The following is a 72,089-nucleotide window of genomic DNA, read 5'->3' as shown; positions in this document are numbered from 1 at the left end:
CTGCCCAGCAAGGAGGTAGCCTTGTCACAGTCTGCCAGCTGTGACCCGTCCCAGATCCAGCTGTACTTGCTGTGAAACTCTCAATCCAGAGCTTTTCAGATTGCTGGTCTTTGTGGGGGTGGGACCCTCCAAGCCAGATCACCTGGCTCCCTGTTTCAGACCCTTTTTTCAGTTGAATGGGTGACTCTGTCTCCCAGGTATTCCAGGCACCAGTTGAAACGGCCGCCCAGAGTTGTGTGAGTTTTTGTGTGGAGACCTGCTGCGCCAGCTGAAGCAGCCGTGCTGGAGACTCATGGCACTTTTCTGCCAGGAATCTCATGGTCTGTGGGCAGTAAAATCTGGTTTGGAAATGCGGTGATCACTCACCCTCAGTGTTGTTCTCACTGGGAACTGCGCTCCAGAGCTGTTCCTATTTGGCCATCTTGGATTGTCTGTATCAGGTTTTCTTTTTACTTCGTATACATAGGACTGAAGAAGCCAATAATCCTAGAAAAACTGACAGGTACAGACAAAAAGGTCCCCCCAAAATGCCTGCTTTTTTTAGCCAAAGAACCAAGGAAGGGAAAGTCTAGAAACACAGAAATTGAAAATACCTTTTACAATTTTTCAAAAACTGGAATACTTTGGTGTAAATATGACAAAATATGTAAAGCACATGTATGCTGGAAACTACACAATGCTGATAAAATAAATCAAAGAATATCTAAATAAATGGAGAGATATACTGTGTTCATAGATTGGAAGATACAATGTACTAAAGATGTCAATTCTCCCCAAGTTAATTAATAGTTTTAACACAGTTTTTAAATCCCAGCAAGTTTTTGTTTTAGATGTAGACAAGATTACTCCAAAATTATATGGAAAAGCAAAGTAACTAAAAGAGCTAAAACAATTTTGAAAAAGAAGAATAAAATGAGAGGAATCAGTCTGCCCAATTTCAAGCAATGTAATCAAGACTGTGTGATATTGACAGAGGGATGGACACATAGATCAATGGAACAGAGTGGAGAGCCCAGAAACAGACTCACACAAATACACCCAACTGATTTTTGACAAAGTTGCAAAAACAAGTCAACAAAGGAAGGTTAGCCTTTTCAACAAATGGTGCTGGAGCAATTGAACATCTAAGGACAAAAAATTAATACTTGACATAAACTCAGACCCTGTAGAAAAATTAACTCATAAAGGATCACAGACTCAAATGTCAAATACAAAACTATAAAATTTTTGTTTAAAAAAATAGAAAATCTGTGGGATCTAGAGCTAAGAAAAGGGTTCTCAGACTTGACTTCAAATGCACAATTCATTTTAAAAGTGATTAATTAGACCTCATTAAAATTAAAAATGTTTGCTTTGCAAAAGACTGTTGAGAGGATGAAAAGACAAAGTATAGGAAAGGATAAAATATTTGCAAATCACATATATGGCAAAAGTGCTAGAATCTAGAATATATAGAGGACTCTCAAAACCTAATGGTTTAAAAATAACTCAATTAGAAAATGGGCAAAAGACATGAAAAGCCATTTTAAAGTGTTTAATCCTATTACTTAGTGGCACAAAATGTTAACATATGGGAAACACAGAAACCAACATTACTTTTTCAAGATTCTGATATCATTCTTCGAATTACCACTCATATGCAAGCTAACTTCTATTACAGAAATGTATTCATACAAGATGTTGTATTTCTTTATTTCCAAGTGGCTATGCTGGCATAAAGTAGGTAAGCAATTAATATTGAAAACAAAAACTTAATGAATGAATGAACTGAAGTCAGAGATGCGGTATGTAGATGAAACTGGAAAATGATATTTGAAGATGACTCGATTAACTGCTGACTATAGGATGTAACACATAAGGTTAAGACAGAAAACATAAAAATTTAGTTTTTACTTCTGCTTCATGGTTAAGACAGAATCAGAGACAATGGATACTGACAGTTGACCTGTCTGTTTTTTCTGTATTTTTCCATGACTGTATCTACTATCTCAGCTTGATTTATAAGCAAAACCTGAAAAACCTACAAAAATAAGTGTTTTGTAGTTTATCTAGAAATAATATGGAAAATATTGCTGTTCTTTTCAGTGAAGAAAATCAATTTTGTATAGTTTATTTCAATCTAAAAAAATGTGAATTTTGTTTAAAAACTAAAATTGTAATTAGGGGTAATGAAGACCTGAATTAGGTTAATCTGAATTAGGTTAATTCTTTTAGACATAACATCTTTTAGACATTATATCTAAAATAATTAGCAAAATTGCAATACAATGAAGGCCAAATTTCCAATCTTTCCCCTCACCAAATCTCCAGCCTAATTCTATCATGTGGTTGGAAGCAATACCAAAGCTTTGTTTTAATTCTGCAGCAACAACACTATCTCAGGCTGTTTTCTTTTCCCACATCCCAAACTGCTAACTCCCACTTCTGCAGCCATATCATCTCAAAAATAAATCCTCTGAGACCTCCACAGCTACTAAAAAATTCCTCATCTATGTGTAACTCTGCCATAGCAAACCCTTCCACAAGTTCCCTAGATAATTAGTTTCATAAAATATTGCTTTTGCTGGAATATTCTGCCAACAGCCCCAACTTGCCTAGTAATATCTGAAATAAAGATCAGGTGTTTCTCTTGCCAGCACTCTCACTACAAGATTATTTTAATAGAAGTTTAATTAACAGGAAGCAACACTTAATAAATAGTATCAGTAAATGGGGAATGGAAAAAGCAATTCCTAATCCTGCCAAAATCCTAAATCTTTATATATGCATTTTTCCATTGCACTATAGTGACTGATGTAGAATGCCTTTCTGGCTTGGCTTTCCCGCTGGCTTCTGATGGGTCCCTCCTGGCTCTTACCCTCTCCATGCATCTCCAGCCCTTCTAGAATCCATGCATAGAGTTCCTGAGACAGTCTCAAACATGTACTCAGCTATGTGGGATCCTGAGAAATCTGCCTCTCCAACATATTAATGGAAGAGTAGGCAGAAAAGCCTCCATTGTTTGATTTGTGTATTCCAATTCATGTGCTTTTGAAGTAGTCCAGCACCACAGCTTACTTCTCCCAGCTCTGCCTTGAGCCTCTGACCCCTGATTGCTAGTTCACCCCCTGGACCTCCAGGGTACTATCCCCTCCATAGAACTCTGCTGCTGTCATGCTGACCTCAGCAAAAGGTGACATCTCCCTCTATTGCCACATTTCTTCATTCGTCCCAGTCTGTCAATAACACAAGGCTGTTGTGGACTTAACAGGATTTGGAGATACATGTAATTATAATTTTTAATATTAAAATTTTAATATTCAGTTAATCTTAATCATCACTAATGACCCTAAAAATGACTCTGTTCCCAGGATCTATGAAAAAAAAATCAACTAGCAAGTTAAATCCTTTGCATAGATGCTCTCAAGAGTTTCCTACTTTCCTATCCTTGCTCCCCTGTCCTTTCTCAGAAATATAAAAATAACTTTTTTTTTTTTAGTGTTTTGCTCTGTCACCCAGGCTGAAGTGCAGTGGCACGATCTCAGCTTATTGCAGCCTCAACGACCCAGGCTAAATGATCCTCCCACCTCAACTTCCCAAGTATCTGGGACTACAGGCTTATGCCACCACACCCAGATACTTTTTGTATTGTCTGTAGAGATGGGTTTTCTCCATGTTGCCCAGGCTGAGAATGAATATTCTTAAATCTATCATGTTGCAAGCTTCTACGTTCCTCTAGAAAACTTTATTCCCCTACGTAAGGGGGTTGGTCTTATGCTAAAACACAATTGCCCAGTCCCTGCTAGGACAACCATGAGATAGCTTATTACAGTGTCTCCCCAAAGACTGAGTAGTTCAATCTGGGACAATGCTACAGACCTTCAGCCAAACAATACATACTCACCTCTCCAGAACAAGTGTAGTAAAAAATCCCTCAAGAAATACAAAAGAGAGAAACATTGACCTAAAGGAGCATTATCTGCAGAACTTGCCTAAGGTTACAATGAAGATAGCATTTTAAAATTCTTGGCAAAGAGACTTCAATTCTTTTTTTCCTATTCTTCTGTTTCCAGATCTTGTCCAGGCTTTTCCTCATGTAAACCAACCAACAAAGAAGCCCCTTACCATATCTTTGAAAACGTCAGTGCCATTTCCTTAATTGCCATTCTTAGCTTTTCTGTCCTTTAGACTACATCGTATTCTAGTCAAGACTTCTTCCCCATCCTAGTCCTGTAAGAGGGCAAAGACAAACATAAGGGTACACATTTCACCAAAGCTATTCGTTCCTTCTCTGCAGGATTGCCTTTTTTTTCTATTTCACTGGGCATGGAGGAGTGCTTAGCTTTCCTGTAAGTCTATCTTTCCCATGGGTCCTCAGGTCTCATGTTCTTCCTGGGTTGCACCCTCTCCCCTATCAGTGAGAATCCCTGACTAATCTGGCAGCTCATTATATATGCCTAATTAAAGTTAGATAAACTTTACCAGTATAGCATTTTATTTAAAACATCTCTCTAAAACTGAGCTTTCTCTATCCAAAGTCATTCAAGATCATCTTCTGCCAAAACTCACATTTTGTCTCTTGCATATTCAATTTCTAATCTTCTAACTCCACATTGTCTAAGTCCCTTTATTAGTTCCCAGTTGCATGTCAGAGTTTACTTCTCATCCTCAGCTGACTGTGACCCTACCAATTTTTTCTCTCTCCTTTCCTCCAACTCCTCTGTTTACACCATTTTCCCCAGCATTCCTCCTCTCTTGCCCTTTTTCTACTCTGCATCTACACTCCCCCCTCGCCCCCCTACACACAAAACTCCTGACTTCCCACCTAACAAACTAGCTCTCTGGGCTATGAAATTTCAAGAAAATTTCCCGGCAATCCTTAAACACTCTGGAGCCAATAGTGGTGAAATCACTACTGCTGTCAGGAGACAGTTCTACAGAGACCAGGACTTGAAATTCCTTAATTGATCAGAGCCTTGATTATTATGTTGCAAGAGCATAATATATACATTATTTTAGCCACCTTATGAATTAGAAATGTACTCCAGCTGCATTATTAGTTAAACTGCTTTTGTGGGCTAGCCCAAGAATCTAACCACCATTTATAGCATTATCTGTTTGGAAATGAGGCTCCCATTCTAAATAACCACAAATAAACTTTTAGGCTTGTTCACACTGGCACCCGTAGACATTACCGTAATTTCCCACCCACGTGCAAGCTTCATCTGATGCAGGAGGCAGGACCTTTTATGTTTCAAAGACCTGGTTAGCAACAGAAGAAATGTATTGCTACATACTGGAGAAAGCCCTCTTGCTGCTCATAACAACAATGAAACCTTTATATCCTGTATATTTTTACCTTTGTAAAGCATCTAATTTTCAAAACTACTCATAAGACTTTTCAGAGCAAACCAGCGTGGATTTGGACAAAGAGCAAACTATTAGAGATAGGGGTCTGCTACTTATTAGACATGTTACTGGCCAAGTCACTTAATCCTCTGAGCCTCAGTATTCTGAACAGTAAGGCAATAGTAGTAATAATACCACCACTATCCTCCCTAACACATTTCAAGATTTTTCAGTAATGCATGACATCAAGATAAATAGGGGTGGGAGTGCATATGAAGCTGCAAGGACAGATGGGGACTGGAGTAACAACAGAAATTCAGACAAGCAGGTGGGGCATAGCAACCAAGGCAATTGAGCAATGTCCAGATGCAATGCAGACGAACTCCAGGTTAGAAGGCAAAAGTAGCAGAACGGTTCACTCATGGTCAGAGCTGGTTGAACAAAATTGAGTAGGTGCCATTTGGAATTCCAGTACTTCATGGAGATCTATACCAAAGGCAGTCTCCACTCCCTGGGGAAAGAACCCAGCAATAAGAATTGCAGAGAAATAGACTAGGTACCCAGAATGAAAACTCAAGGGAAGCCCAGTTCTATAAAATGAGGTGGACATAGGACACTTGGAAACAGGTGGCAAATTCTAGTGATGGTCTACAGCATCTAGTGAAGGATTCTGATGATCATCCCGAGACCACGTGTCCCAGCAGCAAAACCTTGGACCATGACATTGAAGCTCACACATTACCAGAGCAAGATACAATTTATAGGAATGTATATTGACTCAGCAGAGGGTTGTTTGATGAAAAATATTTTAGAGCAGAATTAAGGTTGACTTATCAGTTAGCTCAGTTGTCTGGGGTCTGTGTGAGTGGCAGGGTGCTGACTCCCAGAGCAGGTGACTCCATCTCACTGCCTCATGGCCACAGGCCTTTTCTTTTCTCCTGCCAGTTACCCTGTAAATCCTGGATGCCAGAGCACCATGGGCATGAGGTAAATCTGTACTACAGCAGGTACTCAACAAGTACCAGATGAATGTAGGGACATAGGATTAAATAAATGAACGCAGCAGCTTTTACTATCAAAAAAAGTTATCTAACAATAAGAACAGAATCACATCCTTTGTAATTAAGCCTGCAGACATCCTTAGTGCTCTGCTCTCTGCACTCTGGAAAACAGAATGCAGTCCTCTGAAAGCATCTTAAGAGCAGTGTAGGAAAAGACAAACAAGCTTAGAAGAATTCAGTGAAAGATGAGAAGCCAATTGTGAATAACAAATTCGAAGTTCCTATTCAAGGCCAGTAGAAACTAGTAAACAAAAAAATGTGTTAGGCAGAGAGAGAGTTAATCACTTCATTAATACTTTAATACCTATTTGAAATTGACTGACTTATCAGTCTTGACATATCTCCTTTGCAATGCATTTAAAGAGGAGCGTAACATAGGATGGAATCCAAGGTGTCACATTCTCGGCTTACTGGTGATTGTACAAGGAATGTGGACTAGGCCAGCAAAATTGTCCTTGAGCCCTGCAGGATCCAAACCTGTGTGTCAACCCCAGTGAATCTCTGTGTCAGGAAGGCATGTGGACCTCTGCTGCCCCAGCACTCATCCCTAGCAAAGGGCCCTTCACATTTCCTAATTAGGTTATATTCAGTGTTCACAGGGCTGGTAATGGATGAGATACTGAAGTGTAATCACAACTGATATTATTCATGTCCCAGGAATGTGCAGCCGAGGCTGCTCTGCTAGTTCCAACAGAGAACAATGGTGTGGTTGACAAGCAGCCTTTTTACATTTCAGATTCTGATCCAGATTTAGTCTTTCTGTTTGGTCATGATTGTGGAATACATATCCAGAGAGAAGAAATAAACATGTTGTATATTCCATTTCTTGGGTGCTGGAGGCTCATTAAGTCCTATACAGACTGGCATAGCCTGCCTGTTAGAATGTTCAGAAATGAGGCTAGCCGGGGGAGTTTCTGTGTCTGGTATGCTATGTCTAGTTGATTAGACATAGCAAGTAACCAAGTAACCACAGAAAAGGTAATTAACTTAATCAACAGGTGTTTTGTGCCAGGCATTGTGCGAAAATAAAAGATGAAGATAAGTGCCTATTCTAAAATGGTTTGTGATCACGTGAAAATGCCAGACAAAGCACGCTAACAACTATCGCAAGTCAGAGGCCACTCAGTACTATAATGAAGGAATAAACAAAGTATTAATGACTGGCCAGAGCAGAGGATAATTAACTCTGACTAAGGAAAAGTGGGCTGACCAGGGAAATCTTAAAGAATGAGTGATACTATATGAAGGAAGGGGCTGGAGTGTACATCCCAAGAGACATGAAATTGGACAGAGTCATGGACAAGGAGGGAAAATTACCCAGTGGCAAGGACCCCAGAGCACTTCACAGAGAAAGTGATGCTTCTGTTGAGACTTGGAGGATATGGAGATGGCAGATAGTCAGACGGAGAGCAGAGGAAGGGCACTCTAGAAAGAGGAGGCAGCACTGTACAGAGTGAGGTGAAAGAACATGGCAGTGTGGGATGCCATGTGATGTGGTTTGGCTGTCCCCACCCAAATCTCATCTTGGATTGTAGTTCCCATAATCCCCCATGTGTCATGGGAGGGACCCAGTAGGAGGTAATCAAATCATGGGGGCAATTAACCTCATGCTGTTCTCATGATAGTGAGTGAGTTCCCACGAGATCTAATGGCTTTATAAGGGGCTTCTCCCACCTTTTGCTCAGCACTTCTCCTTGCTGCCACCATATGCAGAAAGGACATGTTTGCTTCTCCATCTGCCATGATTGTAAGTTTCCTGAGGCCCCCCCAAGCCACACTGAACTGTGAGTCAATTAAACGTCTTTCCTTTATAAATCTGTATAGATATATTTTTATTAGCAGCATGAAAATGGAGTAATACACTGGGAATGGTGGAAGATGAGGTTAGAGAAGTAGGCACAGCTAGGGCATGACAGAATATTTTTATAGTCAGCTGAGTACTTTGCATTTTATCTTTATGGCTATGAGAAGCCACAAGAGGTAGTCCAATCTATTGGACTTGGTGACTAATGGGACCTGGGGAGAAGGTGTAAAGGATCCAGGTGAGACATGATGAGAGCCTCAACCAAAGATATAATTGACAAATAAATGGTTTCATGTGATCCCATAGGTTTTACTAGCCAGGAGAAGAAAATAGAATAATTCTCCTATCACTAATATTATTCTCCAGTGATAACTCAGTACCTTTTCTCATTATTTATACAAATTTTATTGCCCCTATTCAATCATCAGGTCCTTGAAGGAAGATCAGAGAGATCTGTGTCTAATTCATGTTTGTGTTGCCCACACTTTCCAGTACACATCTTGACATATCAACATTTTGTAAGTATATATTAAAGAAACAGAAACATAGAATTTGTGTATGGGGGTGGTGGTGGTCCCAGAGTCAGTATTTAAACCAAGAGAAAGCCCTTCAACTCCCTCCTTTGCAGAGAGGTTACTCATTCTCCCATAATGCATATCCACAAGACATTTACAGCCTACCAGAGACCTTCAGAGAAAGTTTCATAACATCCCTGCTGACCATCTTCTTGGAGACAGTGGGTACTAGAGTCTACATAATTTCTAGAAGATTCCAAAGTAAACTACCAGACATTAGAAAATGATCTGAATTTATGAATCAGTCACTCACAAGAGCTATATGCTTGTCAGTGACAGGGCCAAAGTCAACAGGACCTTATGCCAAAGTTTCAAGATACCCACTGACCTATTTATTGATATCTAAGGGTTCAGGTTCACCAGGATTCTCTAAAGTAATCCATCTGCAAACATGTTTTAAGACCAGCAGTATTTTGTATACAAAAACTATCTTGAAATATAGACTAGCTGAATGTAATGTTTGTCTTTGTCATGAACTTTCGTATTTTCATTTCAATAATGCAAACCACAACAGTGCTATGATCAATCCTTATCATCAGTATAGAAGAAAATATCTAGTCTTAACCCACGTTCTTACTGGTTTAATCATTTATTTCCAGCTTTCTGCACTTTGTTTATTATTTATTTAAGATATTTTAGCTCTTTATGCTGAGTTAAAATGTAATGATTTTATTTATTTTTTTAAAGTTAAATTTCTAAATAAATTATAAAATGATTAAAGACATAAATCAACTTTAAGCAAAATAACTAAGTGCATATCCTCTTCCCAGCACTTTTTTTTAAAAAAAAGTTTTTATTTTTAAATATTTCGGGACTTGACAGAAAAATTGTAAGGATAATGCAGAGTTCCCATATACCATATACCCATTCTCACTTATTATTAACATCTTACATTAGTATTGTCTATTCATGATAATTAACCAATATTGATATACAGTTTTTGATTAAAGTCTATAATTTATTAAGATTTCCTTAGTTTTAGCTAATGTTCTTTTTCTGTTCCAGGATCCCATCCAACATACCTCATTAAATTTAGCTGTCATATCTCTTTAGGCCTTTGTTTGCCATGACTGTTAAGACTTCCCTTGTTTTTATGACCTTGACAGTTTTGAAGAGTACTCCTGTCATTTCTGGTCATGTATTTTTAGAATGTCCCTCACTTGGGAATTATATGATGGCTTTCTTATGATTAGGCTGGAGTTATGGATCTATGAGATGAAGACCACAGAGGTAAAATGTCATTCTCATCATATATCAAAACTGCATACTATCAACAAGATTTATGACTGCTAATATTGACCTTAACCACCTGCCTGGGGTAGTGTTTGTTAGTTTTCTCCACCGTAAAGTTACTCCCTTCATCATTTATTTGTATTTTATAATACTATTACTATTTATTATTATTTTAGAGATAGAGGTTTCACTCTGTCACCCAAGAGGGCAGTGGTGTGATCATAGCTCACTGCAACCTTGAACTCCTGGGCTCAAGTGATCCTCCTACCTTCTCCTCCACAAGCACTGAGATTACAGCCCTTCTCCCCCACCCTCACCTCCTCACATTTTTGTATTACACTCTTTGGAAGGAAGTCACAATATATAGCCCACAAGTAAGAAGCAGCAATTTATACTCCACTCTTTAATGGCAAAATATCTACATACATTATTTGAAATTCTTCTGCCTCGGAGATTTGTCTATTGTGCCCCATTGATTTATATATTCAATTACTTATTTGTATCAGTATGGTCTCATGGATATTTATTTTGCATTTTGGGTTATAGCTTACTCCTATTTTATTTTGTTGCTCAAGTTGTTCCAGCCTTGGCCATGGAGAATACCTTCAGTTGGCTCCTGTGTCCCTGTAACATAGCCCTGTCATTGTGGGGTTTTGTTGAGCTCTTTCTTACTTTTAGGAGGTACAAAATGCTCCAGGCTTATCTTGTATATTTCCTGCCCCATCCTCCAGTCCATGTCTCCAAGGAGCTTGGTTCTTTTATTGGAAAATGGTAAAAGAAACCAAGACCTGGGTGTGCTCCTTATTGCAGAGGTGTTTTTGCTTCTAGGTTCAGCTGACAGAGAAATAACATACATGTGTGTAAATTAACCCATATTTATATGCATAGATCTATAAATCCTTATTTTTATAACTATCTGTATCTATATTAAGCTAAATATGAATTGATACTGATGTCCCAACCCCAACCCAGTAGCATGTAGATAATTCTAGCCTTCTCCCCTTGCTTGTTTCCTCTCCCTCCTATAATGAAGAACCTGGCTTCTGCCATCAGCCATTCATTTATTTCATTGTTTAAATCCAGTGTCCTGTAGTACTTCCATAATTATTAAGCCATACCCACATGGAAATAACTTTATAAATTTGAGTGCTTATATAGAGCTCTTTTTGCCTTTAATCTTACAGACTCAATTCATTGCCAAACTTACTTAGATAAGCACTTATTGTCACATCCCCTTCAGTAAGCTTGTTTCCTACATTTGTAATACAGTTAGATTATTTCGTCAATTTTGCATTTCATCCTGGAATCCTCCAACCTTCTAAATATGTTTTAAATTTTCTGTTATTTATGCTGTGAAGTTCTATGGGTCTTGACAAGTACACAGTGTCATGCATCTATCATTATTACAATATCATAAAAAACAGTTTTACCACCCTTTAAAAAATCCCCAGTGGTTAACCTGTTCAACTTCTCCTTTCACCATGTGTTTCTGGAAACTACTGGTCTATTTGCCATCTCTATAAGAGTTTTGCCTTTTCCAGGATATCCCTTACATGGAATTATACATTATGTCGCCTTTTAAGACTGGCTTTTTTCACTTGGCAACATGCATTTAAGATTCATCTGTGTCTTTCTGTGGTTTGACAGCTCATGCCATTGTATGGATATGCCACACTTTGTTTAGCCATTCAACTACTGCAGTTTACTTCTAGTTTTTGGCAGTTATAAATAAAAGTGCTATAAAATTCTTATGCTGATTTTTGTGTAAACATAAGTTCTCAACTCAGTTAAGTAAATACTTATGAGCATGATTGCTGGGTCCTATGGTGAGACTATGTTTAACTCTGTAAGAAACTGCCAAACTGTCTTCCAAAGTGTCTGTTACCATTTTTAAATTCACACCAGCAATGAATGAGAGTTCCTATTGTTCCACAAAGTTCTGTTGATCCTTGCCAGCAAAGGGTATTGTCAGTTATTTTTGGATTTTAGCCATTCTTACAGGTGTATAATAGTGCTTCACTGTTGTTTGAATGCTTTTAAAAATATTAAAAGTTTGTCAGGAGTGGGGAGTAAAACTTAAAAACTAAACAAGAAATCTGAGTTACCAGCATGAGCCACGGAGTTGTTGAGACGGCTCAGACTATAGAAGAGGTGCTCCTCTTCAGGGTCCTACAGGAAGCGGGATGTAGAAACCACCAACTTGTTTCCTCCACTTGACTTTAGCTCATGTTATCCATTATCAAATAAGAGAGCAAAAATGTTGTGGGAGCCAATAATGCTTTACATAAAATAAATTAGAAAGAGAGGAGAGAAATGCAAAAAGTAACTTCTTGGAACACAGAAGAGATTGTCCTTTCCAAATCAAAATGAAAAATATGGCCAAAAAGAGAAGAGAGGGCTGTCATCTGGATAGAGGAGACGATGCTAGAAACCCTGGTGGTTCCTTTTTGTTAATATAAGAGTATCTGGGATTTGTTTTAATCAGGTATGGTAAGACATGCAGAAAAGACAGTCATGAAGAAAGAAGTTTTTATACTTACAGATCCCTAATAACAGGAGGCACAACACCCTAGGTAGGGCCACATGGAGAAGGAAGAGTCGAGAGAAAGAGGGAGTGAGGGAGGAACATGGACAAGAGCCTTTATTGAGAAGGGCAAGGCAGAGTAAGCAGGTTTAGGATTGGCTAGTTTGAATAATTTCAGCAAGATCTGGGGCATAGGGGCTGTCTTTAGTCATCTAGTATCCTGTCCTGGCCTAGGGTGATTAGGGCAGGGGAATAGTGGGTCTGCATATGACAGCCAGATAAAGGAGGTGGTAGAGGTGTGGGCTTTGGATTGGCTGGTTTGCATATGAAAGATAGGCTCCCAGGCAAGTTGCTATCTCTAGGAATTTCAAAACCTTGGGAGGGGGAAGTCCCTTTCAATGTCGGCTAGACTCCAAGATGTTTAAGCATCAGAATAAAAAGACATACTTAATACACTTCTGGCATCATTTTTATTGTTGGGTCTATTTTTGTTGAAGCTACCTGAGACTGTCCTCTGTCTCTTTCCCCTTGACCTCACTGGTTCCTGAGATCTGAACAGTGTAACCCTCTCCAGATGCTTGAGGCAACATTGTCTTCTTGAAATTTTAGTAAGGTGTGTTTGCTTCTGGTATCAATGGCTCCTATATACCCGTTTTACACTTCATGTTTTGCAAAGCATGTCAAGTACACCTGTTGTCTGACCCGTGACCACACCACCCGAAGGTGGAGAATTCATCTTTTACTTTTATTGCTCTTTAACACTTCTCACATCTTTCCATTTGCCTGAGAATCTAAATATTTACAGGTCTCCCTTATCTGTATATCACCTTGTATTCTGCTTCCTTTTTTGTTCCCAGTGGCATGTGCTAGCCTTCCCTCTGGGCCACTCCTGATGCTTCATTCATCCAACACATATTTGTGACACATAGATGGGGACAGGAATTGTGCCAGGGCCCAGGGACAGAGACAAATATGGTATCCTTGTGTGGTGGGAAGAATAGATAAGAGCATATGTTTTGAGGCCTGATAATGTGTCAGTCACATGTGTGTAAGAATTGTTTCACTAAATCTTCACATCACTCTCAAGGTGGGTTCTGTGATAACCACCCTGCACTACCACCATTCTTACAAATAAGAACTCAGGCTTAGTAAGCTTAAGTAATGACCCAAGGTCACAGGACTAGCCGATGGAGAGCAGGGTTCCAAACCCAGGTGCCTGACCCCAGAGCATCGGATTTTCACATGGATGCCATGACCCTCCCGCAGACGTAACTCAGAGCACTTTCCCATCATAATCCTTGCAAGGATGAACTTCCTTTTTATATAGAAACAAAATTATTTAGCAAAACAGCTTGTCTACACTAGGTGCCTCTACTGCTAACTAACTGGATGATCTTGAGAAAATCACTAACTTTATTTTGTTTCCTCTGCTGTCAAATGAGAGGGTAGGGCTAGATGACCTCTAAGATCACATTAAGCGCCGATATTCTTGTAATTGATCAGATACATCTGCACTTCTATTTTAAATACCACTTTGCTTTGAGGTTCAGAAATACAGAAAGAAAGCCAAGGATGGCAAGGAGCTCACTTGCTGATAAGAAACATCTTGAAATATTTTTAGCTGGTTTCTCTAACAAAATATGTTCTTTAGCGTTGCAAACTTAGCCTACTGAAACCATTGTATACTAACAGGAATAAAACAGTAGTAAGCCAAGGCATTTTAAAGACTGACTTTAATTGACTTGAAAAATTCAAACATCATCTATTACGAAGCCACCACCCCCATGGCTGACTGAACTCACAAGGGCAATCCTGGGGGCCATTCCATCCCAGCACCCTCATAGACTCCTTTCTGCCGGCATCTCCAAGGCCATCAAGAGCCTGGTGAAATAGCTCAAACTACCAGCCAACCTGGGCTCCATCTTGAACACAGGCATGTGTTCTAGCCTCTGAGCATTCTTCATGCCCTTCTCACTGTTGCATCACTCTCCTTCTTGTCTTCACAGTGTTATTTGTTTGCTAGGGCTGCCATAACAAAATACCACTATTTGGTATGAGTCTAAAATTAGGAAAAAGAAAGAAAAAATGAAATACCACTAGATATATTTTTAGATTGCTTAAACAGCAGGAATTTCTTTCCTCATAGTTCTGGAGACTGGAAGTCCAAGATCAAAATGCCAGCAGCACTGGCTTTTCCTGGGTCCTCTCTCCTTGGCTTGCAGACAACCATCTTCCTGCTGTGCCCCTCACACATACCCCTGGGTTTTCTGTGTGTGTCCAAATCTCCTTTCCTTATAAGGACACCAGTCAGATTGGATCAGGGTTCACCTATATGACCTCATTTAACCTTAAATCTCTTTAAAGGCCGTATCTCCAAATATAGTCATTTTAAGGTACTGGCGGTTAGGACTTCAATGTATGAATTTGCTGGGGGAGACACAATTCAGTCCATGCAGCGTTGGAATCCTACCCATCCTAATCTCTCCTCAGATGCATTTTCCTTTCAGGAAGCATGAAACTCAGCCAGCTGGAATCGCTCCTTCCTTAAGACCCCATTTCTCCACTCTGCCACTTAACAAAGGCCCAAGGAGTGTAAGTTCCTTGAATGACAGACAATGCTTTGTTTGATAAATAATGTCTTACATTATTATGTCTCCCAATGGCATATAGTTTAATACTTCATTCAGAATAAGAACTTAACAAATATTCAATAAGTGAACAAATAAAAAATTGTGGTACTTCCATACAATGAAATATTATTCAGTGCTAAAGAGAAATGGGTTATCAAACCATGAAAAGGTATGGAGGAACCTTAAATGCATATTGCTAAGTAAAAGAAACCAATCTGAAAAGGCTACATACTATATGATTCCAACTACATGACATACTGGAAAAGTCAAAACTATGGAGACAGTCAAAAAATGAGTGATTGCCAGGGCCACTGGGGTGGAATTGGGGAAGGAAGGGAGGAATGAATTAGTGGAGCACAGAGGATTTTCAGGACATTAGAACTGTTCTGTATAATACTACAATGGTGGATACATATCATTTTATATTTGACAAAATGCATAGAATGCACAATATAACAAATGAGACCTAATGGAAATGATGGACTTTGGGGGATAATGATGTGTTAATGTAGGTGCATCAGTTGTAACAAAGGTACCATCCTGGTGTGGGTTTTTATAGGGGGGAGGGTTTGCATACATTGGGGTAGGAAGATTATAGAGACTCTGTTCCTTCTGCTTAATTTCGCTGTGACTCTAAAACTTATCTAAAAAAATAGAGTTTATTTAAAGGAAAAACCCTCAAAAATACAGTTTTTAATTATATTGAATTTTCTGTACAGCCCTCACGTTTTTGAAAATATGGGTATGGCTTCCGTCTTTGGGTTTTCCATAGCCCTGCCTTCCTTTATAGCTAACCAGGTCACTGTCAAGGAATAATAAAGCAATTTAAAAAGAGAATGGTGTTTAAGACTTCATCATCCCTCCATCATAATCCTCAAAGAATGCAGCCTCCCTCCCAAGCAATGTGTGAAGCTTGTTAACTCTACTCCAAGATGATATAAAACTTTGATTAGCCAGAATGCTATGCCAAAGGGCTAGGGTTCTAGTTTATTGGTCTATGGCTCTGGAGTTCATTCCTCCCAAGCCAGCCCTCTTTGGAAGCAAACGCAGCATTCCTTGAGGACGGCACTATTCATCCAACATTGCAATGCCTGGGGTGTGTGCTTCTGTGGTCCATTGCTAAAGAAGAAATGCTAGGCTCCACTATGAGTACTGCTAAAGACAAATATCCAAAGGAGCCAGGGCTCTGGGCTGAAAAATGGATGGAGGGAAGTCACCTGTAGTGGAAAGAAGAAAGAGGACTGAGGAAGAGGAGGTCACAGGAGGCTGGAAATGAGCCTCACTTTACATGAAACCCACATGGCCATGAAACTCACCAGTCAAGTCCTGGATCCTCACTGACACCCTCTATGGAGGCCATTTACCTGAGTCATAAAGATCTGTAACACAAACAGGTACATTCAGACCACATGCCCCAGCCCTGTACAGTGGAAAGCCCAATAATCACCCAATGTTAATCAGGCCATCCTGGATACTCTACCCAGAAGTATTCTATTTACTGATCATCTCTCTGTGGTTTCAGCTGTTTCTTGGAGTCTGTCTTAGTTTGTTTAAGCTAGTGCGACAAAAACAGCATAAATTGGGTGGCTTAAAGAAAAAATATTTATCTCTCACAGTTCTGGAGGCTGGGAAATCCAAGATCAAGGCTAAGATTGGTGTCAGATGAGGGTCTGCTTCCTGGGTCATAGGGAACCTTTCTTGCTATGTCCTCACCTGGCATAAACAGCAAGGGAACTCTCTAGGGTCTCTTTTATAAGGGCATCAATCCCATCATGAGAGCGCCAATCTAATCACCTACTGAAAACCCATCCTCCTAATACGATCACCTCAGGGGTTAGGATTTTAACATATGAACTTTATGGAAATACAAATATTTGGCCCATAAGAGAGCCAATGAGAATCAAGAAGGAGTTTCAAGAACCCCTTGGCAAGAGAATGGGGGTAGAAAGACAGAGAAGGACTCCTCATTCACTATAGCTCAACCAGGGCAGCTGCACATTCACCTGTAATAAGCATTGAGGTCTTGATTACAATTCCATTTGAAAGAGAGAAAACTTCAAAACCACCAGTGTATAGTGAAATATCAGCATTAGTGGACCACACATCCCAGATAATCCCAAGTGCAATACATATTGTCCCATTGTCAGATAACATATCAGAATATGGGTCACTATTTGGCATTTGGAAAAGATAATGGAATTGATAACATTTATGATATATTATCTGGTATTATAGTTACTTGTGTGCTTGTTTTATCATCTGTACAAGTTTAACCTGCTTAGGTATAGGAAGCACATTCATGTTTGTACCTTTTAGAGTACCTGTCACAGTGCCTTATACTCTGGTGTTCAATAAATATAAGTTGAATGACAATAAGAGTGTTAGGTCATATTCACTAGCAAACAGATCTATGCAGCAGGTTCTCAGGGCTACGATATAATGGAATGAACGTGCAAAATTCCTGCCTTTGTTTTCTAGGCAAACCCATAATTAGAAACAATTTAAAGATAAGACTTTACAAACCAAAAAGGAAGACCTAGACCACTCTTAGGCACAAAGATTTTAATACAGAGTAACAGAGGAGATGACTACCTTGGAAGAAGCAGCTTGGCATTCAGTGTTCACTTGTGTCAGTCTAACAGCATTTCCAGACTGAGGTGCAAAGCACAGGATTACCAAGCGTTGACTCTTGTATGGGTGCATGTCCTGATGCTCAGACAAGTGACCTGATTACAGTCAGGGGCATCTAGATGTCTCTGGAGTGTTCAGATGGAGGCTTTTGACAACAATAGTTTCCACATCTAGTCAATAGGCTTGAAAAATGAGAGAAATATAGGTCAGCCCAAGAAGAGTGCCAGCCTTATTGGCCCAATTCCTTGGCACAAAGTAGACACCCAATAAATACATGTTAAGTGGGTGAAATGGCTCCCTCCCCTCTGGCTCCAACCTGTTCAGTCAGTAGTCAGGGAGCTCCAAGCACTGTCAAGGCCATGCATCTACCTATCTGTTATCTTTGTTGAGGAAAACACCACAATCATTGTTTTTACAGAGTTAATGACCAGTAGAACATTTCTGAAAATCAGGCATGGCCAAGAAGGGGCCTTCAGAGCATCCACAGTACCAGGTTGAAGAGGCATGCTCGACAGCCCAGCACATCAGAGGCACGAGCCACAGGGAAGGATGCTGGCCCTAAGTGTAAGCCACCTTGGGGCCCTAAAAGAAGGAGGAGACAACTGTCAGATGCGGTTTACAAATATCCCTGCAAGTTGTTCTTTGTGAAGGAAATGCAAGAATAATTCTGGGTGTCCTCTACTGCACACTTCCTGGTTCTCTTTATGGGAGTCCAAAAGAAGTGATCTGTAATTACCCCTCAGAAGATGATCCGTCCTTGGTGCACACTGGTAGGTATAGGTGTGTGTTATGTGTGTGTGTTTGGGGGTGGTATATGAGTATGTGTTCTTCTATCTGTGTGTGAATGCATGCAGGGAAGCAGGAGAAGTGAGAGAGGGGATTATCATTGCAGACCTCTCTCTTTTCTTGTTTCTCACTAACCCAGAGCATTAACTGAAATAATCATTTTTCTTGCTCACTTTATAATCACTATCAAAGCTCTATAATGTTCAATTTTTGTCAGGTACCAAAAAAGGATGAACAAAGAAACTTTGACATTACAACAGTCTACCAGGTATACAAATGAAGAAGGCTCGGAAAAAGAATTAGTGGGGATTTGAATCTTGATAAAGCAAGTTATCACTATCGGCATAACCTTCAATGAATCACAGACCTTTCTCTAGCTCATTCATTAAAGCTTTGTTTAATTCAACAAATATTTATCACATACCAGGTGCCTGCACTAAAAGCACTGCGGCTTTATTCATTTACTCATTCAACAAATATTTATTAAATCCCTATTATGTGCCAAGCACTGATCAAGGGGTTGGGATACAGCCATGAATAAAATAGGTAATATTTCTGCCCTTGTGGAGTTTATATTCTAGTGGTATGGGGAGTGGAGAGGCAATAAACAAATAAATATACAATCAACATGTCAGGTGTTAAGTGCTATGAAGAAGAATAAAGGGGGTAATGGGATAAAGGAGGCCATGGTTGATACTTTATATAAGATGTCTTTCCGGGCACAGTGGCTCACACCTGTAATCCCAGCACTTTGGGAGGCCGAGGCAGGCCGATCATGAGGTCAAGAGATCGAGACCATCCTGGCCAACATGGTGAAACCCCCATCTCTACTAAAATATAAAAGTTAGCTGGGCATGGTGGCATGCGCCTGTAGTCCCAGCTACTTGGGAGGCTGAGGCAGGAGAATTGCTTGAACCCAAGAGGCGGAGGTTGCAGTGAGCCGAGATCATGCCACTGTACTCCAGCCTGGCGCCTGGCAACAGAGCAAGACTCTGTCTCAAAAAAAAAAAAAAAGACATGTCTTGGAAGGCAGGCGTCTGGGAGTTCAGATTTAAGCAACATGGGAAGAAAGCTAAGGAAGGAGTCGTACAGGTATGTGGGGAAAGAGCACATAACAAAGAGTCAATAGGCATGACTCAATCAATTATACCTCAGTAAAGCTGGAAAAAAAAATAGGAATGACTCATTATATACAAAAGCCTTCTAAGTTGCCTCAAATCCCTTCTGGAAATAAGAAGTGTGTAAATAAACCATAAATGCCTTACCTACCCAGCATGAACAAAACAACCTAAAATGAGGATGAAATGAGAAAGTGTTTTTAGAAGCATAGAAGGCTATATAAATATACAGTAATGCTATTTATTAGTCACTGGTTTGCACTAACAATCAGAATCAAGTATGCATCTATATTTGAAGGTCTTATGCACAAATTAAATTGGTGCTGTCCCAAGTTCAGGAGCTAATACAAATGCCAAAAACGTATTCAGTGGTTATGGTGAGAAACTGTGTAACCTGCTTACAACCGTATCTTAGGCCTGTAGTCCCCATGCAAATATAGCCTCTCATACTGCATCTCATGGTATACCATTTCCTGCTGCATTCAATTAGGGAAAGCTGAAGTCTTCCAACCAAGATGTGACCTAAATTTCTTTATTTACAAGGAAATCACTGGTTAGAAAATTCCTTAGCCTTGGCAATTAGTCAATCAAGTTCATTAGCACAGGTTGACATATTTCCAGGACTGGTGAAATTTTAATTGGGTAGCAAGGAGGGGAATACTCAAGTTTTAAGGAAATTCTCATTCAAAATGTTCTAACCTTCCAGCTTCTCCTATGTTTTCCTTAAATCTAACTTAGAGGGATAATCGAGACCATACACACACGAATTCAGCCTGGATGTGGCATTTTGGAGGAAAACCCCAGCTAAGTACACGAGCGTGTTTCAGCTTTGCCAGAAGAAAAATAGTTATGCATTATACATGGACTATACAGACATTTTTTGTAAGCCTTACTTTAAAATGTTTGAATTTTCAAAGTTAAAATGTTCCATGTGTTTAGTATTTCTTGTTCTATTAGACTAAAGAGAAGTGGTTGAAAATTCAATCTCAGCAAACATGTGGTATATTCCAAGAATGTTTGATATATTACGATTTCTGCAGCTATAGAGTTTGTAAACATGACTTTTATACTCATTACTGGTTATAGTTAAAAGGTCATTTATTCAATAAACATTTATTGAGTACCTACTGTATGCCAGGCCCCGTTCTACGCACAGGAGATACAGCAGCAAATAAAGTTCATATGTTAAAGGAAACAGACCATAAATGAATTTATAAATAAATATAATGGCAGGTAGTGAAGCAATTGTTCTTCTCGTTTTATTTAGGGAAAGGGAATGTGGGAGGGACTATTTTAGAGAGAAAGCCTCTCCCTTGAAGTCTCATTTGAATAAAGATCTTAATGAGCCTTTTACTGATTTGGGGAAATGCCCCAGGCAGACCCAGTGGGCCAGGCTTTGTTGTCGGGAGTCCCTGGAATAGCCTGAAGGCCAATGTGGCTTGGACAGAGTGAGAGGTGAGCAAAGTAGAACAAAATGAGATCTTACGTGAAACCCCCATGTCATTTTCTGGATGTTCAAGCTATGATAATTGCAAGGAAAGTCTGCTATCAAACTACAGTCTCCTCGTTAAGTTTCACATGAACACATACAAAAATGGACATTCTCTGTTTTCCCTCTCAGGACCATTTGCTTTTACATTTCAACAGCTTGAAATGCTCTTCCTAACTCCTCTTCCTATCGAACTCCCCCAGGTCTAATTTAAGCTCTGTCCCCTATAAGAATCCTCGCTTTTGCTGTGCAGAAGCTGTGGAGTTTGATTAGGTCCCATTTGTCTATTTTGGCTTTTGTTGCCAATGCTTTTGGTGTTTTGGTCATGAAGTCCTTGCCTACGCCTATGTCCTGAATGGTTTTGCCTAGGTTTCCTTCTAGTGTTTTTATGGTGTTAGGTCTTATGTTTAAGTCTTTAATCCATCTGGAGTCAATTTTAGTGTAAGGTGTCAGGAAGGGGTCCATTTTCTGCTTTCTGCATATGGCTAGCCAGTTTTCCCAACACCACTTATTGAACAGGGAATCCTTTCCCCATTGCACAGCAAAAGAAACAGTCAATAGAGTGAATCGGCAACCAACAGAATGGGAAAAAATTTTTGCAGCCTACCCATCTGACAAAGGGCTGATATCCAGAATTTACAACGAGCTAAAAAAGATTTACAAGAAAAAAACAAACAAGCCCATTCAAAAGTGGGCGAAGGACATGAACAGATACTTTACAAAAGAAGACATACATGAGGCCAACAAGCATATGAAAAAATGCTCATCATCACTGGCCATTAGAGAAATGCAAATCAAAACTACATTGAGATACCATCTCACACCAGTTAGAATGGCAATCATTAAAAAATCTGGAGACAACAGATGCTGGAGAGGATGTGGAGAAATAGGAACACTTTTACACTGTTGGTGGGAGTGTAAATTAGTTCAACCATTGTGGAAAACAGTGTGGCGATTCCTCAAGGACCTAGAAATAGAAATTCCATTTGACCCAGCAATCCCATTACTGGGCATATATCCAAAGGATTATAAATCGTTCTACTATAAGGACACATGCACACGAATGTTCATTGCAGCACAGTTTACAATAGCAAAGACCTGGAACCAACCCAAATGCCCATCGATGATAGACTGGACAGGAAAAATGTGGCACATATACACCATGGAATATTATGCAGCCATTAAAAACGAGGAGTTCGCGTCCTTTGTAGGGACATGGATGAACCTGGAAAACATCATTCTCAGCAAACTGACACAAGAACACAAAATCAAACACCACATGTTCTCACTCATAGGCGGGTGTTGAACAAGGAGAACACATGGACACAGGGAGGGGAGCACTATACATGGGGGTCTGTTGTGGGGGAGTGGGGGGGACAGCGGGGGGGTGGGGAATTGGGGAGGGATAGCATGGGGAGAAATGCCAGATATGGGTGAAGGGGAGGAAGGCAGCAAATCACACTGCCACGTATGCACCTAAGCAACAACCTTGCATGTTTTTCACATGTACCCCAAAACCTAAAATGCAATAAAAAAAAAAAAAAGAAAAGAAAAAAAAAAGAAAAGAAAAAAAAAAAAAAAAAGAATCCTCGCTTAACTCCTCCAGCTGACATTGAGTCAGTCTTCTTTGTGACTGAGAGGGTCTTAACCTAGGACTTCCCTGCCATCGATAGATCTTTACAGGAACTCTGAAATTGTATACAAAAAATTTTGTGTATCATTCTGTATGTTTTTCCAAGGGTGTTCATGAATGCCATGAGATTTTCAAATCATTTCGTAACTTTAAAAGGTGGAGAACCACCAAGCACTCATGGCCAGTGCTTTTCAAACATTAAATGTGCACGCAAACTATCCACGTTTCATTAGACTGAAGATTCCAATTCGATAGCCCTGGAGTGAGGCTTGATGCTGCTGGTCCTGGGAGCGTACTTGGTAGCAAGAAACTAGAATGTGGTCAGCACATGCTTGTGTACACTGGCAAGGTGCTCTCTGCACTTAGGTAGATCACAGGTTTCTGGACAGCAAGGTCACTGCCAATACTACGTGGCTTTTCTCCCAAGTAGGGACTAATAGAAAAACAGCCCACTGTTGGGCCTGACAGGTGTCTACAGATATTAGTCTCAACTAGGCTTCTAAGGTTACCACAAAATGTTTAAGGCTAAACCTTTCCAAAATGCACAGCAGAATCTCAAAACCCTTAAAATCTTCCTGAAGTGAAGCTTTTTCCTCTCTTCCAGTAATAGAGTCCCATAATATATTGAAATCTATATCCATCAACTCTACAAGCGATGTTAGTTAGCACAGGAAATGAACTCATTTGGAAGAACAATTCACTATATGAGGGCATCGTTTACTCAATGAAGATGTTCAACACAAAGAAATAACATAAGGCACAGGGCGTCGTGGCTCATGCCTGTAATCCCAGCACTTTGGGAGGCCGAGGCAGGTGGATCACGAGGCCATGAGTTCAAGACCAGTCTCTACTAAAAAAAATACAAAAATTAGCCAGGCGGGGTGGCAGGCACTACTCGGGAGGCTGAGGCAAGAGAATTGCTTGAAGCCAGGCGGCAGAGGTTTCGGTGAGCCCAGATGGCGCCACTGCACTCCAGCCTGGCCGATAGAGTAAGGCTCAATCTCAAAAAGAAAAAAAGAGAGAGAGGGAGAGAGAAGAAATAACATAGGGCATCAAAGGAACCAGGATAAATCAAACCACCAGGCCCTTGAATGAGCAGATCGTAGATAACTGTTCAGAGCCCAGCAGTTAAGTCTCATTTCAAAATGGCAGAGGGAGAGAAAACCTCCGAAAGGTAAGGACTAATGTAGAAAAGTAAAATTAGGGTTTTGGAATAAAACTGCCACCTCAAACAACCTGCCACTCTATATTTGCACAAACTATAAAAGAAGTTATTTATTGGGCCATGTGGAAATAAAGTGCTTTTAACAGCAGCTAACAATAGATCACGTGAAAAAAAGTTACGTATAAGACGTGTAAGGAATGTCTTTATGTGTTCAAAAGGAATTTTTCATGTGGTATTTTATAAATATATACACACATTATTTGGACTTATAAAATACCACATGTAATGAAAACTATGCATAAATATTTATAAAAATGCCATTTTCTAAGTAGGCCAGAAACATTTAATATTTTTCAATAAATTAATATATAAAATATATACATTAGTGCCAAATGGAACATATATTTTGAAATATGAGCCCCAAGTAAAATGCTCAGGAATCTCGAGTAGAATCCAGGTATCTGCCAAAGGAAACTTTGGACCAGTTGTCTTTTGAAGAAGGGAAACAATGCTGGGTCTCTTATCTTCACTGACTGTTTTGCTTGTCAAACTTCTAGCATCACTTCAGCCGAGTTTTGTATTTGACTTCTAACCTCATGGTCATTTGACCTGCCAACTATTATTTTTCTTTGAGGTTTTAACTCTCTACCCAAGTATTTTGCTTCCAGAACAGTTGTGTCCGTTTCCTTTTCACTTCACCTTAACGTCAGCCTGGGTTTACAACGTCGGCTTACGGTGCACCCTCTAAGGTTTCAGATAGACCCAGGGCACTGCGGTGATGACCTGAAGCTGTATCTCTCGGCAAAGCCAAGATGCCTGGGAGGGTCTTCGCGTTGTGCCAGGATTTCCATCCAACCCGAGAGTCTCAGGGCAGAGGCCAGACCCCGAGCGTCTGACTCCCCAGGGTCCCAGCCCCTTCCCCAGGCTGATCCTGCGGGCTGGGACCTCCCAGCCGGAAAACACTGCCCTTTCCTGTCGCCTACTCCTTCCACAGGCCGACGACTCTCAGAGGAGGAGGAGACGGAGACCGATTAAGAAAATTAGCATTCATTAACCCGGTTCGAGCTCAGGCCCCCGCGGAGGGGAGGGGCGCGCCAGGCGGCGGCGTCAGGGTGACCGGCGGGCGCAGGTGCCGCCACGGGCGGAATTTTACGCTCCCCGGCCGGCAGCTGCACCACTTGCGCCTTGTCGGGCGTCTGGTGCAGCCGCCAACAGCTTGCCCCTACTTTAGGCAAATCCCTTTAAAAGACCCCGAGGGAGAAGACACGCCTCCCTCTGGACTGGAGAACCTGTAGCGTCTGCGGTTCGTCGCGTGTCCAGCTGCTCAGCCGGTAGCCCCGGCATCTCCAGGGCGCTAAGTCCACTCTCCGGGTTTTGGCTGCAGCTCCGAGGGGAGCGAGCTGGAAACTGACAGAACGCGACCCTCCCCCTCCGCGCTCACCCGAGCCGGGGCTGCGAGGGACCTGGAGAGCTGCGGCCGGGCCGGGGCGGCGCGCTCAGGTGGTTTTACTTCCCTGCGGGTCACCGCCCGCCACGCTGGAACCTCGCACAGCTAGGTCGGCCTGTTGGGATCGGGAGAGGTGGGCGCACGAGGTTTACTGCGGGAGTCCGGGGTGCGGGCGGAGTCCTATTGTCCCCGAGCACCCGGGCGGCAGCACCTCGGGGTCCCTGTTTAAACCGAGCGTGTGGCGACCTTTCTTTGTGCTAAGGGAGCCGAACGCGGGTTCTTCTCTGAGGGAAGTCGCCTACTTGGGGGTGGTGCTGGGGAGGTAACAATGGGCGCCCATTGTCCTCCGAGGGTCCGCCGTTGACCCCCCCTGCGTGCGCCCGGCTGCCTGTTGGCCCCGGGCCAGGGCACAGGTACCGCGTCCGAGAGGGTCGGCCCCGCTGCCCGCGCCCTCCGCTCCGCCCCGCCCCGGGCCAGCCCCGCGCCGCCGGCCCCGCCCCGCGTCGCCCCGCCCTCCGCAGGTTCAGTCCTCGCGTCAGGCCGCCTAGCGCTCAGTCGCGCGCACCTTCTCTCGCGGCCGAGGGGCCGCGGCACGGGGCCAGCCCGGAGACCCGGCCGCGGACCTGGGGCGCCTTCACGCCGTCTCGGAGCGGAGAATGCGGTGAGCAGGCGCCGCGCCGGCAGACCCGGCTGGTTCTGCACGCGCCGGCAGGCTGGTTCTGCGTGTGCCCGCGGGGGGCTCGGGGCAGCGGTTGAGTTCCTCGGCGGCGGCCGGTGAGTCGGGAGAACCCACGGCTCCTTCCTCTCTACCTGTCTGTGAGTCTGTCCCGCCCGCGGCAGTGGCCGCTTTCCGGCGTGCGCTGGTGTTAGGCTGGGAAGCCAGCAGGGAGCCGGGATACCGAGGGCATCGCTTTCCCATCTCGTGTTCAAAGGACGGAAGGGAACGTAAAGCAAACCAGGAGGGGGTCGGGCGGCCCGGCAGGAACGTAGAGCTCCTCCATTTGCGCCCACTACTTTTAAGGGTGGGGCTGCGCGGCCGCATTGCACCCTCTGAGCTATTGACAGAGCCATTCTGGGCGCGTGTAGAATTTTCCATAGAACAAGCCTCACTTCGCTACCGCCCCCCTCGCGTCGTGGATTGGTACCAGGGCCGCACATGGGTGCATCGCACAGCTCTGCCGTGGCATCGCCCCCCCTCCCCCAGTGCCGTCTTCTTTCTTAACGGAGAGCATTGTTAGTGGGGCGAAAACCTGCAGATCTGGCTATTGACTTTTTTTGTTTTTTTGTCTTTTGACCGTGACAGCTGAAACGTTTACAAGGTTTTGGGGTTCCCCTGACCTTTCTCCTTGAAGCTAAGTGCCTTGACACAGACAAATATCAGACATGTGAGGACGAATGGCTCTGGCCATTTTTTCTTTATGAATTATTATGCTCTATCCCCCTCTCGACTTTGGGAGGCATGTGTTTCATCTTATAAATAGAAAGTAGCATATTTTTTGGCAGGATCTCCTTTATACTGTACAGTCTAGGAGAGGTCAGTTTAAAAATAAATACGCACTTGAATGTTACATTACCGAGAGCCAGGCTGTGGCTGGGACAAGCTGCGTGGACAGCAGCATCAAAGCCGGGAGCGCAGCTGTGTTGAAAGGAGTGAAAGCCCCAGAGTGCAGCCCAGGCTGACAGTCAAGTAATTACATTTTGTTTTTAAAAAAAGGTGGGGGAAGCGAATTAAAATGAGGGCGGGAATAGGATTGTCAGGAGGGTATTGCAACATGAATCTTTCCAGTCCGGGCGTATTTGGAGGAGTGGGCTGCTGGTGTGTGCTGAGGGTGTAGGGGGGCTCTAGGGAGGGAACTGATAAATATGTTAGGGAGACAGAGATTCCGTCCCCATCCCCCAGATCTTAGTTCTCACAATATCCAAGAGTTTCTTGGGAGTACTGCCTTTTAAACGGAACAAAATTAGAAGAGCAGCAGATGTCTGTATTTTAATAGCAAAGCCAGTCTTAGGGACTTCCCCTTAACATCACAGGGAGAAAAAAGACTTGCCAGGAACCACTGATGATGCCCTAAGGGTCTTGTCCCTAAGACAATTTAAAAGCCTTCTGTAATGTTCTAACTTATACAAGATCTTTCATCTTAAAACCAGGAAATGTACCTTCTCTTCTTTTCTGGACAGTTCCAGAAGTCTATTCTTTCATACCCCTTGCAATTTGTATAAGCTCTTATTGGTAGTTAATAAGCTACACAGGTATGTGTGTGATGCATATCCTTTTCAGAATAGATTTAGACACTCAGAAATAAGTTGGAGTAGTTGTGAAATATTTAGCACTTTCACATGAAATAAATGATAAAGGCCATTTATATAGTCAAGGAATGGTTGAAAGTTCTTCACGAAGTCTCCTGAAGAATGCTGCTTTCCCAATGGGCCTCACCCATTGAATAAAACAACCCCAGTCTCTGGGCTCACAGATAAGAACTTTAGAGGAAATATTTGGAAGCGTTTCTGGATCCAAGGCAGTTTCTGTTTTCCAGTGGTATCATCTGCTAGAGATTTACGTGATGAATTCAATGATTAGAACATGGTGCTGAGGCTGTGGCAGCAGCTACAGGCTTGAAATAAGATGAGCTCCTCTTTCCCTCCATCTGAGCAGTGAAATTGTCTCACATATCTCTATGGAACAAGTAAAAGCAGCTAGACTAATAAGTGTGGCACACTGTTTGCTTTTTAGTGTACATTTAAGTGTGGTGCAAGATGAATAATACAAAGCCATAACAGTGATTGCAGAAAGGCTCATGTGAGTTCAATTGCCCTGTCTGTGCTCCAGCCTTTCCTTTAATGTGGTGTTTTGTTTTATGTCCAGCATGCTCACAAAAGCTGTGCTTTTTCACTTACAAAGTTTCTGGTATTCAACAGTGGTGGGGATAAAATTGCTTTAACCTATATCACCCAAATATTTTTTTTAACCAGGCCATAGATTTTTCACAAATTCTTTGCCCATTAACTAACATTTATCCAGTGGGTGGAATATAATTCATAACCTAGAGACCTCCAAGAAGACTGCTCTGGTTGTATTATTATTATGAAGATTCTTGCTTTCAGTCTGATTTTATCTAGGCCCAGTCTCATTTCTTATCAGAATCCTGTGAACCTGTTTTTCTTTTCATTGATTGAATGAATCTATTTTTAAATGCAGTATGTTTGCCAGAGAACAAGTATAGCCATTTTAAAGTACTGGATTCAGCCAGCCACAAAATCTTGTGTGTCTCGCCAAGCAGAGAAGACCAAGAATTCTCCTCATATATTACATTGTTCATTACAGTGGAACCTGTCCTATGTGTCAAGCACTCTTCTCAGCCCTTCATCTTGATTATTTGTTTCTACCAATCATCTTATGAAAGAACTGTTTGTATCCCCATTTCACTGGTGTAGAGACTGAGGACAGACCAGTTGTATAACTTACCCAACATTGCAATAAGCAAAACACCTAAACATGCATGTGCAGTTTATCAACACAATATGTGCAGGCATAAGTGGCTAATCCTATGTGAAAGTCAGCAGCTCTTTGGGTTAAGGGGATGGGAAAAAAACACTTTGAACTTCTGAAGCCTCCCTGAGTCAGACTGCCTGAGCACGTGTCCTAGTTCTGCCACTTAACACCTGTGTGATTTTGGGCAAGTTACTTAGCCTGTACCTCAGTTTATCCTTTGTAAAATGGGGATAATATTATTACCCTGACGATTAAAGGAGTTAAAAAAAGATAATGTACTCAGAACAGTGCCTGACCCAGACTAGGCACAATAAAAGGTTGAGGTTTTCAGTGTTGCTCTTGTTGTTTTCCTAGGTACTTAATGTTGGTTCTGTCATTTAATATTCATAACTATTCTTTGAAATAGATACTACAGTCGTCCCCTCTTATCCATGGTTTTCCTTTCTGGGTGTCAGTTACCCACAGTCAACCACAGTCTGAAAATAGGTGAATACGGGACAATAAGGTCACATAATTTTTATTACATTGTTATAATTGTTCTATTTTATTATTAGTCTCTTACTGTGCCTACTTTACAAATTAAACTTTATCACAGGTGTGTGTGTGTGTGTGTGTGTGTATATATGTATATATATACACACACACACACATAAATAGTATAGGGTTCAGTACTGTCCAAGGTTTCAGGCACCCACTAAGGGTCTTGGAAATATGTTTTGAGGATAAGGCAGACTATTATATTGCTCTTCTTCAGATGAGAACACAGGCTCAGAAAGGTTTAGTAACGTGGTCAAAATTACACAGCTCAATAGCAGAAGCAGGGTTTGAACTCAGGTCTCTTTGACCTTATACTAAATCCCACACCCCCACCAGCAGGGAGGAGGGGCAGAGAAGTTGTGAAATCTGATTTTTATTGGGACTTTTAGCCTCTGGCAAGGACATAATTTCATATCACCCTGTATCTCACAGTTGAAGATGACAGTAATTGCCAGCCTTGGGGAATACTATGTAAATTATTTTATTATTAAAGATGGTTCAATCCCACATATATGGCAACAGTCTTCTCCTACATTAACATAAAGCAGTTTAATTTACGCCATAAATGAAGAAATTTACTAAATGTGGGGCTCTCTAGTGAGAAAGCAAGCCAAGCCACAGCCAGGGACAAGAATTCTGGGGGCTGGGGATGAAGTGAAGCTCTAGTGTAGACCATGTGCTTGCTTCAAAGTTCTGGGAAGTCAGGGGTTGCAGGGTCCAGTAACCACATCTGGACAATTCCGTCCTTGAAGGCAGGAACCGCACTACCTGGGCCTTCGGTCCCGGCACTCAGTGGGCGTTTTAGTCCATGTTTGCCAATAATGTTGCTGCAAGAACTCAGCAGAAGGGGAGCTACACGTAAGGTTGACAGAAAGGCTCTGGGGTTCTGTCCATGGAAGAAGTCAAGTCTTGTTCCAGTTCTGCATGTGCCCTGGGCCCTGCTAGATAAGAAAGGTAGAACAAGGAAGCCTTCGAAACCTCGAGAGGTGTCCTGGAAAACCCACAGGGCCTGCCTGGCCTCCACTGCTTTGATGCTGTGGGTTTGTGACTAGCTGTGGGGGTCAGCTCCAAGGACTTCTCATACTGAAACAGGGTTCTGGAAAGGACAGCCCAAAATAACTCAGGTTGCCTCAAACCCGAGGGTTACAGCCTTGGAGCTGTCCAGTTCCATTTGAAATCTCCTGTCCCCACCCCCAAAGGCTACAAAACAAAACAATACCCCACAAGCCAGAATAAGTAGCCATGTAGTTCTAAAGCACTAGTCAGGTATGTTTATTTAACAACAACAAAAAAAAAGCTTTCGTTGGCCTTGATACACTTCCGTGCCAAGTTTCATCAGAATCACATGATGATGAACTGAATTCGACAATACCTCTGTTAGAAAAGCAGTTTCCAAATTTTAACCATACAGTTTTATAATACAAAGCATGATATTGATATTTAAAAGATTACTATTTCTAAATAGCCAAGTAAACTGTGTGGAAGCTGATGAGTTCCAAAGTCGTGTTTGCTTACTCTTTACTGCTTGCCTAAATCATGAATTAATAGAATTCTAGAATCCCAAATTCAAAACTTTTTAAAAAAGATTTTCAGTGAATTGGGTTTTATTTCCATATTAGATAAAATTATTAGCCTTCTAGCCTTTGGCCCTTTGTTAAACCGTGTTGCAGAGATCCCACACCTGCAATCAGATAACAGGGCACCGCCTAGAGTATACCTGAAGCCATGAATGGCATCAGAAAAGTATTCTGTAGGACCCCACTTTGATGAAAGTCTCTTTCTGCAGGACTTTTCAGAGCATTTAAAAAGCCCGTGTATACAGTGAATCTTCACAGGGAGGTAGTGTCTGGAGTTTCTCAAATAGTTTTGCCCACTGAGCAGCTGCAGGACTAGGCTGGCAGGAAACACACTCTGGGAAACACAGAACAGAAGCTACGTAACTGCAATATGCCCTAAAGAGCTGGAGGAACCCAGGGACATTTTAGAGAACCACAGGCGTTACAGGAAGAGAGCCATGAGAACGTACCAGGAGATCCTGGAAAACACTGATAAAACTAATGGAGAATTAAGTGAGGGAAATCAAAAGGGGTGTGTGTGTGTGTTTGAGTAGAGATAAAAAAAAATACAGATTCTGGTCTTAGCTCTGACCCAAATTGTATAACTTTGACCTCTTGAGGTTTTCTTGTTCTCATCCGTAAAATGCCACCATTTGTCGGGAGATGATCTCAGATAATCTCTAGTTCTAGAATCAGTGAGCCAGGATCAGTGGCACCTATTAGCATAACTATCTTACTACTAATAATGTAAGACTCTGGGTTGAAAAACAGACCCGTGCAGATCTCTGGCAGAGCAGCCTGAGCAAGCGTGGAAGGCAGGCAGGGAAGTCAGGCCTCTGTTTAGACAGTTTCCACATTCGGGAATCCGTCCTGTTCTAGTAACAACCTGAAGGTCCACTTTGTAGACACATCTTGCCAATGATAGATCATTGTCATGAGTTTAGTTGAAAAGCTTTTCTGTCCAAATACATCATAATCATTTAGGCTACACAGAGTTTTTAAAACAAGCAGAGGCATTTTTGGTGAAATGTGGCTTTGCCATTCAGAATGTGTTTGATATCCCTACCTTTTTATTTATTTTTTTTAAACTTTTGTTTTGCCAAGGGTCAGTTCAGACTTAAAATATTGATTTTAACATAGTGGGAGATGAGGCTCTAAGCCCTTGGCTGACCAGCTAATCACAAAACAAATCCTTCCCCTTCTCTGGGCAGGCTCCGTCCCATCACCTGTGAAGAAATGGCAGAGTGGGAGGGTGGGGATGGGAAGTTCTTGTATCAGAGGCATTTCCATAGGTTCTCTATTGTTAACACTTACTGCATTTAAATTGTCTTTTTAAAAAACTTTTAGGTTCAGGGCTACATGTGCAAGTTTGTTATATAGGTAGACTCATGTCATGGGGTTTTGGTGTACAGATTATTTCATCACCCAGGAACTAAGCATAGTACCTGATCATTACTGTTTCTGCTCCTCTTCCTCCTCCTACCCTTACCCCTCAAGTAGGCCCCAGTGTCTGTTGTTCCCCTCTTTGTATCCATTTGTTCTCATTTAGCTCCAGCTTATAAGTGAGCACACGTGGTATTTGGTTTTCTGCTCCTGCATAAGTTTGTTAAGGATAATGACCTCCAGTTCCATCTGTGTTCTTTATTGAACCAAGTGACTCCTTAATTAGACTACTGGCTCCTTGAGGGTAGGGACTGAATCTAGTTTATCATTCATCTTTTCTGCAATAGGACTTAATGACAAAGTGGGCAGTATAGCCTAGTTATACCATCTGATTCTTCCTGTAGCATATCTTCTCAGTTGTTGTCAAGCCAGAAATCTTTGTCACTTACCTCGCTGTATTAGTCAGGGTTCTCTAGAGGGACAGGACTAATAGGATAGTTGTATATATAAAGGGGAGTTTATTAAGGAATGTTGATTCACATGATCATAAGGTGAAATCCCATAATAGACCACCTGCAAGCTGAGGAGCAAGGAAATTAGTCCGAGTCCCAAAACCTCAAAAGTAGGGAAGCCAACAGTGCAGCCTTCAGTCGGTGGCCAAAGGGCTGCGAGCCTCCTAACAAACCACTGGTGCAGGTCCAGGAGTCCAAAGCTGAAGAACTTGGAGTTTGCTATGCGAGAACAGGAAGCATCCAGCATGGGAGAAAGATGGAGGCCAGAACACTTAGCCAGTCTCGTCCTTCCACGTTCCTCTGTCTGCTTTTATCCTAGCCACGCTGGCAGCTGATTAATTGGTGCCCAGCCAGATTGAGGATGGGTCCGTGTCTCCCAGTTCACCGATTCAAATGTTAATTTCCTTTGGCAACACCCTCACAGACACACTGAGGAACAATACTTTGTATCCTTCAATCAAGTTGACAGTATTAACCATCACAATAACTTATTTTTAAGTCCTGCTGTAGTAAAGTTATTCCTTCCCAGGCTACAGAGCATGCAAGGGAGTCACCCCCCGTCATTTGGTTCTGGTGATAGAGATCATCTGAGGGCCCTGTGGAAATAGGTCAAGCCCCTGCTGGAACCTTCTCAAAATCTCAGCGGAGAGGTTGGCAACCCCCACCAATGTTTTCTCATGCCTCAGGGGTGACTGAGGCAACTTGGCACCCATGTGTCCACTTAGAGCACGGAGTAAGGGTCCTTGTATTTCCTAGTGCTGCCTAGACCTCTCGCCAGCCATTAACAAATAAATAAATGTAAGACATTTATTTATTTGTTATATTTGTGTCAGTCTCTCCACAGTGGACTGCATCATTGCTGTGGCCTCAATTTCTAGACTAGTGCCTGGCACTTAGTAGGTCCTCCATGGATATTTGTTGTTGAATACATGAGGGACCAGCCAGGGGCCGGGGAGACACGTGGAAGGCTTTTTTTTTTTTTTTTGAGACAGAGTCTCACTTTGTTGCCCAGGCTGGAGTGCAGTGGCACAATCTCAGCTCACTGCAACCTCTGCCTCAGCCTCCCGAGTAGGTGGGATTACAGGTGCCCGCCACCACGCCCAGCTAATTTTTGTATTTTTAGTAGAGACGGGGGCGGGGTGGGGGGTTCACCATGTTGGCCAGGCTGGTCTAGATCTCTTGACCTCAAGTGATCACCCACCTTGGCCTCCCAAAGTGCTGGGATTACAGGTGTGAGCCACTGCGCCCAGCTGTGGAAGGCTTTCTAAAGCCAGCCTCTCATGTGTTGAACTGGTGAGAGGCACATGGCTCACTCTGTACCTGTCACAGCATCAAACTGGAGCCTGTTTTCTTGCTCTCAGATGGCTTCAGAATGAAATGTCTTCCAAAAGAGTGTTAATTTTTGACCTTCTATAAAGTTTAGTGTAAGTTTATGCTGGTGATGGGGCTTTATTTTGTATTCCCCATGGGTTCACCCAGGGACAGTGGTGCTTTACTTGCCAGCCTCGGGGGTGAGCTTCAGGGAGAGGTCTCTCAGGGCAGTGCAGGTAGTAAAGCAGGGACTTCTTTCAAATTCCTTTTTCTCAGAATGGGGAATTAGACTATTGGACCCAGAACATTTGGGAGCTTTTCACACTTTAAAACAATCAGTTTAGGCAGCCAGATCCCAAGGTCTAAAAGGAATAAGGTTGGAAGGAATCCCATCATGATCTTCCAGCTCATCTTCCTTATGCGGCTCTAGCTTTTTGGAGTAATGAAAAATGAACATTACCCCTTCCATTGATTTGGGCTCATTGCCTGCCAGGTGCTTTGCCAAGCACTTTATGCTCATTGTCACCCAAGAAGACTCCTACCATTGCTGTTTCCACTTCACTGATGGGGAGACTGGAGCTCCCAAAGGGAGTCGATAGCATTGCTCAAGACCCTTAATTTAATAGGAGGGATGGGAAAGGAGGATTAAAATTGTATTCGCTGGTAAAAAGTATTCTGATTCTAAGGGTAGTCTGTTTTTTTTTTCTTTTTTGGAAACTTCCTAGAAGCTAGATGTTTCTGCAAATAGAATTACAGAGCCCTACCATTTCATAGATGGAAGGGACCTTATCTCAGTCCCAGTCTCATTCTGACATGATAAAACCAAGGCTTTAAGTGCTTAGGTGACACAGAGCATGAATCTTCCTCCTTGGCCCAGCTCTCTGCCAAACTGTTTTAAGCCAAGGAAAAGAGCCTGATATATAAGCAGATAATAACATAATTTCTTTGGTTAAAAGCAGAGATTGGCCCTACTTATCAAGTATTTAAAGAAAATAACAATATGTCCTTTTGTTTTTTCTCTTCTCTTACACTTCACCAGTTCTGGTGGGGCCTGTCCAGAGACCCTCAGATGGCTGTGACTTTTCAGCCACCTTCTCGTGCTGTCAGCTCACAGTAGGCTTGCGGTCCAGTTTATAAGCACCACCAGCCAGAGCTTGCTCCATTCTGTGCAAATAGGATTACATAAAAATTATATTAATATATAATAATTTTAACCCCAAAGCAGGACTTTCTATTTATCATTCAGTTCATTCCTGTGGGTTTCATCCAGCCCCAGCTCTGGGTTCAGGTAATTCTGGGTCTCCTGTTAATCTATAGATTTGATAAGTGCGTCTCCTGTGTCTTCAAAGTCTCTTACCCTATCAATAATATTCCTTTAAGTCTTGGCTAAAATCGGCATATGACAAGTAATCGACCCATCTATCAACTGTGCCATGTATGTAAGCAGAGAGAGGTCCCAGTGGACTTTTTATCAGTGCCTATTGAGCATATATCACTTAAGTGTTCAAAACCCAGACCTTTACTGTAGATAGATATGATAGTAGTTACCAAGTAATTGTCTCTTCTTTTTGGAAAATCAAATTTCATTTACAAGCATGCGTGTGTGCGTATTAATTACTCCCTATCGCTTTTTCAAAGGTTCTTGTAAATGGTTTCATGATCAGAAGGAGACAAGTGATTGATTTTAGGACCTTAGGCTGTTCCTTACTCAGCAAGCCTGGAAATCCAGGCTCCCAGGCAGTATGAAGTCCTTTCCGATGATTACTGCTCCACCCTAGCCTTCCGTTTCCCTTTGACGGGGTTAGCTGTGCCCACTCCCTAACCCTGCACCCTCCAGATCCCATCACTTCCAGGTCTGCCACTTTGAGGTTCATTCCATTTACTTTTTTTTTTTTTTAAACCTTAAGGTAGAAACAAAATTGAAGTTGAATAAGAGAAGGTAATAGTCCTCTTTGGTCTCAGCTTTCTTTTCCATAAAAGGTAAAACCAAATGAACTTAGAATGAACTTTAAATGGAAGTGAAAGGATTTTCCTCTTAAAATCATGCATAAGGTAAAGTAGGTAGGTCACCAGAGAATTTAGGAGAAAAAAATGTTAGATTGTATTTATGTCTTAAGGTTGGGGGCTACTATAAGATATCCCAAGTTGGTATTAAAACACCACTTTTATCTAACTTATATAGCAGTTGTTGTAATTTTCCTAACTCGGGGACTTCTCATTTGTTCCCAAGGCTGGAAGAACCACAAGGGGAAATAACCGATACATGTACATGTGAATGAGAAGATAGCCCCAGCCTTTTGCCCCATTGACAGGGTAATTAACCTCTGATCAAGCTGGTGATAGGAATCCCTTCCAATTGTAGAGGCTGTCTGCAGGATAGATAGGAAGCATTTTAGCCTTATCTGCAAGTTTTATTGATGAGTGATAACAGGCGAAATTTAAGGAGAAAACAGAAGTGGTTATTTGGGCAATTGGATTAGTTTCCCCTCCACCCTATATTTCAGTAGATAATCTGGTTTCTCATTTGGGGAAAAGATAATGCCTGTGTTTCCATAGCACTGTAGATTTCACACTCTGCTCTGATAACCTGTGGTTATTATAAAGTTTGGGATGATTATCTCCAGTTTACATGAAGGTAACTGGCACCCAGTATACTGGGGCTTCTTACAGGGCTGGCTCATAGTTTTGGCCCAGTTCTTTCCCCGCTAAGGCCGGGAACAGCAGTGAGATAGCTGTTCAGTTGGCTTATACAATTGGTGTTTCATTTGGTTTGGTTTGGCAAATGTTTTGATAGTTTATTTTTCCCCCTACGTATCTGATCTGTGCTAGTCACACATTGATATTCCAAACAACCCTTTTCTATCAGCTGTCCATTATAGTTTCTTGAGGCTCCCTTGTACATTTTAGGCCAAATGAGCCAAGTCCTCCCTTAACACATCTTTTGAAAAGAGAGGAGAGCAAGTTTGTTTCTCCAGGGCCTCATTCTTTAAGTAGAGCCAATGAGTTTGAATTCAGGGGACTGTATTGTCAAACTTTCCTTGAGTCTTACCTCTCTAAGACACTATTTACACATTGCAGTCAGGGATAGGAGTCCATCATGTCCACAAATATTTGCCTTAATCCCAAAGATCTGTAAGGTCCTGTAGAATTATTCCAGCCTGAATTGATACACTGTTAAATTATTACCCTACGTGGATACAGGAAGGGTAAAATGCCTTACACATGGAAAAATGAAAGATAGCCTTTGCCACAAGAAGAGAGGAGACAGCTTCTTGTTACATGTTTTTTGTTCTGTAAAAGTCATAAAAAGATTCCATCTTGCATTTTCAGCAGAGCAGGCAGGGTTGAAGAAGAAGAGGCACAGCAATCTCTTTCAAGCTTTTTCATTTGTTTATCCATTCAACAACGTTTTTTTCAGTACCTGCTATGAATAAGATCTTTCTCCCAGATGACAGCCTGTTGGGGGAAGAGTTAAATAAGTAGTGATAATCCAGTGTGATAGTTGGTAGGTTTGAGGTGTACACAAGATACTATGGGAGCTTAGGAGGCCACGGGGAACTGGCTGCAAGTGTGGGCAGGCCCCCCAGATTGCTGAGGTGAGCTTCACAGCTATTTTATCTTATCTCCAGGCTGTAGGGGCAGGCCTGCCCTTAAAACCCTTGAAAGAGTTTTAAAGCAAAGAGTGCTAGGGTTACAGGAGGATTCTAGGTAGCTCACTCTGGTGTAGATTGGAAGATAAGGTGGAGGGATAGGGGAGGGAGGGAGGGAAGTAGGTGAGGGGTAAATGTCCTTGTGCAGGAGAAAGATCTGATGGAGCAGGGATGAATGAGGAGAGACAGTCCAGACAGACTGACAGGACTACAGGACTTGATATAGAGAGGGAGGCAGGTAGAAGGGGTGGGATAATAAGTAGGTTTTGGAATTAACTTCTGCCATTTACCAAGAAAGCATAGTGTGGGAGGCAGATGTCTAGGGCAGGCAGGAAGAAGAAAGATGAGGAAATCACATCTGGGACAAGGTTTATGAGTATCTGAGAGAAGAAAAGTAAAGAAGTCTGGAATGTAGGGGAAGGAAAAGGCCAGTGCTTCTCAGACTCTCTGGGAAGAGCCACTGACTTTTTGTTTCCATTTCCAATCCATTGTACAATACTACTGTGCATTAGGAATATGCAGCGTGGGCTACACACAACCCCCATGCAAGCTCAACAACATACAGCTCCCAAACTTTTCAGTAGCCTGTTCAGTGAGAAAAAACCTGGCCACGTGCTTGATGTTATGGCAATGTCAAAGAGAGCTTGCTTTCAACTTCTATACCTATATCTCATCATGGACTGCATGAATCCACTTTGAGTAGCACTGTTCTGGACTTAAGTAGCTGCATGTGGGTTGAAGGTACTGATTTGGAAGTTATCCCTAGAGGTGGTATGTGATTGCTGGGGCATTGTTGAGGAGCAGGGGTTGGGCAGCAGCCATCCAACACTATGGAAATGCCAACATTTAAGATGGGTTCAAACTTCTTCTGTAAGGGCTGTTAATATTTTGGGCTTTGAGAGCCTCTGTCACAGACTACTCAACTCTGACCTGATAGAGCAAAAGCACCTTTACAGGGATTTTGCAACTTCGACACTACTGAGATTTCAAGCCAGATAATTCTTTAGCAGCATTCCTAGCTTCTACCCACTAGATGCCAGGAGCATACCACCCCCAGTCATGAAAATCCACAGTACTCCCAGACATTGCCAAATATCACTTAGGGGCCAAAAATCACACTCAGTTGAGAACCCCACTGAGCTGTAGACAATATGTAAATGAATAGGCATAGGTATGTTCTAATAAAACTTTATCTATAAAAACAGGCAGGGGGCCAGATTTGGCCCACCTACTGTAGCTTGTTAGATCCTTGACTTAAGGGATGGTCAGAAGAGTTTATTCAGTAAAATTTGAGGGCCTTCTGTGTCCCCAGCTCAACAGAAGGCTCTGTAAGCGATTCAGCACAAAGAGGAAAGTTTTCTCAACAGTGGCACTCATTTATAGCCCTTTTGCTTACCTTATTCTGAGCTCACCACCCACCTGGAAATATCTGGCATTAAAACCACAAAACCAGAAAACAGGAAAATAACAAATCACATAATACAGGCCATCCACAACCCTTAAGAAAACCCCCAAGCAAAGCAGTAGCAAGGCTGGATTATGTGAGGTGCATTCGAGTAGACTTCCTTCAGGAAGGAAGTGAGTCTGGAGCAGGTCTCAGAGGATGTTGTGAATAAAGGCTGATGGTAAGAAGGTGGGAGAGCTCTCCATGTCGGGAACACAAGGTTCTCAGTTTCAGGTTAGGAGGGAAATGAGGTGTTAGGAAGCTAGGGAGCTATTGTCCCCAGTGAAAGCTGTGGGATTGTTCATGGTCGCATGCAGTGGTCTACTTCTGGGAAAAGAATGAACAACACTTAACACTATTTTCTAAGAACAGGATGTTTGTTTTTTCTTCTTGAGGATCAGGGGGCCTTTGTTACTTTGCAATTCTAATCTTTTGACTTTTACCACAAAGTCATATCCCTTTTGGGATTGTTTTTGACAATAGCAAAAATACTGAAAAGTCCTAGTGAGTTAGAGATGGAGGGACCAGTGCCTAGGACCCTTTATATTCATTCTTGGTTTCTGACAAGGTCAGGTTAGCATCCCCACCGCTCATCAATGTTGAGCTCTTGGTGCTGTCAGACCTCAAGATACATAGTCTTCTTGGCGGCAGTGGTTAAAGAATGCAGCTATGGCTGGAATCCTAGCTCCTCCATATTTTGGGTGATTGGCCACAGATGTAGGCTTCATCTAAGACTGCTTCCTAAGAGGTATGCTCTGAGTATTACACACCTGCCTGGCCCACAGAAACACTCGTGCTAGCTATTATTCTTCTTTAGCGAACAAAGCATTTCAGATTTGTCACTTTCCAGAGAGCCTCTGTAGATTTGCTCTAGGGTTTGGCCCCTAAGAGCAAATCAACCTGGCTCTCATGATGGAAGGTCTTGCAGGGGTTATAGATTTAACACTTGTGAATTTGAAGTTCACCGTGGGCCTTGTGTTGTGGGAGGCAAAAAGATGAATAAGCTCATGCTCACAGAAGAGCTTTCAGCCTAGAGGGAAATCATGCATTCAACAAATAAATGTGTACTAACATGTCTACAAATAACACAGGGATGTTTGCAGTGGAAGTAGATCGAGAGTAGAATGATGACCACCAGATTCCAAATATAGCCAGTGCTGGTATGATACAGAAAAGCCATGTTTCACCCCATCCAAGGAACATGGATCATTGTAGAGGGCCCTAGCAGGGTGGCAGAACAGCATGAAAATCCTGTATTTGTCCCTTTAACCCATCAGAGAACTAGAATGTTCAAGGGGCCTGCATTTGAGAATGTGGCATAAAGGCAAATGGCTAGGAACTTTGCTCTCCAGGGTAGTATGGGTCAAGTGACCATAATCTGAATTTCTGGACATTGTCAGCTTAGTATTTGGGATCATTTGAAATGACCATTACCAGAACTGGAGAACTGCTTAGAATAATTGCTGGCTTAACAGTTACTTTGTGAGCAACCAAGCAAGTTCCTTGCTTTTGAGCAGAGATGAGCGTGAATATCCTGGCTGAATATTGCTGAAAACTTCACGTTCTCTTCCTGTATTGATACTGACCTTGCAGCATCACAGACCAAGTCAGATCCATTAGTTAAGGAAGCATATGAGCAATTCACAGCAATGGCCTTATCAGAGATTCACATCCACAAAACCAGAGTGCCTGCCTGGGTGCTTCTGACCAGCTTGGGTTCAGTGTCATGTAAAACTGGTTTTGATAAATAACCAGGCGTGAGAGGACTTGCCCTCCTCCCGCCTTGTTGTTAACTGCCAGAGATCAATGTCCACATTGAGTCTTCCCCAGTAACTCATTTTTATAGGGAAAAAGGCCCTAATGGCCTCTTTTCAAAAGTGCAGACTTGGTACTATGTGAAAGTGGGCCTTCTGTCTTCCAATCTTACTTCTAAAAGATCTTTCAAATTAGATCCTATAAAAGTGAGATGTGTACACAAATTAGCACTGAGTCTCCCATATAGTATTTATGAGTCTTTATGTAATCAGGCTTGTAAAGAATAGTAAATTCAAGCTGTAGCTGAACCACAAACCTGAGGTTCCTTTATAATGGAAGGTGAGACGTATCAGACTTTCTGAGTGGGTCTGTAAAATACCGCCTGCTCATTCAGGCTAAGTTCATTTGCATGACAGAGCTCAGCAGCTGGGAAGCCAGCTAAGAGTTTCATAGTCTTGAAGCTTAGAGCTATGTCCTCAGTTTAGATGATATGGGGAGAGGATAAGAATCTAAAAATAGAAAAGGCATCTTCTTATCTTCTCAAATGGGTGGAGTTAGAAAGACTGAAAATATGAAAAGCATCTTCTTTAGGATGCCGGTTACTAGGTGCTTCTGGTTACACTGATTTCTGTCTTAGAAATTCAGCATTGAACTTAAATGAAAATCTAATACTGTGGGTTTTTATCCCCTTGAATTTCAAAATTATTTGATTTGGAGAAGCACTCCTACAGAGGTTTGTAAAAGGATTTACATGAGTGCCCACATTTTAGTAATATTTTAGTGTTTCTGATCCCAAAGACTGGCTGGTCATTTCTGTGTTAGTAAGAAGACTGCCATGTTCAAACAAAGCCTCTTCGAGGGAAAGTCTGTATTTGTTTTTCTATGGGAAAGTGACTTGGGACCATAAGGAAATTGTCAGTGATCGGTTTCTATGTAGGAAACTCAGAATGAATGGGAATGTGAACACCTCCCTTCACACACTGTCGGGGAGGTGCAGAGTGACCGCCTTCTCCTCTGTGAGACCCTCATCCCATGGCCATACTTGCTGTCCCCTCCTCACCCCAGCCCATTCCATCTTTTGAGAAACCTGAGTTCTTATTTGAAGAAGCCAAAATCTGTTTTCTTGTAGTTTCTGCTTGGTAGCTCTAGGGCCTCCCAGAACAAGTTAATTCCTTTTTCATTACAATCAAATGAATCCTTCAGATCCCTTAAGATTAGTTTTCCCTTTCTATGAGTTTTCTTTAAGCTGCTCTATTCCTTCAGCCTCTTCTCACGTCCTGACCAACCTCCTTCACCTCCTCCCATTTGCCCTGCTCTGAGCATGCAGGGACATGTTCCAGGTAGTCTTTATCCCTTCTAAATGTGGAGCCCAGTATCAAGTTCCAGGTGCTTGGCACAGTGGAATGATTATCTTCTGGCTGGCCGCAGAGAGACATAGCCCACAGATGGTTGGGGTTAGGGAGGTGGTGGAGGGTACTTGGCCGAGTCATCCTCCTCCCCTAGGACTGTTGGTTCCAACATGCAGGCGTCGTCACTGGATACTCGGGCATAGGGCTCAGATGGTGCAGTGGTGCTGTGTCTGGTTGCATGGATGCGACTGTGCTGAGGCAAAGCGAAAAGTGATCACAAGCTGGAAAGTCCTTGAAGGATGTGACAACTAAGCCAGAAATGGGAAGTCGGATGCAGGCTCACTTCCTGCAAGGAGGAGAAAAGAACAGAGCTGCAGGTCCCCGGGGACAGTAGCACCCTTCACCCCACCTTCCCGTTTTTATACGTGTGTGTTTTAAATTAACACTGCAACCTGTTTTGCAGGATGCAAATGATTTTTTTTACCCTTTCTCTCGTCTAAGAATTCATTTAAAAACAATTAGACCAAACATTCCTATCTTTAAATGGAATTTTTTAAATATTCCAACTCCTTTGTTCTTTTCAGAGTCCTGTGAGTTGCCAATGCATCAACTCTGAGTAATTCAGGAACTGATTTTTCTGTCATTTTTTTATAACCCCTTGATTTTCCCCTCCTCCTGGCTGCTGCCCCATTTTGGTATTTTCAGCATCATTCTGTTTGCCAAAAGGATGGGAAGAAATGAAGCAAAGCAGTGCTTCAGTTTTTTTTTTCTTATTTATTACTGCTGTGATTATTTCTATTATTATCACTGTCATTTGCGCTTCAGTCAGTCACAAGAAACTAGAATTGTCTAGCCTCATGCAACCCGGCTCCCTTCCTTATCTAAACCATGGCTGTAGCTTCCTCTCAGGTCCTTTTGTGTATTGAAACCCTTGGATTTCTCACAAAATCTGTAAGGAAGCATGTCCATTCTCAGCAGCACTGTGCCCACCTGTCTGCCTGCCACATGTTCTCTCTGACCTTGATAGAGGGTCAAGCGGCTGACTGGCAAGCTGGACCCTTTTGTTGATGAATCTTTTCTCTCTAGTGCCCTAGGAACTAGAACATTTGTTTTTAAAGGAATCTAATTTCTGAGATGAATATTATCTCCAGCGTCATCTACGAGGGGAAAGAGGCGCAAACCATGATCCAAGAACTAGGAGAAAGTTTGTGGAACTAAAAAGAAACCAGGAACATTCATGGAAAGTTCAAATTTCAGGGTCAAGGGAAGGGTTTTTGAGAAAGGACTATGTATAAGAACCTTTCTTTCTGTCTTTTAAGATTTGGGGAAGATAATGGGAGTAGAGGAATGCAAGAAAACTAGAGAGCCAGGCCTGGTGAGACTCATCTGTAATCCTAGCTACTCAGGAGGCTGAGGCAGAAGGATCACTTGAGGTTCAAAACCAGCCTGAGCAACATAGCAAGACCCTGTCTCTAAAAAAATTTTTTAATTAACTGGGATTTTTTAAATTAACTACAGTGTTTTACACCTGTAATCTCAGCTACTCAGGATGCTGGGGCAGGAGGATGGCTTGATCCCAGGGGTTCAATGCTGCATTGAGCTGTGATCATACCACTGCACTCCAGCTGGGGTGACAAAGTGAGCCCTTGGTTTCAAGAAGGGGGTTCAAGATGAGGAAAGGAGAGGCCCAAGTGAGAGTGCCCGGCACCCTCGGATGGCTCAGTGCCCACAGGTTAATGCCGGTGTTAGATTCTTGACTACTGAGAAACATAAAGCTACAGTTCTCCGGAGGGCTCACTCCCTAGTTGTATCTGGTAGTTCGCTTCCAGCCTGTAAGCCCTTCCTGTTTAGTTCTTCCTTTTCTTTCTTCCTAACATCCCCTCCAAGCAGGTTCTTCCTTCTGGGCAGAATGCAAAGCCCTGGGGTTCCCCTGACTCACACTGACTGTTCTGATACATTGGTCATCTACCGCCAGTCTCATAGAACCCAGGTGTCTTCTTAAAATGATGAGGGGGGATAGGATTTCATATCATGGCATATAGGGCCGTTCTATCATGAGAGGTTATGTGTGTGTGTTACTAGTCACCCCTGCACTAGGAGCTGTCCTCATGGGCCCAGGCGACTGCACCTGCCTGTACTTCCCTCCTCACTCATGCCCTGGCTGGAGCTCCTCCTGCATCCTCGCGGTCTCCCTCCTGTTGAATTTTCTCTCTTTCCCTTCCAACTACAAAAGTTTCTCTTCTGAAATTTCTTCCCTTTTACTAAGTAGAGATCCATGCTGCCTTTTTGGTGAAGGCCTGATCACAGAAGGAAAAAGTGATCTGTCCCATAGCCAAGCTCAGGGAGATGCAGTTCAGGCCTCTTGTGAAGTCTTCATATATCTGCACACTGCCATTGCAGATGCTGCTTTTGGACACATTTTCCTGATGTTTGTGTTATGATCAGTAACTCACAGGTTCAGGCGGCTTTTCAAGACCTAACAGCCATGTATAAAATTGGCTATCCAAGAAAGCATAATCTGAGCTGTACATATGCATTCATTCACATGATGCATTTCATTCACATGATTTGAAAATCCAAAATCATAAAAGGATATATAGTGAAAAATTTCTTTTCCACCCTGTTCCCCCTTCCATCCACTTCCCCTCTATGTGGGCAGTCACTATTATACATTTCTTGTGTGTTTCCAGAAATATTTTATAGATAAGCCAGTACAGATATACCTACACACTTTTGCACCTTTTTTCCTTTGATGATGTACATCCTGGGGCTCTTCTCAGATGAGCATATTAAATGCTTCTTCATCCTTTGTTAGATCTGAATAGTATTAATTTGTATGGATGCACTTTAATTTTTTGAACCAGTCCTCTATAGGTGGACAATTAGGTTGTTTCCATCTCTTAACTGTTTGTTATAAACTGTGCTGGTTTCAACAGCCTTGTTATTGCTCATATATATGAGTTGGGTAAATCCCTGTAAGTGCAATCTAAGGTCAAAGGGCATATGATTTAGTTTTGATAGATACTGCCCAACTGCCTTCTACTGAGTTTGAACCTGTTCCTATTTTGACTATCAGTGGATGTGTGGGGCCTGTTTCTAATCCTCATCAGCCCAGCACATTGCCACACATTTGTGTTTTAAACAGGCTTTGGGATACACCCCTTTCATAATTTGAGAGCAGAAAGAATTCCCAGGGAGGGTGCTCATCAAATGTCATATCAAGACCTCAAAGCTCTGAGCCCACCACCTGGCTTCATGCTTGATAGCCATGCAGCCTTGGCAGAGTGGCTGGACATCAGTTCTGCAGTATTATTCTATTTGTAAAATGAGGATAGTAATAGCCTCATGGCTCCTTCAGCTAGTCCATGTCAAGGGTTGGAACAACGCTTGGTACATAGAGAAGCCCTTGAATTCCTGGACTCAACCAATCCTCCCACCTCAGCCTCCCAAGTAGCTACAGGTGCGCGTTACCACACTCAGCTAATCTTTTTAGAAAGTTTTTGTAGAAACCCGGTTGCCCAGGCAATGTTCCTGCCTCAGCCTCCTGAGTAACTGGACTATCAGCGGGAGCCCCCATGCCCAGCTAACTTTTTTTTTCAGAGAGACAGGGTCTTGCTATGTTGCCCAGGCTGACTGCAAACTCCAGGCCTTAAGTGATTAAGATTTTTCTTTTTTAAAAATAATTGCAACACCCTACTCTGGGACCTGGCCTTGCATAACCCTGCCTCCATCAGCTGACCCCAGGCAGCCCTGGCATGCCGTGAGTTGTGGTGGACACACTGTATCTTTCCATGGCAGCTGCCTTCCTGGCCATGTGTGCTGACGACACCACTCCTGTGGGCAACTGTTCCTCATGCCACCCAGCTGCTCCTGCAGGCAGTCAGCCACACTGTGACCAGAGGGCAGGAAGGCCACCTCTGAACAGCAGGGGCCCTAGGCCAGGACTAGGCATTGTACACTCATACAGGAAGGAAGTTCTGATGTTTTAGCAGGAAGAAGCTGGGCTTCAACTTTATTTACAAAGACAAGACCTAAATTAGAAAACCATGAGAGAGCGTGTCAGGACCAACGATCATGTCACTGTTGGCAGCTCCAAGGTCAGCCTACTCTGTGTGAGTACAAACCACCTTATACTTTTCTGCTTCCTCCCACACCCAGAGCCAGAATGAGGCTGGCTCTCTCCAGCTTATTGTTTTCAGCCTTCTCAGGCCTGGGTTGCTGGCCAGATTGCTGACACACTGAGCTAGCTGCTTCCCAAACTGAGTTAGCTGTTACCAAGCCAGTGGGTGGTGGAGCACAGTTCTTGTCACCTGCCACTGGTAAATGAATTTAAAACTCCTGCTGAAAGGAAAGAAATATGGGGCAGATGCAGACATCCTCCAGCTGCTACAAAGCAAATGTGGCTCCCTTCAAAACATCAGCTAACCCACCCAGCCTTTGGAGTATTTATTTGCAGTCTCTGCAGCCAGAGGGAGAGGCTCCTGAGGGAAGAGGTCATGACGGCAGAGCCATTTGGGGAGTTCCTGCCGTGGGGAAGGGTTTAGCTTCTGTATGTCAGCATCAGAGGTAAAGGATTATTTTCAAAAGATAAGAGCATCTCCTGGGTAAAAGAGGACCTGACATCCCCATTGCCTTCTTACAGTTCATCCCTCCTAGTCTTATCATATAGTATGTGCAGGGAGGATGTGTTAGCTTTCTACAGTGGTAACAAACCACCATAAACTTGAGCGCTTACAACAACATTTACCATCTCACAGGTTCTGTGGGTCAGGAATCTGAGCAGGGCTGAGTTCCAGGATCCCACTGAGTTGTGATTCAATGTGGGCCAGGGTGGTGGTCTCATCAGAGGCTCAACTGGGGAAAGATCCACTTCCAAGCTCCCTAACATTGTTGGCAGATTTCATCTCCATAGGCCCTTCACAGTGTAACTGCTCACCTCTCCACAGCCAGCAAAGGGAGTCTTTCCCTTGTCAGCTCAGATGGAATCTCCTATAATGTAACCTAATCAGGGAGTGACCTATCACCTTTCCCATACTCCCTTGGTTAGAAGAAGCCAGTCACAGGTTCTACCCACAGAGGCATTAACACCAGGAGGCAGATCATAGGGGTTCCCCCTTAGAATTTTGCCTACTGCAGGGAGGATACAGCTTTATCAGTAATGTTTCAGAAGTCATTTGCCTACTGCAGGGAGGATACAGCCTTATCAGTAATGTTTCAGAAGTCATTCTGCCTACTGCAGGGAGGATACAGCCTTATCAGTAATGTTTCAGAAGTATTCCCAAGTGAAGGCACAGCCTGTAATATGGAATCACAGTGTTTTCTCTTCGAAATGAAGCAGTGTAGGGCCACAGCCCTACAGAGGGTCATGGGGTGTCCCCTATTGCTGTGCTGAGGTGCTGGATCCGAGAAGTAAAGTGACAGGACACAGACTGGAAAAGACAGCTGGGCTTGGGGGGCCATGCCACTTACAAGTGGAGACAGGCAAGGCCCCAAATGTCCAGAAGCATCTGTATTAAGACAGGGGGAAGGGTCATGAGTGAGATCATCTATGATGATAGGGCATACATAATCACATGAGTAGCAAACGAGGGGACCACCCCATTAGGTCACCTAGTCAGAGAGGTGGGCCATGCACAATAGGGGGCTGTGCACAAAAAAAGGGGGTCTACCTCTCTTAGGTCACTGAGGCAAGGAGGTGAGCTGTGTGCAACAAGTGCCACGCACAACACTTCTTATCTGAGGGCTGGAGACTTCAAAGGATTTCTATAGAAGGATGCCGTAAACCAATGCAGTGGGAGCTGAGAGTGTGCTCCTCTCTAAGGTATTTTATAGGAGGATGATTAGCCAGCACAGTAGTGAGAAAAGCTGACAGGGTGTACAGCTGCCGTGGTACAATTACACCAGAGGGGTTCTTCTCCCTCAGTTGTTCGTGGGATCTCAGGCCTGAGGCCTACTTTCCACAAGAACTGGATGCAAGGTACTGCAACTACTTTTCAGGAGGAATAACTCTTGCTCCAAGCCGGCCATGCAGCAGTTACTGAGCACTGCCGTCGAGGCCCTGACCTGCCATATAGTGTCTGCCCTTTCAGGCAGGGGTGCTACCTCCTGGGTCATTGGTTCTGGTCTGGCTGTTTTTCCCATGTACTTGCTTCTGCTCTGTGACTGCTCTAGGCATTCTTCCTACTACAAAGCACTATATGGTTATATATAAGGATTATATAAATCAGCACTAAATGTCTGTACAGCTCCAACTACAATCCTTTATATGATTATATATATAAGCTATATATAAGTAAGCAGTAAGTTATACTTCAGGCAATAATTGTGCCTGGGGTCTGCATAGCTCTCCTTCCTCGGTGCCCATGTGGGGGGTTACTCACAAGCAGTTTTGTTCTTTTCCTCCCATCTCAGGATGCCTTCAAATCCTGACATCCTCGACAGCCCACTACTCTCTGCCACAACCCGATTCCAACTCCAGCTCTCTTAATTATTGGCTATATGTTATTGAGAAAAGGTGACTTTCTGGGGGAAGGGCTTATCCTGAATCTCTATTTTCTTATCTGTAAGAATGTATCCCACTAAGATTTTGCAGGATGGTAGCATATAATAGTTGTCACTTATTAAATAATTCCAGCACCTTTCCTTGTAGGACTATTCATCTTATTGCATTAACTTATGTACATATGGGATCCAACAATGAAATATCATTAGTCTTGCTAGTGTACACATCAAAGCAAAAGGAAAATGTATTTTAAAATAAATCCAGTTATATTTAGGGAGCTTAAATCACTGAATCTATGCTTACAACAATTCTTAGAATAAAGGAAAAGGACTAAAACCTTAGACGTGTTCATGGCCATATCTAAAAAGTACTGGTGTCAAAGATTTGGGACTTTTAAGTCTTTTTCTTTCTCCTTAAATAAGACTAAGATGAAAATTTCTATCTAGTTATTTAAGGGAAAAAAGGTAAGTTCGGGTTTAGTTGGAACTGGTCCTGCCATTATTTACAGGCTCTTGTAAAAAGGAAGGCCCTAGGGTCTTCAGATTATAACCTGCTTTGGTTTCTTCTCCAGGTTTTTCCTGGTGATGGTCAAGACTGGATGATGTAACTGGCTCTCTAGGAAGCCTCACTTGGCCGTAGCCTCTGGAAGGTTCTCTTTGACCCCATCTCAATTCATAGTGACTTCTGAAGCCACTTGAGAAAAATGATGTGACAGTCCCTATCAAAAAAGATTCTTCAGAAATATATACCATCTGAGAAGAAAGTGGCCCTTTTTCCGTGCTTGCAAAATAGATATCCTCAAATTCCAAAATGCCAGCCAAGACCCCAATTTACCTGAAAGCAGCCAATAACAAGAAAGGAAAGAAATTTAAACTGAGGGACATTCTGTCTCCCGATATGATCAGTCCCCCGCTTGGAGACTTTCGCCACACCATCCACATTGGCAAAGAGGGCCAGCACGACGTCTTTGGAGATATTTCCTTTCTTCAAGGGAACTATGAGCTTTTACCTGGAAACCAGGAGAAAGCACACCTGGGCCAGTTCCCTGGGCATAACGAGTTCTTCCGGGCCAACAGCACCTCGGACTCTGTGTTCACAGAAACACCCTCCCCAGTGCTCAAAAATGCCATCTCCCTCCCAACAATTGGAGGGTCCCAAGCTCTCATGTTGCCCTTGTTGTCACCAGTGACATTTAATTCCAAACAGGAGTCCTTTGGGCCAGCAAAGCTGCCCAGGCTTAGCTGTGAGCCTGTCATGGAGGAAAAAGCTCAGGAGAAAAGCAGCCTGTTGGAGAACGGGACAGTCCACCAGGGAGACACCTCGTGGGGCTCCAGCGGTTCTGCCTCTCAGTCCAGCCAGGGCAGGGACAGTCACTCCTCCAGCCTGTCCGAACAGTACTCTGACTGGCCAGCCGAGGACATGTTTGACCATCCCGCCCCCTGTGAGCTCATCAAGGGAAAGACTAAGTCAGAGGAGTCCCTCTCTGACCTTACAGGTTCCCTGCTCTCCCTGCAGCTTGATCTTGGGCCCTCACTTTTGGATGAGGTGCTGAATGTCATGGATAAAAATAAGTAACAGGATGCCAACCTTTTTCCTTTGGGGTAAAAGGTACAAAAAATTAACCGCAGTTGAAGAGAAGGGCTTCCGGAGCTGTATTTGCAGTTTTATGATGGGTTTTCTAAAATAATATTCTTACAAAGTATTTTTTTACCTGTTATGCTCTGTTTGCAAAAACAATTTAGAAAAAAAAACAACAAAGCAAAACCTGTCTTGGCAAAACAGAGCCCACTTTCAGCAGGCATTGGTGATGTTCAGCTCATGTATTGTTTGCAGACACACAAGAAATCTGGCTTGGCCAGGATTGGCAATAGCTATGAAGGGCTGGGCAAGTCACATTTAGGAACTTTACAGCACTCCGACATTTTCTGAGCAAGAGGAAGTCAAAATTTATTTAACACCTAAGCCTTTTTTCTAGACTCTTTTCTATATATTGCTTGGGCTCACCATAGCGAATTCTCCAGTGTTAAAAACTTTTCTGTTTTCACATTTGAACTTTATGGGTTTTGGGGATTTTCTTGTAGTTCTTATATATCCCTATATATTATATCTATATTGCAAATTTTGACTGTCAGCTACTTGTTGGTAAGACACAGGCAAAGTATTACTGTAACTAAGTTATTTTTAAAGTTAAAATATATTTTTACGTGCCTTTGGCTTTTTATTGCAGAGTCTACATTTTATAGATCCTACATCAGATGTTGTCATTTGACTTGTTTCCATTGGGATTCCATTGTAAGCTGTGTATGTGTGTGTTTGGAAAAGTGTATTTCATACTTAGTTTTTTCTTCATCTGTTATCATACTTTTAACAGCAACCAATAATGGATTGTAAAGTATAAAGGCACAGGTTATTCATGATGCTTCTGCAGAGACTGTGGGCTACACCACGTAATGTTATTTGGAAATATAGGTATATTAGTACAGTACATACTTGCATTACATAGGTACTTCAAACAACACAATAAAGAGTAAATGATAAAGCGAACTTGCTTGTTTACAGTAATAAACAAGACCATAAGAGTCTAAGTCTAGCTAGAGAAATTGCTTCTCTGAAATGTACATGAGCCTTTAAAATAAGAGATGATTTCCATCTATTCTCATTTTGATTACTTCCTTATGGTTTGAGAGGCTAGAAACTGGGCCTCTCTACTTTAGGATAAATGAACATGTAAGGTCAAATTTTTTTCTTTTTAATGTCAATACTGATCCACCCTCTCAGTGCTCATTTCTGAGCATCTTCCTAACTTGAACACCTTCTACAGCAAACTCTTGCAAGTCCAGTTTCATCCCTGTAGGACAAATGTCTGTTTATGCAGCAAGTGCCATATAGACAAGATTAAGGCAGCTAAAGTAGGAGCAGTAGAGAGCACTTACCCCACCCTAAGGTGCCAGAAATGCCCTGAGGATATTGGTTAAGGAAACAGGATCAGGAAATGTACACACAGATTCCTGTCCCTTTGCCAACCACTCCTTCCCCCTCAAAGAAAAACACTTGCACCCAATTAACTGCCAGCAACTTCTCTTAAACGTGTATTTCTCCTTAAGCTGTATCTCAGAAATGACCTCCTCCCAACCACTTCAACAACTCTTTCTTTGGGTTTGGGGTTCTTGCAATTCTATCATCTAAAATAACCTTTGGACTGCAGGTGAAATGCAATTAGGACAACTAACCAAGTAGACAAAACAAGTTCCCCTAGGCAGGGGTGTCCAGTATTTTGGCTTCCCTGGGCAAAGAATTCTCTTGGGCCACATGTAAAATATGCTAATACTAACCATAGTTGATAAGCTTAAAAAATATAAAAAACTGCAAATAAAATAATGTTTTAAGAAAGTTTAAAAATTTGTGTTGGGCCTATGCAGGCCACAGGTTGGACAAGCTTGCCCTAGGGCATTGTGTGCTTTCCTTAACTTCCCAGTTGTATTTCATTATCCATGACTCTGCAGTGTTCTTTTTCTGTTGGACCACACCCATCACAGTTCACAGTTCCAAACAGAAACTTCCCAGCCTATTCTAAATCTTGTTAATGAGGAAGAGTCCAATGTATCTCATTATTTGTAGCCAATTTTAGACTCTTTGAATATCTCCCCCCATTTTAATTAGTATTGACCATATTCAGTCTTTCATTTTGCTCTTCATCTGTAGCATGACCTCAAGGTAAAGATTATTTCATGAGAGGATGAGGAGCGCGGCTGTGCATTAGCGCTGCTCCCTCTCTGGTAAGTACTGGGGAGAGAACAGCCCTGCCAGTATGGGGTTTGTTTGATGGAGTCTAAATAATTGAACATCCTGCCTACAGTTAGCCATTTTAGTTTCTGGGAGTCCTTTCATATTTTTTTTTCTATTAATTGAATTAGGTGTAATTGAGATGGCAATAAATATCCCCATTAGAAAGAGGAAACAAAGCTACATCCGGCTTACAAATGATTTTGTTGAGTCACTTCTCCCAAGGCAGCCTTTCCAGTGCCCGGTCCCTTCCCCAGAGAGCAGATGGACAGCTGGTGGCGGCTTTCTTTCCTGCAAAGAGGCACTTTAGACTCACACCTGCTGTGAGCTGAATTGATGTTCTCATCCTATGAACCTTCTCCCACTTTAACATAATTTATATTTACTTGTTTAAAGAAAAGGAAACCCAAGATGTACTTGATTTGCAAACTCAAAACAAATGGCAAGCCACCTGTGACCCAATAACCAGAAAAAATACCATGCCATTTGTATAAGTAGAGTCCCTTCTTGTTGAGGAAGGCAAGGCTCTCGTGGGTGATTTTTTTCCCCCTAGTGAGACCTAACAAAAGACAAGCTGTATTATTTCTACCTGAAATTATCTGCTTGAAAAGATTAATATATCCAGATACTTAGCTCTTCACAAATATGAAGTCATTCACACATTTCAGTGAGCCAGAAATCACTGTTAACAGCACACACAAAAGACTACACTGGTTGAACAGCAAAGAGAACCTGGGTCTCCAGAACCACAGTTTAGTCCTTCCATATTACTGCAAGTGACCTGTCTTTTCTAAACATTCTCTGCAAATGAAGTCCTGGAATAGAAAAAAATCCATAAGTCCACAAATTAACTTGATAAATATTTCAGAACATACAAATTTCAGAACATACAAAAGAAAATACTGAATGATACAGTTCTAATCCTCCTCTTAATATGGAACCTGGTGAGACAATCATTTTACCATGAAATATATAAACACAATAGTATGAGCCAACATGGTTTTCACTCCAGTAAGAGTTTTGCTTTTGGAAATTAGGTTAACAACCTAGCCCCAAATCTAGCAATTCTCATAAAATCCGATTTTAGAATTAGCCTCCCAGATTAATCTGAATGATTGACTTATTTTTTCTTAGACAAGTCAATATGCCATAGAATCAGAGTTATTGGGTGCTGCCCTGTGTCCCCACCCACTACAGAGCCCTATCTAGCAAAATTAGGGAAGCTTCCAGATGCCAAATGATAAGCCACTATCAACCCAGAGGGGAAACCTTCTGGTTGATTTGGCTGTATGAGATTCAAGAAGGCCAGAATACCCAAAATTATTCACACACGTTAACTTACTAGTACTGGCTAAGCAATACATGTATTTCCTAAAAAAAGGAGATGATCTTTCTGGTAGATTTATGGACACACTTGTTTCATCTGACTGTAAATATATTGCATGCTTTATTCTGATGGTGCACTGTTTCATCCAGCAAGCTTTTCATCTGAGAATGTTTAATGTTGACTTATTCTTCGAGCAAGTAGATCTAAATATTTTTCAGCTGAGTTATTAGGGAGTCATTATTCTGTGGTAAAATGCTGCAAAAAACGTGGAAGAATGGGAACTATGCTTACTTTATGAAGTGATGTATAACACAATGAAATCTGTTTTACAACTACTGTGCTGCATTTAATTATCTTCCATTTTTGCTTTAAAAGAAAATTCATTAATGATGTCACTTCCATTGGCTTCCAATGGAGGTCAGTAAATCCACTCTCTGAAGGTCAGCCAAATTTCCTTCATGGAAAGCAGATCGACATGGGTGATAGATAAAAACATCTGCCCAAACCAAAGCCATCGTGCAGAATATAGTTAATATTCCAGAGACTCATCACGCAGACAGAGATGTCTGCCATACATCAGTATGAGCAAAGCTGAGTAAGTGAAGTGGATATTAGGCTCACCATAAAGTGATTATTGGAGTATGTCGCAAAGTATGCACATGATTCATTGCCAAAAGGATTGGGAAAAAAGAGCTTTGAGTGGGGAGGGAGAGACATGAAGCAGTTTCATGGAAGAGAAGGACCCAAAAGGTACCTTGAGGGACTGCTGAGATCATTTTAGGGAGGGGGACATTCTTGGAAGGAAAAGAGTATTATGAGCAAACCAAAGGATACACTCACATCCTAGTAGTGTTTCTACTCAAAACAGTCCAGGAATAGGGATTGGAGTAAAAAAATGCCCACATCTAGATGTGAAAGATTGGGACCCATTCCTAAGAAGACTCCAGTGGAAGAAGAAAAGATTCTGGACTCAGACTGCTGAACAGGTGGTTCCAAGGGTAGATGTTTGTATAAAATTAGCCAGCATTTTGTGAAAGCTCATGCCCAGTCTATAGTGCCCATTCAGAGACCTGAAGGCCAGAGTAGGGACACCTCAATAGTGAGGCTGACGTGAGGTGCTCAGGGAAAGTCATTTAGGAAGATGAAGGAAATGAGAGGGGCTTAGTGTCTCCTGAAACAGCTCCAGATGAAGCAGGTTGGCATTAACAGTCCCTGGGCTGAACACACTGGATAGCTGTCCCACCAGCAGTATCCCCAGGAACTTTTTTTTGAGATGGGTCTCACTGTCACCCAGGCTGGAGTGCAGTAGCATGATCACTGCTCACTGCAACCTCTGCCTCCTGGGTTCCAGTGATTCTCCTGCCTCAGCTTCCTGAGCAGCTGGGACTACAGGTGCCCACCACCATGCCTGGCTAATTTTTGTATTTTTAGTAGAGGCGGGGTTTCACCATGTTGGCCAGGCTGTTCTCAAACTCCTGACCTCAAATGATCCACCCAACTTGGTCTCCCAAAATGCTGGGATTACAGGCGTGAGTCACTGCCTGGCCCCAAGAATTTCTTTCAACCCATCTTTTCCCAGGCTGGCTTATACTTTGAGTATCCCCAGGATTAAGGAAGAAAGCTCCCCAGGAAACAGGAAAATCCAAATGTCATTAAAGTGTCTCCTGGGTCATTAGAACCCAAGAGGGCCAGTTCTGGCATACCAACGTAGGAAAAAATTCAATTGAGTAGAAACAAACAGCCCCGAAGTTCTCTCAAACTCCTTGAAGTCCATACTCAGGAAACTGAGGCTCAGAGAGGAGCAGAAGCCCCAGACTTCTGAGGACCTGCCTCAGAGAGGTGATGTCTGGACTGTCTACCCCTCAGGAAAGCTCACATTCACTCCCAGGTTGAGTCCCTACCCTATTAGGCATGTCAGCAAGATGGTCATATCAGCATAGCACAAGATCCCCAACGTTTGCACCACAAATACCCACCAAAATACAGATGGTTCCCAACTTGGGATGGTTCTAAATTGAAAACACATTTTCTACTTATGATATTTTTCAACTTACCATGGGTTTATTGGGATGTAGCCCCCATCATAAGTCAAGTATCATCTGTGGTGAAAAGATTCTTCCATTACATTTGGGTCTTGAAAATCCCAACAAAGAAACCCTTCGAGGTACTGCTTCCATAGAAAATTCCCATCTTTGAGTGTAAATTGGTTTAGCCATTGTGGAAAACAGTGTGGCGATTCCTCAAGGATGTAGAACTAGAAATACCATTTGACCCAGCAATCGCAATACTGGGTATATACCCAAAGAATTATAAATCATTCTATTATAAAGACACATGCACACATATGTTTATTGCAGCACTGTTCACAATAGCAAAGACTTGGAACCAACCCAAATGCCCATCAATGATAGACTGGATAAAGAAAATGTGGCATATATACACCATGGAATACTATGCAGCCATAAAAAAGGACGAGTTCATGTCCTTTGCAGGGACATGGATGAAGCTGGAAACCATCAATCTCAAGAAACTAACACAAGAACATAAAACCAAATACCGCATGTTCTTACTCATAAGTGGGAGTTGAACATTGAGAACATATGGACACAGGGAGGGGAACATCACACACTGGGGACTGTCAGGGGGTGGGGGGCTAGGGGAGGGATAGCATTAGGAGAAATACCTAATGTAGATAACAGGGTGATGGATGCAGCCAACCACCATGGCACATGTATACCTATGTAACAAACCATGTTCTGCACATGTACCCCAGAACTTAAAGTAAAATAAAAAAAGAAAATTCCCATCTTTAAGTCCCAGGAAATGTGCAGTAAAACTCCAAAGGATGTCATTCTCATATCCATGGCCAGCCTTGTTACAAGTGAAATAGGCAGAACCTGCATGACCCTAGAAAAACAGTACTGTTCAAAACAATTTCTTCTACACTCAGCTGCCCCAGGACTGGAAAATCCACCCTTGGAGATGGGTTGTTTGGGTGAGGCTTTCTATTAGGCATGGAGTCCCCCTAGAATAATTCCAGGAGTAACAGCATCTGCAGGCCACCAACAATGAATGTGAACTCACTCATCAGATGCCCCCTGTGGGAGCACAAGTCTCTAGCAACTGGCCTGGGGCAAGGGAGCAAGACAGACCAGGAAAAGCATGAAGAGTGAGTTCACGTAATGCATAATTTTGCCTGGGACCAAAAAAAAAAGAGAAAGACAAGGGCAATGAAGCAGCCATGAGCTTTTCTAAGAGATTTACCTGAGAGCAAATGTGGCCTTCACCAGAAGAGATAATGAAGGTTATTGTTGGCTGATCTCCCTAGTGCCAGACCATTGCAATTATACCTAATTTTGAATCAAGCAAATTAGATGGTACAGGAGATTAATATAAAACTCTCAATGACTGACATGTTTCCATTCATCCCACAGGACTGAAGGCTTCAAGACAGTAATGCCTTTGACACCAAATGCTCATGTTTCTAAGTCACTGTCTGGTCTTGACTCTGCTTCACCCCCTACTCTTAACAATAGCATCTTAGTGACATGATTTCATTGAGGAGATTATGATTTTCTCCCGAAGTCTCCTTTGTAAGTTCTTTCTGCATTCTAAGGTAAACCATTAGCAATGCCCCAGAAACAGATGAAACTTCAGAAAGCTTGAAACGACATTAAAAATTACATATTGAGTTTTTCAGAATAAGCACTAATGCTCAGACACAACGTTGTACAGTAAGCAGGGGCATTGTTAAAAGTAGGAGAAGGTAATTGGTAATTATCTTCCAAACCTGACTCCCATTGCATGAAAATGAAATTGGGACAAGACTAGAAACAAGAAACAAAACACTTGTGGTGTTCTGGCAGATTTTTCACCATAAATGGCAAGAAGAAGAGCAGACAAACACAATCTTAGATATTAGATTAGCAGCCAATAAAGTCCTCCCATCCTAGTACCAGACCATGGCTCCTATGACTAAATAAAGCACTGTTTGTGAAGCTCCACTATGAAGTAATTTCCCTCTTTTTTTAAAAAATAAATAAAATGGTAGGTTCACCGTTGATTAAAATTGTTCATTTTCAACACAGTTGGTGCTCTGGACTTCATAAACATATTGAATATTCATCAGGTACCTTAGGTAATGGAGAGGAAAAATTGTGAAAGTGTCATGATAGCAAAACACAGACAAGAAGCAGACCTGGTTGTGTAAGACCAGGGGAAGCAGGGCCTTCTTACCAGAGCCCCTCTCCTGGAGACTCTTCTAACCAGAAGCAAACAAAGTATTCAAAGTGAAATGGCTTCCAGGAGTGGGGTGCTCACCCCTCTAACCAGCCATGAGATAAAAATGCATGGGAGAAACTCTTCTTTCTTCCTACCTGGGTCATCTGAAACTTCACCTCCCCAGGGAGACTCCTTGGCTCTCTAGTCCCCAGCTCCTCCCCTCAGTCAAAGGTCATGGGAGAGGACAGAGCCAAGGGTCTAGATTATGATATGGAGGGTGTGATCCTGCCGAACATGCCCAGCAAAAACACCTTTGTGTCTCCTGCCCATCCAACAGGTGCTCTTCTTGTAGGTCGACTCCACTGTGTAAAACATCAAATGATATATTATGAATAATACTCTTGTGGTCAGTGGAATAATGGGCCCCAAAGATAGGAGATTCTAATGTCTGGAACCTATAAAATCACCTTATTTGGTAAAAGGGACCTTACAGATAGGATTAAGGATCTTGAGATGGAGCATTATTCTGGATTATCTGGGTGGGCTCTAAATCTAATCACTATTGTCCCTATAAGAGAGAGGCAAAGGATGAGGTGAGGTGTTATCCCAGCACTTTGGGAGAACGAGGCAGGCAGATCACGAGGTCAGGAGATCAAGACCATCCTGGCTAACACGGTGAAACCCCGCCTCTACTAAAAATACAAAAAATTAGCTGGATGTAGTAGTGTGGGCCTGTAGTCCCACCTACTCGAGAGGCTGAGACAGGAGAATCACTTGAACCCGGGAGGTGGAGGTTGCAGTGAGCCAAGATTACACCATTGCACTCCAGCCTGGGTGACAGAGTGAGACTCTGTCTCAAACAAACAAAAAAAGAGTGGCAAAGGGAAATTTGACAAGAGGAGTAGACAATGTGACCACATAGGATGCAGTGATGATGTATCCAGAAATCAAGGAATACCGCCAGCCACCAAAAAGTGAAAAAGGCAAGGGACAGATTTCCCCCTAGAGCCTCTGGAGGGAGTACAGCCTTGCTGACAGCTTGATTTCAGCCCAGTGATACTGATTGCAGATTTCTGGCCTCTAGAACTGTGAGACAATAAATTTCTGTTGTTTTTAGCCACCAAGTTTTTAGTAATTTGTTAAAGTAATTATAGGAAACTGATGCAATACTCAAGCACTGGAGAAAATGCAGAAAAAAATGAAGAATGTTATGGATAATGTGGTGGTCTGAATTGTGTTCCCTTAAAACTCATATGTTGAAGCCCTAGCCCTCAGTGTGACTGTATTTGGAGCCAGGGCCTTTGAAGAAGTAACTAAGGTTGAATGAGCTCATCAGGGTGGGTCCCTAATAGGATAGGACTCATGTCCTTATAAAAAGGGGAAGAGACACTAGGGATGCACACTTAGAGGAAAGGCCATGGGAAGACACAGCAAGAAGGTGGCCATCTGCAAGCCATAGAGAGGTCTCAGGAGAAACCAAACCTGCTTGCACCTTGACCTTGGACTTTCTGCCTCCAAAACTGTGAGAAAATCAGTTTCTGTTGTTTAAGTCACCCAGCTCATGGTATTGGCAATTACAGCCCTAGCCAACTAATACAGAGGGTTAACAGGGAAGACACCTTTGAAGGGTTAGGTTCTTTAAGGAGATAAGGCCAGGATGACCCCATCTCCCTGGACCTTAGTCTTCCCTGTAAGATGAGGAGTTTATACTGATTTAATGGTGCTCTGGCTGGTGACAAGGAAGAAAAGTTTCCAGGCAGAGAGTCAGCAGGAGAAAAGTCTAGCCCTGCACTAACATTACCAGAAAACATCTCCTGCTACGAGAGCACAAGAGAAAGCTGCTTTCATGTGGCACATGTTCAGGCAGGGTAACACAGTGTCTAATCAGACACAGGTGTGGTGCCTGAGCCCACAGGCTAAGTCGACTACCTTTAGGAGGGTCACCCTCACTCACAGTTGATTGCTGGGGGTAACCTTAGTCAAACATATTCATAGTGGGCAGACAGGGCAGATGGAGAGAAATAAAGTGTTTAAAACATGCTTTGTGGCTTGTTTCCAGCCCCAGACAGCATTTGATATGGGCAGAGGCCAGATTCAATCTCTGTCATCCAGATAACAACGAAAGAGAAGAAAGACTGCAGAGAGGATGCTCGGTTGTTTCTAGGGAGCTCGTCTTCCAGGATCTCTTTGCCTAAGAAGTGCTTCTTCCACACAGATGCCAGGCAAAGTTGAATAGGCCTTCCCAGTATGCAGAGGGCAAATTGAAGAAGAGGCCAGAGGGTTTACTGAGACCCAACAGTGATGCAAGGGGCATTTAAATACCATTCAGGAAGCCAAGTGACAGTATGCTGGAGGTGAAGCCCCACCAGGCAGTGTTTCCCACATTGTGACACACAAAGAAAATTATGACATTGGGACAGCACTATGGGGAAATAAAAGAGCTGTTGTGGCTGGCCCAAGCCCCACCTACCTGCCACAGGTGCTGGGGGTACAATGCCTCAGTGGCCTCATAGCACAGCTGTGAGGTTTGCATTGTGGGAAGCATCTCCTCAGAACACATCATCTCACTGGCTCCTATTTACAGGACTACCCTGCAGCTCTCCTGAGGGTTCCAAGTCCTCTCTGAAGGCACAAGTGGGTGAAGAAGTCAGGATACCAAATGTCGCACCAGGTGAGGCATGACTGCCCTAGTGGCAGTGGGGGGTAGTAGTGACAGGGGCACAGCAAATCCTTTATCTCTAGCAGGAGAGATATGGTTTGGCTGCGTCCCCACCCAAATCTCATCTTGAATTTGTAGTTCCCATAATCCCCACGTGTCATGGGAGGGAGCCAGTGGGAGGTAATTGAATCATGGGGCGCTTAACCTCATGCTGTTCTCATGATAGTGAGTTCTCACACAAGATCTGATGGTTTTATAAGGGGTTTTCTCCCTTTACTCTGCACTTCTCTCTCCTGCTGACATGTGAAGAAAAACATGTTTGCTTCCCCTTCTGCCATGACTGCAAGTTTCCTGAGGCCTCTCCAGCCCTGCAGAATTGTGAGTCAATTACATTTCTTTCCTTTATAAATTACCCAGTCTTGGGTATTTCTTCATAGCAGCATGAGAACAGACTAGCACAAGAAGTGAACAAACCTGGAGCAAACCCAGAAAAGCCTGGGAGCCCCAGGAGCCAACTGGTGATTTAAGAAAGAGAAAAAGTATTTAGTGTGACAGAGATAAGAGAAGAAGTAGAACTGAGACTCTGCCTTTGACTACATGACATCAGTCTTTACCAGTCTCACTGACTGACGAGGCTTCTGCAGAGAATATGCTCAAGTCCCTCCCTCTGAAAACCAAACAGCTTTGTCTCAAGTCTGTGAGCCGCTTCCACAACCTCAAGAGGGGTGTTTACACCAATGTCTCCATTTGCTCGTCTCACATTCACTGAAGTCACTTTCCTCTGGATCTACTGCCACCATTCACTGAAGCTGTGCTCAGCAGTCACCAATGAACCACTTTCCTAAAGACACAGATGTTCCCCACTCCACGTCCCTTCCTTCTCTGCAGCACCTGACTCTCCTGGGCACTGCTCCTCCTCACTTTCCTTCTCTCTGGTTTTCTTCCTCTCTCTCCAACTACACCACTGTGAATCCTTCCTGGTTCTTCTGCTACTGACCCCATTGCTACCATGCACCCTGGGGTCATTCTCATTCTTCTGTTTGGTGATGTCTGGTTTTACAGCTTCAACTGCAAGCCATTTACTGATGCCTCCTGAATCTCTGCCTCCTGCCCAGATACAACTACTGGGGCTTCAGACCTGAATATCCAGATGAGCTCTGGACATCTCTGCTTGTTTGCCAGAACCCCAAATTTACCATATTTCAAATTGAGTTCACCACCGCCAACAATATGCTTCCATCCTCCTCCTCCTGTGCCTGTGAGTGATAATACTATTCAGCCAGCTTTTCAGGACCAAATGTGGGAGGTGACTCCTTTTTTCATACAACCCTCTTCTTTTGCCTCCTAAATATTTCTCATGTCCAGCCTCTTTTCTCCAGTCCCACTGCCACTGAATTCATTCAGATCCTCATCATACCTTGCTTCTATTATATAGCTACAGATTCCTAACTATTTCACTGTCTTTAGTATGACCCCTGCCAATTTTTTTTTTAATTTTGTAGGTGATGGGATCTAAAACTATTTTTTAGATACCTTATTTTAAAAAATATTTTAACCTTCTCTAGCTGAATATCTAAACCCATAAAGTCCCAAATTAACAACCTTCGGAAACTCTCCTTTACCATTTAAAGCCCAAACTCCTAAGCTGGTAATACCAGGCCCTTCATAACACAACCTGGACATAAAATCCAATGAATAAATGAAAGTCACTCACTCTGCCCAACACCCCAATTCATACCAAGAAGGTAGAATTAGATCTATGCTGCTAAGGGTAAAGTGGGTTAGCAGTATTAGTCTGTTCTCACGCTGCTAATAAAGACATAACAGAGACTGGGTAATTTATTAAACATAAAGGAAAGAGATTTAATTGACTTACAGTTCTGCAGGGCTGGGGAGGCCTCAGAAAACTTGTAATCACGGCAGAAATGGAAGCAAACACATCCTTCTTCACATGGTGGCAGCAAGGAGAAGCGCAGAGAAAAGGAGGTAAAAAGGCACTTATAAAACCATCAGATCTCATGAGAACTTAACTATCAAGAGAACAGCATGGAGGTAACTGCTCTCATGATTCAGTTACCTCCCGTCGGGTCCCTCCCATGACACATGGAGATTATGGGAACTACAATTCAAGATGAGATCTGGGTGGGGACACAGCCAAACCATATCAGAAGAGGAAAGAAGATAAGCAGCCTGAGTGGGGTACTTCATTCAGAACTTCTTCCTTTAAAGCTCAACTTTCTTAAAACAGAGATCAGTTCTCTCTTTTCCCTTCCTAGCAGCTGATGGGATAAGATTGGATGGAGGCCTTATTATCATTGGAAAGCAGCATCCTTTTTCCCGTCTCTTAGAAAACCAAGCAGAAACCACAGAGTCCAGGAGACAGCATCTGAACATGTCATCTCAACTGCTTCTGAGTTCAGAAGAGGCAAAGTGTCCTTACATCTTGCCCACAGATTGGCCCAGGTACATGACCTGGAATAGGCACTTATGCGAGGTGTTAGCTGGTAATAGCATGTTCTTTTCCTGGAATATTCCTCAGGAACTTATGGTGGCAGCAGGAAACCAGACAGGATTTGAGTTTTTAGGATCTTGCCTATCTTATTCTTTGTAGATGCGACTAACCAGCAGGTCTTCAAACTGCCACCAAGTAGGCATTAACCGTTGGGCTACCCGACATTATACTGGCTCTCCTAAAAAATATGTTATGTAGCCCTAATAACCTAGAGTTCCATGAGGACTGATTTCACTGCAGTTACAGTGAAAAAACAAATCAAGATGTAGCAACAAAGAGGAATTAAAGCATTTGGAATATTTATATTCTTCTCTTAAGGAACTCCAAAGGAAATCTAACTCATAATCCACAGCTCTGCCAGAATTTTCCTGGAGGGTGTGGTGGTGAAGAGGAAGAGGGGCTATGAAGACTTATGCATTAATCTTTTTTATCTATTGTATTGCATAATAAATTTGTCTATAATCACACAGAAGGTCTTTGCCTTAAGTTTTTATTCCCTCTCACAGTTATTGTAAGAGCCTCCGATTCCAACAGTGCCCACTCTAAGTCACCACACTGCCTAAAGATCCTTACAAGGTCTCCATAGCTAGGAGATAAAGTCCAAACAAACTGTTGAAAATGACACACAAGTCCTTTTGCCTTCTGGCCTCAATCTATACATCCTCCCTCACTCATGCCACCAGTCACACACATTTAGCTTCTCCCTCATTTACCATTGCAGACCTCCCAAATACCAGTCTTTTCAGCCTCTGTGTCTTTGCATGAACTTCTTCTCTTTTCCTAGCACATTAAAACCTCTGTCACTTCTATGAAGCCTGTATTAGAATCAGTCGTTCCCTCCTCTTGGGCTGCATTGCACTTTGCAGAGGCCCCTCAATTCAGTAGGTCTCTCACAGTGATACAACCAAGTCCATCCTCCTGGTGAGAGTGCACATTCCTCCAACCCGACTCTCAGCCCAGCACAGGAGTTGTTGTTGAATGAAAAATGAAGGAATGAATAAACAGATAAAAAGCAGAGACTAAAATTAATGCTTACCAAACAAGAATTTATTAGTCCACAAGAAATGGCTTATCAGGAATCTTTACTGGGTACAAGAAATGCCATACGTTCTGAAAAAGTGTTTTGAAAAAAGAACAAAGTGCTATGTATTTTACCAATGTATTAAAATGATACGGAGTCTAATAGGACTGAAGCACTTTTTAAAAATATATACCTGCAAATATTTCTATGGATCTGGATTGTTTTTCCATATTTACAAGCTTTAGTTATTTACCTTGTAAAAGAAAATAGCCCTATAGAAAGTTATTATTGTTTGCTTCAATAAGATATAGCCATTACAGGCTGTTAAAATGTTGTTGGCTTAAAGGACAAGAATGTGATTTGGATTCTGCAAGCACTTAGAGTTCTGAACAAGCCTAAACAAACATTTTTAATCAGTATTAGGGCTTTAAGAAATTTTTAATCTGCCACTTAAGGGACACTAATGTACAAATTGGCAAAAGGGAAAATAAAACCTGTCACCTTTCCCACACATTATCTAAATGTGCTAAAGCAAATGCATTTCAGATAGCCTGCCCTGCTGTGCATGAACACATAATAGGATAGAACATCATCAGTGACCAAGTCTATATTCTACTTGCTGTCATCAGCTATTTCTAGGACAGCCAAATAATGTCAGAAATCAAGAAATATAAATTATCTGTGAAAACAAAAAGGGACAACATGTAAAAATTGGCTATAGTGCCTCCTGATCCAAAGGAAAAAAAAAAAAATGGATCTTAGGCTATCCGAATATTTTTAAATGAAATAAAATGTTATTTTAGTTCAATAGCTTTCTATAGTCAGAATGTAGACACATGGGGATGAATTACACCTACCACCCCCAGTTATCTCATCCAGCACTGCAGCTGTCAAAAACCACAGGACATTTGATCCATAGGCAAGTAAAGAATCAAGTTCTAACCACAGACACTCAAGAGAACACAAATAAGGCATCTAAAAGAATTTCCACTTGTGCCATCCTGGGCATCTCGATGTCCTTAGCATACTGTAACCTGATTATCCAGACAAGATCTGAGAATGAAAGCAAGTAATCTTGGACTCTCTCCTGTATCAGACACATAGCCCTCTATTTTGTGAGTTTTGTGGTTCTTACAGACAAGGACAAATTCTGTATAAACATGCTGCTTGTACATTAAAACAAAATGTATACCAGTTGTGTGTATATGTGACGTGGGTGGTGTAGTGTATATGTAGAGAGTCAGTTGGGGGGGGTATGAAAGAGAGAGTGTGAGAGAATGACAGGCTAAGACAGGCAGATGACCAAAGAGACAGAAAGAAAGGCAAAATTACCTGCTTGGAAAGAAGTTGAGGGCTACAAACATTACAAAGCACAAGGTGATTTTTGAAAAGGAGGAAAGAACACCCTAAATGAGAAGAAAACATATGGGAAAGTACCAATGTGAAGAAAGACAGGCGGAACTACAACAGCAAGTGAAAGCAAGAGTGACTTCAAGAAAAGAAAATGAGGTGACACCAAGCAGGGCATCTTTATGGTACGTGTCCCTGGAAAACATTTTCTGCCAAGTCCCTGTCTGTTTAAAGAATTTGATTTTTTAATGTTTTACAAAATTCAGAGGCCTGAGTCATGATTTATCAATGAAGGCTTAGAATAATGGGTAAAGAAGAGGTATTTTTGTATTGCTTATTGTTCAGTGTAAGGGAAGATTTTTCATAGCGTCTAGGCACCATCGCTTTCTGTGCAGATGCCAGAATCCTCTGTGTTTTTTATTGTTGGATGTGCCAATTCCACATTTCTCAATGGGAGAAAAGGGTAGCAATGCTGTTATTACAACACTGTGGCTCTTCAGCATTTGTTTGTATTGAAACAGATTTTCTGGCCTCTGCATTTCCTTAATAGCATTTATGTAATGCGGGTTATATCCTCAGTCATGATGCTGTGTCATCCCTGCTGCCACCCAGAATCCTGGCTTCCAATGATGCTCTCAAGGGAGGGCGAGTGGTTACTGTGCTTTGGAGATGATGACCACAAAGTCAAGTCTTGCCCAGAGTGTGCAGGAAAACGTGAATGTTAATTCATTTTCTGAGAACGTTAAATTCACTGTTTGAAAATTTATGGCATAAATATAGAACAGCACATTTTCTGACCATATCTTCTCTTAAACTCCCTAGGGTAATTCTGGCATTCCTAGAATGTGATTTATTTTAATGTTGACAGCACAGCACCTTTGCCTTCCACACACTAACACCATGGGGAGGTGAGGGGAGCCCACGGGTAGAAAAAGAAGAGTGGTCCTATTTGTGTAAGAAATGTCCATCTCTCCAACATGGCCTAAGCACAGAGGGTACATGTCAACACCTTGACCTAGGCAACACATTGGAGGGCCTCAAGCAGAAGGGTCTGCTAGCATTGCAGAGCAAGTGTCAGATGTTCTTTGGGGACAGACAATGCTCTGGAAGAATGCTCAGGGAAAAGGTTTGACTTTCCTGGTGCCAGTGATGGGAGGGGCACAGGGGAGAGGGTGAATGATACCACCTTCACTGACCTGGGGTGCTGTAGAATACAAGCCACTATTTATTTGGACACGGAGGGGCGAGACTCAACACATGGACCCCACATGTGGCTCTAGTCAAGGGCTGGCTGGCAGTGGGCCAAGAGAACCTCAGAGCCCTGAACTTATGGCTTTTATGTAAGTGAGTGTCATCAAAATCAGCATGTCTGTACTTGCCTGGTGACTCAACAAGAAAAACTGGGCTATTCCGGGAGCAGTGGCTCACCAGGTCACCGACCTGGAATCAGGGACAGGTCAAGGACCCCAAAATAAACCCACAGATATGAGTTGTGAAGCTCCTTGGGGCACTAGGTCAACCCCATATGAGAGTTGGGAAGTGATACTGGTCCCAGCTGAGGGCACCGTGCCCAGATGGCACTGCTATGCCAGCTGTTCCCAGAGGAACTTTGAGAATGTTGAAGGAGGCACCCCTGAGATGCAGGGCCTGGGACAGCCAGCCAGGGTCCAAGGCCTGTACTGACATGAAGGATGACCAGCCACATCTGTTACCAACGGGAAGAGTTACGGAGAAATCCGAGGTACAGGGCAGTTAAGCAAAATGTCCAATATGCAGCTACTAAGTGGTAGAATCTGATCTGAACCCAAACAGTATGACTCTAGGGCCTATGCTCTGTGCTGTCAAACTATCTAAAAAGATGATGGACTTTGTAGTCAAACAGTTCAGGATTTAAATCACTACCCTGACAATTACTATTCTGTGACCTTGGGGTAAAGCAGAAATAACAGTACCTACACTCCAGTGGATTGTCTCGCAGGGATCAACTAACTTCTTCTAGAAAGGGCCAGATGGCAAATTCTTTAGGTTCCATAGTCCATAATCTCTGCCGCCACAGCTCAATTCTGTAGCGTAAAAGTAACCACAGACAATGCATAATTGAATGAGTGTTGCTGTGTTCTAATAAAACTGTACAAAAATAGATGGTGGGCTGAGTTTGACCCACAGGACTTAGTTTGCCAACTACTTGTTTTGAGAACTAATTTGGATCATACCAATAAAGGTTTTATAATAGTTACCTGCACTTGGTAAACATTCAATATATATTAGTGCTATTATTATACCAACAAAATGTCTATTCTACATTTGTTGGTTTAAGGTTCTGGTGTGCCTGCCACTTTTTTAGTCTAATTATGTTATAGTTACATTGTACATACTTGAAGGAAAATGAGTGAATAAATGTTTCATTCCTCAAATTCTTCCTTATTACTGTTATTTTTTCAAAACTTTTTAGAGTTATTTTCCACAGAAAACCGTCATTGTTTTTAAAATATGTGAGTCAAAGGAGCTAATGTCTCTTAGTGTAACTTTATGTTTTTAAAATAAAATGTTTCCATTGCTTCATATTTCTATTTCAGTAATATAAGATTTTATATGCTACAAATCAATTTTTTCAAATCTACATAATGTTTATGTAATACATAAATAATCAGTTTTATCATCACTTATTAGTGATTCCCAGAGTCATTTACAGATACTATTGTTTACTGGGAATCTACACAGCATCTTTCTTTCGTGAGCAGCATTTCTTGTCTTTGGAAGATTATTTTTTTCTCCATTTTATTCCTTTGGTTTAAAAACAGCTACTATTGGTGTCAACTGGTCCTGGGGGTGAGCACTGGGTCCAAGCTGTGAGTGGTGAGGGTTGGTTGCTTCTGCTGGTCTTGTTTTCAACTATCAGGAGGATGCCTGTCAGACAGAATGGAACCAACAAGTACAGAAAAGCAGAGGCCAGGGATGGTGAGACAAAGGCTTATGATCATTGACTCCTCATCCAAATTATTCCTAAGATCCAGGCACAACCCTATCCTCCCATGGTTTGGTTATGAGAGACAAGAATTCCTTTTCTTCCTAGGCAAGTTTCCCTTTTTGACTATGGCATCACCCTTGAGTGATGTGAATCAATTCCACTTGGGTTATCCCAAGGGAAACTTCCTCATCTGCTTCTCACCAGATGTGTGGGTTTGGCATCATAGAAAGTAACTTCTGGAGAACAAAGCTCACTCAAGGGCAGACCTCAGCTCAATGTTTTACACTTCTTTCATCCAGAAGACCAGATGGAACCAACTGGTACAAGATGACGACTTAAATGACCAGACATGGTTTTTACAATTATCTTCTATAACTAATATAATTGGGAACCTTGTATTCAATTAGGGGGAAAAAGGAAAACTCTAAGTTGTTAAAATTGGGCTAAGGGATATCATGGATCATCTTGTAGCATGTGGCCTATACTCAGGGTTTTGTAGTAAAACATAATTTTAGAAAAACCTAGTAAAAAAGTAGCAGAACTCCATAATTTTTTTAAATTTTGTAGTTCTCCCATGGTTTTCAGGGATTCGTCACATGGTCATTCAATAAGCAGACAACAAATATGATGACACATTTCGGACAATGGTCCTAGTTCTCCTGTATCCCCTGAGCAGACTGCTGATTTTTAGAGATTAACTTACTAGGTTTCCTTAAGGGTGAGAAGAATCCAAATATATTTCCATCTGCTGTTAAGCAGCAGGTGTGAGGGAATTATCAAGACCTCTTGGAGCCAGAGACGTGGGTTCAATCTCTGCCTAGACTATTTAAGTAGGCTACTCAAAATGTTCTGAGCCTCGGTTTCTTCTTCTGTAAATTAAGACGGTGAGATTATCTGCTTCACAAGGATGAACGAGATAATATGTGCAAAAGGAAGGATATAGAATACTCTCAACCACTTGGCTTTAAACAATCTTCTACAGTGAAGAACTACCTTAATTTTCTAAACATCCAAGGGCAACAATCATTCACATATTAGTACCAGTTCATCAATTTATATGCTGCTTCTGGGATTAGCCCTGAGGAAATGGACACTCTAAAGAGATGGGGGTAGGGATTATTTTTGGAAGTGGGGTACAGAAAAAGGAAGGAAGAATTTGATGGCATTCCAAGGGAAGATAAAATTGGACATTTAGAAAGTAGGAAGGAGGCATCTATCAACAGGATGAATGAGGGGGTTGTAGAGGAAAAGGAAATATAGGAAAATTCGTCCTATATTCTCCACACGAATATTGGAGAAAAAGAAGTTGGAGTTCATCAAAGACAAGCTTCATGATTTTGTAAGAATGAGCTCTGGGGACTGGGCTCCTGGCACTCCAAGAAGCCCATTATGCTCTCTACGTTTCCTTCATGACCAAAAGGCAGGCAAGAATTCCTGTCATACCCTCCAATCATCAGTGTATCTATGGCAGGAGAAAGAGATTAGAGGGTCTTACCTGGCTGAGACCCATCTCACCACAGCCACACCTGACCCAGAAAATTAGCTGGCCATGCTCAGGGCCAGCTGCGGTCTGCCAAGCTGCAAAACAGACGCTGCGGGCACAGGGTTTCCTGCAAAGCACTATTGTACCTCTCTGCCAGGAAGTGCCTTTGAAAGTCAAAGAAACAGACCAGACACCTAAGTTCATAAGAACTAACAAGTGTCTAATCCTCTGAGTGGCTTGCTTGTACAGCTGGAGCGGGTGCGTGTGACATCTCCCCCACCCACACGCTTGCCAACAGTAATACTCAAGAACTGTTTCATGAAGGGAACAGAAGGGAGCCAAACACCGCCAGGGACTTTTTACAAAAACGATTTGAGAATGCCCTTCCTCTCGGGAGTGCTTGGTCCAGATACATTTATCTTACTAATATTCCTCTGTCAGACTAAATTTCAGACGACAGAACTCTACCTTCCAGAATCTTCCACACTGTAACTGCCTATTAATTACCTCTGCTTTGTCAGCTGGCCGCACACCCGGGGCCTAAATGTTTAGTCTGCAGTTTGTATAATCATTCTCCTACTTCATAATTACTCTCCAGAATTACTTAGCTCTGAGGGCACCACCACAAATTGTGTGCTTTTCATTTTCTCATAATGGCTCATTATCAGGTCTGCACCCATAACGTCTAGTTCAGGGTTTGAAATGAATCTGTATAGCACTGGTCCTTTGGGCAAGTTCCCAATTTTACAACCGCTTCTCAGGCTCTTCGGCCAGGAACCAGGGGAGTGGGTTCTGGGAGTAGTGAAGGATAAGAGATGCCCTCTTTGTTTCTACTGAGCACATGGAAGAAGGAGCTTCCACACATCCTGAGGCAAGAGGATATCACCACTCCATTTTCCAAACAGACCCTGACCAAGCTGGAGTAATGAGCTTGGAGGAATCTGTACCATGGCCCTGCATACTCACCTGCCAGGCCTTATCTTGTGCTGAATTTCAGGAAGGATGGGCCTGCCCATTAGGAATGGACTCCTGGCTTCAAGGAAAAAGCAGAGAGGGAAGCCTAAGATGGTTCAGCGGAAAATGGAGATTCAGATAGTTACCGTGTCAGATCAGGTCTTTCATGGTGCATGGAGAAGCTCCTAGCCCACCAGTGAAGATCCTCTGGAGTCCAATGCCCTAGCTATTTCCAGCACAGTCTCTAATTATTCACCATCCCAAAACCTCACATCAGCCAGGTTGACTCACTCATCTCATTTTCATGGATCTTTCACCACCTCTGTGATTACACTTATGCCTTCTGCCTGCCTAGAATGCTCCTTTCAATACTCAACTCAAATCTACCTCCTCCAGGGAGACCATTTCCTGCCAGCCCCAAATAATTTCTTGCCTCTCTGAAACAACTTCATACATTCCATTTATAAATTAACCATGCTCAGCCTTCTGCCTCCCTTCTATTGTTAAAGTGTCCTTCATACTTTTATGATTACTTGACTTTGCAATTTTGATATATTTTCTTCACAAATATAATTTCCTTGAAGGCAACATTTTTGTCTTATTTTTCTCATCTTTCAAAGCATCAACAATACTCAAATAATGTCTCTGTTTGATTTAGTTCATTTGCTGCATGATACCCCGAATATACGGGTTCTTTGCCCCTCTAGCAAAAACCAGAGTAAGAAACAGTGGATCTGTGATTCAGCCACTTTAGCAACAACATTTAGATGTTTGATTCATTTATTATGAATCTGTGATATAATTTTAAGAGATGCATTTGTTTTCTTACTCCTGTATTCTAACTGTATGCCTACTACCAGAATGTGTAAGTAAACTTTTATTATTATTATTATTATTT

The 72,089-nt window shown here is 42.4% G+C and overlaps 1 protein-coding gene across 2 annotated transcripts; it reads left to right on the top strand.

Annotated features, from left to right (window-relative positions):
- The first annotated feature begins 25,511 nt into the window (after nucleotides 1–25,511).
- Nucleotides 25,512–54,359, top strand: CDC42EP3 (CDC42 effector protein 3). 2 transcript variants are annotated; one of them, XM_012475527.3, is made up of 2 exons: nucleotides 25,512–25,533; nucleotides 49,485–54,359. In XM_012475527.3, the coding sequence occupies exon 2, from the start codon at nucleotides 49,724–49,726 to the stop codon at nucleotides 50,486–50,488; it is 765 nt and encodes a 254-aa protein (XP_012330950.2). In that variant the 5' UTR covers nucleotides 25,512–25,533; nucleotides 49,485–49,723; the 3' UTR covers nucleotides 50,489–54,359. The 2 variants fall into 2 exon arrangements, with proteins under 2 accessions (XP_012330950.2, XP_012330949.2); XM_012475526.3 differs by lacking the exon at nucleotides 25,512–25,533 and adding an exon at nucleotides 26,124–26,198.
- Nucleotides 54,360–72,089: the final 17,730 nt, after the last annotated feature.

This window comes from Aotus nancymaae, unplaced genomic scaffold (genome assembly GCF_030222135.1).
Source record: "Aotus nancymaae isolate 86718 unplaced genomic scaffold, 86718_ANA_hifiasm-v0.15.2.pri h1tg000057l, whole genome shotgun sequence".
NCBI lineage: Eukaryota > Metazoa > Chordata > Mammalia > Primates > Aotidae > Aotus > Aotus nancymaae.
This window is presented reverse-complemented; position numbering and strand designations above follow the sequence as displayed.

Coding starts and splice junctions, on each gene's coding strand:
- CDC42EP3 (XM_012475527.3), top strand. CDS start 49,724: ATGCCAGCCAAGACCCCAATTTACCTGAAAGCAGCCAATAACAAGAAA.